This window comes from Vigna umbellata, chromosome 8 (assembly GCF_029865625.1).
Source record: "Vigna umbellata cultivar VRB3 chromosome 8, Vumbellata_1.0, whole genome shotgun sequence".
Classification (NCBI taxonomy): domain Eukaryota; kingdom Viridiplantae; phylum Streptophyta; class Magnoliopsida; order Fabales; family Fabaceae; genus Vigna; species Vigna umbellata.
In genome coordinates, this window is record NC_142172.1 from 28762693 (window position 1) to 28823418 (window position 60726).

Sequence of the window (60726 nt, forward strand, 5' to 3'; positions counted from 1 at the left end):
ACGTCCCGGCAACTCACAGGGACCGTTGACTGCCCCCACAGACCACCACCAGGCTTTCCAGTGTGCTTTGTCCTCACTCGCACACTTTCCGGGAAAACTTCCCAGAAGGTCACCCATCCCAGAATTGCTCCAGGCTAAGCACGCTTAACCATGGAGTTCTTATGAGTCAGGCTACCGAAAAGCAAATGCATTTTGGTGATATGAGTAGTCAAATCAATTCCTTTAAGCTATCCTTCAACTGTATAGTCCCATACCTATACAGTCTCCAAATCCCTCTCATTCCGGTGTATGTTCGATTCATCCATGTACCCCTTCCACCCGAAGCTGCCAGGAGCCGCTCCTTGTCTGTGCCCCCTGCACCATGCTTCTTGCACCGGCGTCACTCCCCGCCCTCGTCTCCGTGCCCGGGTGTCACATGCCCACCAAGAGGCTAGGCTCTGATACCATCTGTAACGTCCCGGCAACTCACAGGGACCGTTGACTGCCCCCACAGACCACCACCAGGCTTTCCAGTGTGCTTTGTCCTCACTCGCACACTTTCCGGGAAAACTTCCCAGAAGGTCACCCATCCCAGAATTGCTCCAGGCTAAGCACGCTTAACCATGGAGTTCTTATGAGTCAGGCTACCGAAAAGCAAATGCATTTTGGTGATATGAGTAGTCAAATCAATTCCTTTAAGCTATCCTTCAACTGTATAGTCCCATACCTATACAGTCTCCAAATCCCTCTCATTCCGGTGTATGTCACTCCCCGCCCTCGTCTCCGTGCCCGGGTGTCACATGCCCACCAGCTTCCGCTTGGTTCGTCCTCGAACCACACCGTACTGGGAGAGGCTAGGCTCTGATACCATCTGTAACGTCCCGGCAACTCACAGGGACCGTTGACTGCCCCCACAGACCACCACCAGGCTTTCCAGTGTGCTTTGTCCTCACTCGCACACTTTCTGGGAAAACTTCCCAGAAGGTCACCCATCCCAGAATTGCTCCAGGCTAAGCACGCTTAACCATGGAGTTCTTATGAGTCAGGCTACCGAAAAGTAAATGCATTTTGGTGATATGAGTAGTCAAATCAATTCCTTTAAGCTATCCTTCAACTGTATAGTCCCATACCTATACAGTCTCCAAATCCCTCTCATTCCGGTGTATGTTCGATTCATCCATGTACCCCTTCCACCCGAAGCTGCCAGGAGCCGCTCCTTGTCTGTGCCCCCTGCACCATGCTTCTTGCACCGGCGTCACTCCCCGCCCTCGTCTCCGTGCCCGGGTGTCACAACTTGAACCAGTCAGAGTAAACCATATAAAACTGCACTAAGTTTAAAATTGAGTTCAAATCTCATTTGAACATGTTTCCATTCATCAAACTAAGTTGCTGAAGTGGTTAGTTATGATAATTAGACTTGTTTGAGTAAACCACTACTAAACCTTAAAATGAGTACTAAAAATGTACTATAATGGTCAAAATGTGCAAACTGCACTAAACTAGCCTAAGAAACTTCAAAGAAATTGTCCTAACAAGTTTAGAATGGTAAAACCTAGCTAATTAGAAACTCACACTACAAAAACAACCTAGAACTCAAAATATGACATCCTTGAACCTAAAAGTAGTAACTAGAATAGGCTAAATGTGGTCATAATGCATATCGTATTAAAGTACTACCCAAAACAGTTATTAAACTATCTATACAAGGTTTAAAACATAAAAGAAAGATAAAAATGAGGGCTGAATTCGAAAATACAAAAAAATACAAGATTTGACTATTGAGAACCTAAAATTACACTGCTTAAAACATAATAAGTGTACTAAATAGGTGACAATTAGGTGTGTATATATATCTGGTTTATTTTTAGAAGCTTATAAGTTGAGCCCCTGTTCTTGGTAATAGGGTGTTTGATGATTAATCTTTTGTTGTTGTTGCGTTTTGCTAATTAAAATTGTCCATTATTGTACAAGGTTTTGGGGTTTCAATTAGGAGCACATAACGTTTGGAAGCTTCGAACGGAGTGGGTTAAAGTTAGTTGCAAAAGTGTCATTCTTTAAGGGCTACACTCAAGTGTCGAAGACTTCATCATTTCCAGGTTGGTAAATGATGTCTTATTCTGTTTGCCTTGCTTTATTTTGCTTCTGATTGATCTGTCTAAAAGCCTATAGCCATGCAACAATTTGATAAATAAAACATGCTGGCCCCTCCTTTTGGTAAATAAAATTTTGTCTGCCTTTTATCTCTCTTTCTCTTTCGCCTTTTGTCTTCTCTCTTGTGTTCTTTGTGTTGCATATTCTTGTTATATATAATCTCCACACCTTGTTCCCCACCCTTCAACCAAAATTCCCTCTTGGAAAAAGACCGTGACAACACCCTTAAAAATTTCTTTCAATACAGGGTAAGACTTAAAATGAGTAACTATAAGGATGAAGTAGAGTACAAGGACAAACCAACATGCATATATGTTGGTTATATATTACCTTGAATCCCCCAAGTTACCAAACTAGAAAGAGGAACCAAAGTTATAGTTGTTTTATAATTTATATATTAACTAAAAAACTGAAAATTCCTTACTAAGGCTAAAGTAGACCACCTCTTAGGTTAAACTTGATTAACTTTGCTCCAACTGGTAGTGGTTAAGGGCACTCTAGTGATTAATTTGGCCTTCAACATGTTAAAAGATATGTCTCTTAAAGTCTCCAACAACCTGGACATGAATTTAGACTTTAATTGTGAAAGTGAACTCTAAAGTCAAAGTTGAACATATGATTTTGGACTTCAATTATGAAGTCTCAAAATTGAAGTACTTAAAACATAAAAAGTGTTCTAAATAGGTGAAAATTTCAAAATACACCTAATATAACCAAAGAAAGTATATTGTTGTTATCCTAACATCTCCTAGCTAACATTTTCCAGCTAGAATCCAGTTGCTTAGGACCTTTCTTACATGTTTGTTGATCCATCCAGCATTGACTCTGTTATATTTTTAATTCCTGGTGTTGTTTGGCCATTTTTACTACATAGTTGCCAACTTACAAGGTGATTTTGAGAATTAGTGTCCTTCTGTACTATTTTAACGTTTGTGGAAGTATAATTGGCCATTTCAAACTTGTCTGCACTGTTCAATTGGTCAATTTGCAGCTTTGGTGCACCTTCACATTTGAAATACTCACATTTTGTTAAATTTTGGGAAGTGAACCACTGAATTTCTGATGTGGTTACTTTCTTTGTTGACTAAGTGATTGTACACATTCCAATTCATCTTGCATATGAAGCTTGGCTTGGGGGACCCGTGCAGTACAGGTGGATGTATCCCTTTGAAAGGTTTATGGGAGAATCCAAACGCTCAGTTAAAAATAAAGCTAGAGTGGAAGGCTCAATTTGTGCAGCTTACTTGCACAGAGAGACAACTTATTTTTGTTCACATTATTTCAAGAACTTCATGTTGTCCCCCACTCATGTCAGAAATGAAATGCAATGGCAAGTTGAACCACGTGAAGGTGCATTATCAGTTTTCCGACAAACAGGCCGTCACGCAGGGAAAGAATTCACTCACTGGTTAACTGATGTTGAATTCAACTCTGCTCATGTCCATGTCTTGATCAATTGCAGTGAAGTAAAGCCGTACCTTGAGTATGTCATCATCCATCTCTAATCTATCAAACGGTTTAATTGTTATACACTAATGAATTTCATTTGTACCAGCTCATTTGTTGTGGCTGAGCAAGTCGCAGAAGGAAATACTTCTGCTAGAATACACTCAGAGTTTCCGCATTGGTTTAGAAATCAGGTCCGTAGTTTTTCCTACGTTTAGAGCAAGGTTAATTTGACCATTGCTTTTATAATTTTGTTACTACCTTTGTAGGTTTTTAATCAGGCATTAACTCCCACGGTTCAAGAGTTAAGACATCTGTCCAATTGGCCAATGAGATGTGTCAAAGAATGGCACACTTACTTCATCAATGGTTACAAATTTCATACACATGAATGGTGTAAAGGAAAGAAAACATCAAATTGTGGTGTGTATGTCAAGGGCCTAACAGAGGGGTCTTATGATGATTTCTACGGCATCATTCATAAAATATATGAGTTAGAGTACAACAGCACTACTTCTCCAAACAGAGTGGTACTCTTCTATTGTGAATAGTTTGATCCTTCTAGAGCTGGTACTAGAGTTGATCCACGCTTTAATATTGTCGAACTAAACCAGAGACTAAGATATGGGCCTTTTGATCCTTTCATTCTACCATCTAATGTGAGACAGGTTTATTATGTGCCATATCCACCATTTCGCAATATTGACAAGCGTGGTTGAGCCGTAGCAATACAAACGAAGCCTAGAGGTCGCATAGACTCAAATCAAGTAGAGGAAGATGTAGCCTACCAACTTGACCAAATGTCACAACCACAAGAAATTATCGAAATTGAACGTATAACCGCATTGGTCGACCCTGATGGTGATGGAGATGAATTAGAAGCAACAGTACAACGTGATGAAGAACAAGACGAAGAAGAAGAACAAGAAGAAGAAGAAGAAGAAGATGAAGAAGAACAAGAAGAAGAAGGTGATGATGATGATGACGATGAAGAAGAAGAACAAGAAGAAGAAGACGATGATGAAGATGAAGATGAAGATGAAGATGATGATCAGGATGACGATGATTGAATGTTGAACATCTATTGTAGCAAATTGGACTATCATTTCATGACCATTATCTAAAATACCATCTTTAAGTTGTATGCAATTATTTGCCTACATTGACTTTGAAAACAATTCCCTTCTTTATTTATTTATATTTATTCGCTTTGTTTGTAACCATTTCAATGCAGTAATGACAGGACAAGGTTCAGAGCGTCCAGATAAAGGAAAAGGGGTAGCAAGACCTACGAAGAGGAAACGGCAGGCACCAAAGTATGTACTTAGGGTGCCTGCTACACTACCTACCCCTGCTCCCGGTAGTTCATCATCTGTGGGGCCTCCTCCTACCCCTAGTATACAGACTCCTACACCAGCAGTAGACCCTACTCCTCCTCGTGCAGTACACCCTTCTACTACCACTGCAGTAGACCCTTCTCCTCCTGCAGCACACCCTTCTACAACCCCTGCAGCAGACCCTCTTCCTCCTCCTCTTATTGCCACCCCCACTCCTCCCCCTATTGTTATTACCCCCACTCCTCTCCCTGACCCTACTTCTATACCTTCCTCATCTTCTGTACCTCCTTCTGACACTGGCACACCACTTGCTGATCCAGATTCAAGTGGTGATGCTGAATATCTTGACCCGCCCCTCGGTGATCGACCATGGATTGAGCCCTATGGTAAAGGGTAAGTTTATAATCTGTTGATATTGATTGATGTTTAAACCATATTGTAATTGAAATGACTTTGGTTATGCAGGTTTATTCCATCTAGGGTTGCTTCCCAGGCCATCACACGTTCAATTAAGCAGCAGTTTTTAACTCCATGGCCTACTTGGGGAGCAATACCTCACGACGACAGAAAGCCATTCTGGGAGCGTTTTCAGGTGACCAATCCACTAAACTAATTGTCCGTCTTATTTTAGTATGTTCTGTAATCAATGTTTGTTCTCTTTAATGTTACAGATGAAGGTGCAGTGGAAACCTGAACATGAAACTCAGATACACAGAAATTTCCACATGAAAGCATCTCATCGGCTCTCAGAGATGTTTAGGGATGCCCGGAATGCAGGACAGCGCCCTAACTGGCTGGGTGAGCACATTTGGAACTCTTTACTGGCCCATTGGAATACAGTAGAGTTCCGCAATAAGTGTGCCAAAGCCCAGCGGAACAGAGCGTCTGAAAGGGGTGGCACCCTGCATACTGGTGGGTCGATCACCATTCATGAGCATGCCATTCGTATGGTATAATCTCATTACATAACTTTTTCTTTCATAAATAAGTTATGTATATTGTATTTCATATGTACGCTTGTAATTCTTAATTATGTTACAGGCACAGGCTCTAGGACGGGCGGTGCATGTTGATGAGGTCTTTGCACAGACTCATGTTCGGAAGGGAACTAATCAATTTGTTGATGAAAGATCTCGGAAGACTCATGTAAGCAAATAACACTATTACTAATTGTTCATTTATGTTATACTATCGTTCCCTGACATTGCTTTTAATGTTTCAACAGGAAGACTTTTCTACGAGACTTTCACAGGTTAGATCTGAACATGAGTCAGCTCCTACACCGGATGATGCCAGTAATGCAGATGATGACATCCGTAGGACGCAGTGCTGGATCGACACCGTTGGTGGGAAGAAAAAGGGACGAGTGTATGGTGCGGGACAGCTTGCAGCAAACTATACAGCATCCAGAGGAGGTACTCTGAAGCACCAGCCTTCTTCTTCCACCAGTACTGCTGCTGAAGAGGTTGTTCAACTCAGGCAGGAACTCCAGCAACGTGACCAGGAGCTCACTGATCTCAGAGCAGAGTTTACAAATTTTAAGGCCCTGGTCATGACTGTCTTGCCTCAAACCTCACAGGACTTACAAAATATCCCTCCCACCCAATCACGACCGTCCTCATCACCTGCTGCCACTCAGCAGCCCACTTCAGTCCAACCCTCATCAGTCCAACCCTCATCAGTCCAACCCACACCAGTTCAGCCATCAATAGAGGAGCAGGATGATGAAAATCATTCTGATGATAGTTATGTACATTATTAGGTTTCATTTTCTTATTACTTGTTAGACAAACATTTGGATATTAGAACATTTTGAGTTGATATCATTTCAGTGTTACTTCGATCTATTTTCAGACTTTGGATGTTAGAACATCCTTTTGTTACATTGTTTAATATTTGAACTATAATTACATAATCTATACATTAATGGATGTTCTATCGATTAATTGATGTTCAATGGATATTGATAATTGATTGCATCTTTGAGATGCACATTATGCATGTTTGTATGTGCTTGAAAACTGATATGCAGGTCTGTTTGTAATTGGAATTTGATATACACGTGTGGGTTGCACAGGAATCAGATTTCTCTGAAACCTGCTCTGCATTTTACCGAAGGCTTTTGCCCTTCGGTAAATGCCCAAAGCAGGTCATTACCGAAGGCTTTTGCCCTTCGGTAAATACCCTCGAATGGCCATTACCGAGGGCTTCTGCCCTTCGGTAATTACCGAGGGCTTCTGCCCTTCGGTAATTACCGAAGGCTTTTGCCCTTCGGTAATTACCGAGGGCTTTTGGCCTTCGGTAATTACCGAAGGCTTTTGGCCCTCGGTAATTACCGAAGGGCAAAAGCCCTCGGTAATTGTTAGCGACAAGAGATTTACCGAAGGATTTTTGGCCGTCGATAAGCCTTCGATAAACACCCATTATCGACGGCCTTTGGCATTTTCCGAGGGCTTCTGGCCTTCGGTAATACCCTACTTTTTTGTAGTGCTAGTTGAGGAAGGAAGGGTAGTTTTTGAGTCTGATGAAATCTCTTCATGGGGTCGATCCAGATCGCCGCCATTTTTTCTTGCATGATGGATCTTTTATGCCGCGCAGGACTTCTCTATGAAGCTGAAGAGTTGCTTCTATAGGCACCAGGAAAAAGAGACTGCTTTATGTGGAGCTCTTTGCTTAGAAGTTGTAGGGTCCACAAGAATGAAGAGATTGGAACAAGAGCAGCACAAGTCTTACTCGAGCCTGAAGCACTGCAATTTTCAAATAATCCTTTACAAGGTGTTCTTTAATTTTTGCCTTGGGTTCTTCAATTCTTGCTTTCAAAAGCCATCACCCATGAAAGTATAATCTAGAAGATGAAGAAAACAGAAAAAAGGGTTTAATCACTTCTTGGATTCAAACACTACTCATGAAAAAATCACATCTACCCACTCAAACACCATACAGGATGCTAAAGAACAAAAAAAATTAGGAAAAAAGAAAAGAGAATACAACGTTCACAAAGTTAAACCTAATAATAAACCTAAGGATAATATGATACCCGACCCCGACCCGTTAAGAAGCTGGTATTAAATAATCCGCTGACTGCTACCCGCGGGTATCAATTACTCGCAGCAGATTTTACCCGCGGATACCCGCGGACACAGGTTTTTTTGCCAACCCTACACATGACACTCTAGGAGTGAAGAGTTTTTCTAAAATTTAGAGTGTCACATGTCAAGTTCTCTTTCACCAAGATAGGATTTTTAAGTTTTGGTGCAAGATAGCATTTTAGGGTTTTGGTCTACTTTGGAGACCTTCATCTGTAAATAGAGGTGTTTATCCCCTTGTAAACCGACTTTGAGAATTATAATGTTATGCTGCCAAAATATTTGTGCAACCATATCTTACATCAAGCCAATGCTAGAGCAATCTATGTGGTCTCCTCTAGCCACCCTTCAAACACGACAAAATAGGAAAAAAAGTAAGTTCAGAATCACGTTTCATGTTTCCATTAGTTCATTGAGTCAGAACTATCTAAAGAAAATTGTTTGCAACATTTAAGCATAGTTTGGGTTCTAATGGCTTCCAATTAGACCAAAAATCTTATGCAGATCTTCATCGTCAATCAACCAATGAAAGCAGGTAAAATTGACTTTTGAATAGAAAAAATTATGCAAATTTTTGTGCTAAATAATTTTAATACAAACAAATAGTTAAACAATTAAAAATACCCCAATTAGGTGAGTACATAACATGCAAATGCTATAATAGTTTGGAAGAGTTACATTACATCATGCCAATGCTATAATAATTTAGGTACAATTGTATAAGTGATATGCTGTCGTTGACGCGATAAAATTAATACTACTAAACTGTAACAACTTTAGTATTACTAAAATAGTAGCCAACAAAATAGAAAAGATAAATTCAACTCTAAATCGTCTTCCAACGAACACGGAATTGATTCTTAACAAATTAGTTCTTATAAAAATTATACAAAAGGGTTAGTAAAATAATAAAGACGATAAAGATAAAGAAAAGATTAAAAAGAACGAAGTAACAAAAGATGGAAAAAAAAGAAATTTATAAAGAGATTTAAAAAGATAAAAAAAACAATGATAAAGAAAATAGGTTGATTTCACTGCTTTTTCAAATAAGATTCATCTTTGGTTATCTACATATTATAGTTCAATCAATTATTATCTTAGATTTCCAAATTAATCAATGTAAATTCTCAATTAATTTGTTGGCATTCTTACTCTTAACCAAAGTACATTCTCAATTAAAAGCAAGAACTTTGTAGATTATTCATAGTAAATTTAACCAAAGTACACTCTCAATTAAATAATACTATGCCTAATCATGTATATTCTTTTACCTCTTATATCAAGTAAAAAACTAATTAACCAAAAGTACATTCTTGATTAATTCTTGTTAAAGTTTTTACCACTAATCAAAGTACATTATCAATTATTGGCAAAAACTCATTCAATGGGAACTAGGAGTGATTTAGAATACCCGGACTAGTCAAGATTCACTAGGGGACCAAAAGTGGTAATAATACTTGCAACCAGGAATGGGTTAAACTCAGTTGTAATCTTGGATAAGATTAATGGAACCTCTCAAGAGTTCTTGAAGGAGACTAGACGCAGTTGAAGTTGAATGAACCAATATAAAAACACTTATGTTATTTTCTCTTTCTTTGAATCATTTTCCTAAAAAGCTTCATTGAAAATACAATCGTCTAACAACTATAGCAAATAGTCTAACCCCTGCTATTCTCAATTAAATATTAGTATTCCTAATCAATTATATTCTTTTACCTCTTATATCATGTAAAAAGATAATTAACCAAAGTACATTATTGATTAATTCTTGTTAAAGTTTTCACCTTTAACCAAAGTACATTTTCAATAATTGGCAAAAACTCATTCAATCAGATAAAAGTTTCTAACTTTAATCAAAATAAATTCTCAATTAAAATTAAAAACCCTTGAACTCATATAATTGGTATGTTATGTAGATTTAACACCATGCTAACTTGCTACAATGTAAAAATAATTAATTTTACTTGATTAAGAAGCAAAAGACTGATAAAAATAAATCACAACAAGAATCAAAATAGCAAACAAATTTATTCATCTAACCTCAACATTCAGTTAAGAAATTACAACAGAATAAATCTCAAAGGCTTAACATTTCATGGAATGTTGAAATAACATAAAAATAGAAGATAGGATAGAGAACACGAGAGAAGAGAGAGACATCCCCCAAAGGGTTCCTCAGCTCTCCTAATATGTTTTCTTAAGTTTCTTTATATAAAAACCGAATTGGACTTTGTTTTGGGCTTTTATGTTATTATAATATTCTTTCTTATAGTGTAATATCCTCTAATTATCTTATAAATAATTCAATATCTTCAAGATAAATTTTATTGTTGTGGAGATCTAAAAGTATTTGAGAAGATATTTATTAGATTAAAATAGATTTGGCAAATAATATATTTTGATATTTACTTATATAGTTAAATAAGGTAATTATTTACCAATATCAAATAAAATATCTTTAAAATATATTTTTCTCAAATTATCTTTTATCATAAACATTTATCAATTATCAAAGCTCTTTGAGTAAAAAAAATAGAGAAAATTGCAAAATTCAATTTTTGTTGTTTGTTCCCTCTTCCTTTTTAGTCAAATTTTTTCACTTTTTGATCTTTTTATTGTCTTCTTCATACAATGTTTGACTTTACTTCTTGTTATTTTGATTATTTTTTATTCTTTGATTAATTTTAAGGTGTCATCAAAGTTTAACCAATTTATTTCCACATCTCTATTAGTTCAACTTAGTTGCAGCGCACTAGCACATATCAAAATATCAAAAAAAAACATTTATGGAAGTAAAAAACTATTTTTATCATGTTTTTTATCTCATACTCATTAAACCCAATCATAAAAAATACTAATTAAAATATTATTTTAAAGTACAAAAATGAGTTAAGAATGAAGGTTAAATGAGGGCATATTTATTACCCCTTCGGCAAAAAGCTCAGCGAGGATATGGATGCTTCCCCTCGTCTGAGTGGGGAAAGGTTGTGGATGATTTAACTTCGAACTACAAGCTGAACAGTAGGTGAAACTGACTGCTAGATCCTCAAAAAAAATTCTTAAAGTTAACGGTGATGACATCTTGGTCTGAAAGTAACATCTATATTTATGTACCTTCTTCTGTATTAATATATATATATATATATATATATATATATATATATATATATATATATATATATATATATATATATATATATATATTATTTTAATAATTCAAAACTAATATTTTACATCATTAACTAGTCGACATCATCGTATCATATTTTAAGAAAGTTTCTCATCAGAATGTAATAGTCGACAACTACTATTTTCACATAACAATTAGTGTAAAATATCTTCATTTTAAACGATACTTTAATTTTTAAAATAAAATAAAGTTACAAAAAAATATAAAATATAATGATTAAATTTAAATTTAATTAAAATATAACATAATAAAATATAAATTAAAATTAAATTTTAATTTTAATTAAATTTAATCTAATAAAATATAAATTAAATTTTAATTTTAATTTTTTATAAAATAATAAATACTCATAAATATGAATAATATAATACTTAGATCCGTTATAAACATATATTAAATTATTCATTATCTATTTTTTTCGTTTAAAATATCCACTTATTATTTATAACAATTTTATTCACATTCAAGAATACTCTGGATACTAATAGCCACTAGTATTTTTCCATTCCTACTTGTAGGTGTAACCTAATCCTAATCTTAATTTTACTCTTAAAATATGTTTTGGGTAGTCCTCCCTCGGACCGATTAAAAATCACCTTTTTTAGTTGAGACTCCAAACTCATCATAAACTTCATTTGACCTTTCAAGCATATGGTTTAAATTGGAGTACTCTTCAAACACCTAATTAGCTTGTATTACCTGCAATAAACTTAACAACCCGTTGCAGCTCTAAAATTTCTACATTGATAAGAACATTATTTGGTCATGTTGCAAATAAAACGGCGAAAAGAAAAAGTGGAGTTCAGACTCGAGAATGTGAGAAATCTATTGATTATATATCAATGTTCATTTTTGACTCTTTACATTGTAAAAAAAATGAGTGGAAAGTGAGCTTCAACTCCAAAAACAAAACTATAGCAGCTCAGCTTCACTTTCTAACAGTTTTCTGACCAGGATTTGTCAGGAGAACAAAAATGGACATACAAGGGAAGCTCTAATCCTAAAAATATCCCTGCCCCTCTTTAATATGACGACTTTACAATTGAATGCCAACAAAAGAATGAAAAAATAATTTTACATCATGGTCATGGCGATGCAGGGATATGACAAACAAGCTGTAGGATGGTAAACCAAAAACAAATAAAAAATATAGAAGGAAAAAGAATAAAAATAAAAATAAAAATGGATTTACAACCTTTGACAAGGACAACAACTGATTTTGTTGTTTGCCTTGAGGACTGATAAACACAAACTAAGCTTCCCTTGCCTACTCATTTAAAAATTGGAAGGCGGGATTCTCAAGCAGCTCATCAGCCGGTTTCATGTCTGAGAAATCCTTCTCTTGCAGTGATGTAGAGAGGTCATCTACTGAGAAGGGGATGCTGTAAAAAGAAGCAAGTATCCGTAAACATGTAGTCATTAATCAACTATGAGATACAAAATCATGAACGTGATTTTGTATCACATAAAATTGTACTGAAATTTGACCAAGAATTGATAGATCACATAAATTAAACGGCAACTACGCGGTGTTAAATAAAGAAACTATGTATTAACTTTCCTCTATTATGATGGCAGATAATATTTCCCCTCCCATGTTCCAAAACTCAAACGATATATTAGGCAATCAAAGCACCATTGAAAGCCTTCCTTATACAAGCAATCTCACCTGGAACTGTCATCCAACAAGAAAGAATCACTCTGAGCATTATTAGAGTCCTCAGCCATAAGCACTCTCATGCTTGAAAGGACCTGAAGGGAGAATGGAGCATGTTACAACGCATTTTCCCAGTTATCAGAGAAAATAGGGAAGGGAAAGGGAAAAACTTACATCTGGTGATACGCTTCGAGTATTGTAGTTAGCATCCCAATAAAGTGTACATATTCTGTACAGCTGCTGGACACTCATGATCTGATGCAAGAGTGAAGCGGGGACACAAGAGAAAAGGTATGAGACTAATAGATTCTGAAAAACGTGCTTAGGTAGACAGCAAGTGCAAACGTAAGAGATTAAGCAGTTGTGATCATTCATACACTAGGGCTTATTTTATCAAAAAAAATGTTTTTGATTTCATTTTTTACTATTTTCATTGTACACTTTCTAAGTTTATGTTTAGGTCATAAAATCAAGGCAATTTCCTCAACTTCTACTTGCAGAAACGTTTTCATGATGATCATTTCAAGAACTCGTCATAAAAAAATTGCTCTTATAACAAATTAATGGAATAAGTTGCGCACCCCATATACACAGAAAGATCTAGATAGATAGAGACTTACTGGGCATAAATCATTAATGATTTCATCATAGGAAATCCTATACTTCTGATGAATAACCTGTACATAAAATAAGACCATAATTAAACCAATAGATGTAATAATGTAATATGTAATTTAAGCCATTGGATTTTGGTCATATCATATAAAAAATTATTAGGAAAAATAGCTTAGTTTGTCACATTATTTTATTCAATTACGGCATTCGGCATTGTAATTAATTATTCTAAATACAATTCTTCAGTCTTAAAATCAAGTTGAAAGTTACAGACCACCCGAACTCTATAAAGAATACATTAGCCACATATAATTGATGAGGAATTAAATACACCACCTCGACACTGAAATCACGTAACGAACTCACATAACACCTACAGTTATGGGCATAGTGATTGGACCAACAGAAGAATTAGGTTAGGATTTATATCAACTTAGAATTTGGAGTTGGGTTAAGTCATAGATGCAATTGTTAGACGATGATTGCTCAAGTTAGCCATAGACTCAATTGATGAGAGACTAAACAATCCATAACAAGATTGCAATTAAGGTGGATTTCCAACATTCACAAAAAGGTAGAAGCTATAACTAACATAGTTCATAGAAATCTAATATTCATTACAAAAATTTTAAAAAACAAAAACAAAGGGAACATAAATAGGGCTGTATTATCAAATAAGACACTTACCAAGAACCCAACGGCTTGTCTAATGTGCTTAAGCTCATCCCAAGATGAACCTGCATACTGCAAACCCAAGCAATTAAGTTAGACTTTGGAGATCAATACACAAGTCCAGATAGCCAAAGATCAAACATAAGTCATCACTGTATTTTATTACAGCCTAAGCAATAAATGTACTGACTAAAAATCTAACACCACAATACCATCAACGTAACAAATTACCTCCTCTTTTGCTTGGCAGCACCACAACTCCAATTCTGCTAAACCAGCTTTCACATATTCCCCATTGGTAAATGTGCAACAATCACGACGCAGAAGAAGACTGGAAATAATTTATTGAAAGGAAAATGTTAGCTTTTAAGATTATAAGGAATCTTGCAATTATGAATTACTGTGTAGGGAAATATTGTAATTAAGCATTTTATGAGCTGCGTAATTATGTAACTGTTATCCTTTGTATTTTGGCTGACTATAAACAAGAGCCTCTGGTGTTTAGTCAAGACACTCGGATACATTCACATCACGTCACCTCTTATTTTTATTCCTCTTCAAAAAACAATGATGCAAAACAATTCTTTTTTGTTATTATAGCATGTACAAAAACCACTTACCTATTAAAGAGTTGAACATTAATATATGAGAATGTTTGAGTGAAGATCTTTTGGATAAGGACTGGGGGTACCTGAAATCCAAAACATTATATCATAAGATGTTACATTAGATCACTAGATTCTGTTGTTTATTTAGGGTTTATTGAGGAACCCTACATCATGCTTTACCAAATTTTAGAAAATAGCATGAATTTGGACAACAGGGAAGTAATTGCTTAACATTAACAAGTTAATATGACATTTTGTTTCTTACAAAGTTTTCTTTCAGAGTACAGAGGAGAGTATTCAGTGATTCTATAATGCTCTGCCAATGACCCATGGGCGAATCTTTACCAAAGGATCGGCCAGAACGTAAGACTCCCTTAGATGTTCTTGGTGCCTGTATTTCAGCAATAAGATTAGCATGAGGATCAGAACCAAAAACACATGTGACGAAAACGTTAATAGAACCTCAGAATTCCTTTAGAAATTTCTAGAGAATATCTCCAGAAGGGAGATAGTATATACTATCCAGATCAAGGACTAGCTATGCTAGCTCATACAGGATTTAAGACTGTATCCAACTTCATCCATTAAGTAATAATAAAACGATTCAACAATAGCCCACCGCATTTCAACAAACCTGGATACATAAAGAAAGCAATGATGCCAATTCTTTCTTCAAGTTGTCCCTAAGGATACCATATATTTTCTCCACATAGGCTGTGAGCTGTTGCTTGAAAAGCAAAGCAGGATATTTAGCTTCTACCTTGCGTACAACCTCTGGGGTAGGAAGGCTGGCAGAAGAAGGAGATGAGCGAAAACCCTGCAATCAAACAAAGTACAGTGACCTTTTCTGAAAGAGGGATCAGAATTAAAGAAATGTATGGTATATTCAATACCATTGTCATTCTCCCAAAGAGAGACGTTGGATTTGGCGGTTTTTTTACAGGAGTTGCGTCAGCAGAACCACCAGATTTCAGACTTTGCTGGAGCAAAAACAATAGTGCAGACATATTTGACAGCCAATAGGCCATAAGATCATTGTCATCTTGATTCTGGAAAGAGTATGGAAGAAGAAAGACAAAATGTTATAAATGCTCCCATACTTTTCTTTGCAATACCATAAAAAATCATAATTATAGAATATAACAAGCAAATTAGAATCACATCATTTTATACCACACAGAAGGTAAAAACATAGTTGATTGTTCAACAAATGCTTATGCAAAGCTCTTGAAGAAAAATGGTTTGAGGGATAACTATAACAATTAAACCATGAACTAGCCCAGGGAAAAAGAAAAGAAAACTGCTATTGCATTTTATTATTAACATATCTGAAATAGAAAACATATTCACACTCTTAAATTTGAGCTAGGCCTAGATTAACTCCAAAAGTTAGATCAAGAGGTGAGGAAAGCCCAAGCCTTTATAAGTTCTACTAGTGCTATAGCTATAGTTCATGTGGATCCCAAAACAACCCCCATGCCTAGGTTGAACATCTAGAGCATGGAGATTCTAGGAATTTATTATTATTATTATTATTATTATTATTATTATTATTATTATTATTATTATTATTGATGTTGTTGTTAAATGTAACTAATAGGCCTTGGGCCATCTCTTTGTATAATCTTTGTATTTGAGACAAATATATATATATATATATATATATATATATATGTGTGTGTGTGTGTGTGTGTGTATATGTATGTATGTATGTATATATGTATGTATGTATATATATGTATATATATGTATATATATATATATATATATATATATATATGTTCACACACACACATGCTCCTTCATGGAATAGACACACAGATTATTTTTGTCTCTTCACCATATATGTGAACATGGTATCATAACCTAAACTAGATTTGTGCCTTCCTGGAGGACCCATCATTCATTAATGTAATTTTTTATGGCAATCGTGCTTCATTACGATTGCCAGCCTCTTTCTTCAAGATTGTTATGTCACCTACACAAATCTTTATATGGTCTCAAGTAATATCCCAAGACATGATTTGGTAGATTCAGTGTTGTCCAACAATTTGGTATGATTAGATGCAAGGCTGATCATTCAGTATTTTATTGTCCATAATTGTTGAACATGTTTACTTTGTAGTGTGTGTTGATGACATTGTTCTTACCAGTAGTGATTATCATGACAGCCTTCAAATAAAACAACACCTATGTCTTGACAAACTCATATATTTCTTAGGAATTGAGGTAGCACAATCCAACAATGGAATTGTCATTTCTCAAGAGAAGTATGCATTGAATATTTTTTAGAGGGAATTGGACTAATGAATTCCAAGTCCATTGACTCACTCATGGATCCCAATTCCAAACTTCTACCTAGTCCAGGGGAGTTCACACAAGTGACTCTTATATGTGATAACCAAGTTGCCCTGCATATTTTCTAAAATTCAATATTTCATTAGAGGCCTAAACATATTGAGGTAGATTGTCATTTTTCCAAGAAAAGATTGCATCTGGAATTGTTAACTCTAATGATCAATTGACGGCAAGTATCTTCACTAAATTATTGTAAGTTCTAAAATTGATTATATTTGTAACAAGCTTGGTTTATATGATTTATATGGACCAACTTGAAGGCAGTGTTAAATGTAACTAGTGGGTCTTGGGCCATCTCTTTGTATCTTCTTTGTGTGTGTGTGTGTGCGCGCGCTCCTTTGGTGGAATAGACTCACACAGAGAGATTATTTTGTCTCTTCACCTTATATCTCAACAGTTATTATTGCATTAGAAAAGTTGGGAAGCCAAATAGATTTCATAGGAAAGCTGCTTAGTCATGTAGATTTTGGGACAGCTGAAGGTGGTCCAATATCAAATCTATGATAGGCTTTGGATCCGCCTTGAATTTGAGCTAAACTTAACTCAAGTCCAAAAGCTAGAATAACTAGTGTAATGAACATTGTAACTCACTGACAACTAGAATACACTGCAATTAACAGATAGGTAATATTGCAATACATAAGACTAACTATTCAATAATTTAGAATGTACAAAATTAGAATAACCAATGTAATTATGGCATGGAATATGGCAAGGATAGGTAAAGGCTCTAATAGTCTAAAATATAATATCAAAATTTTAAGCTCTTAGGTGAATGTTCAATCTAAAAATTTTGAAGAAAAAGCCACCTCAATTGCAGAGCCAATCATCTGGATAAGGCGATCAAATACACTTGTTCGTTCAGCCTCAAATGATTTCCAGTGGAGGAGACATTTATAAATGGTAAATGCAGCAACAGGCTTTCCATGATGGAAACCAATATTTCTCGTAACGCAGTTCACAAGTGCATCAACATTCTCCTACAGTGAAAAAAGTGTTAAAAATTTGAACATACTTACTCGAAGAAAAGATATATTACACGTCAAAATTTTAAGCACACACATGCTGACGCTCAATGAAGGATCTCCTCAATTTCCCATCAGATTCTGTACCAAACTTCTTCACAGGTGTGACACTCTGTGCTTCCTGCAAACAAGAATTTAAATTTCACTGAACACAACAGATGGCTAGTAGTGGAAAGGTAGCAATGTACTTACAGAAATTTTATGATCTTCACCCACATGGTGACCATTTTCCAATTTCTGCTGAAAAAGATAAAATTTCCCAAAACTTTAGACTCACATACAGAGCATGAAGACATACACACATTAGCAAGCACAATTTACCTCAGATATGTGGGTAGAAAGGTGTTCTGACATTGTTTTTGACGAAGAATTTAGCAGAGTTTGTTGCCGTAGAACCTGGTTTTCGGATTCCATGTCAGAGAATTTCTCTTCGAGCCTATGAATATCAATCGAAACAAAAGATCTTCATGCTAGTGCAGAATCTTATAATTGCAAGTATAGGCTATGGATGATGGCTGTTCAAAGACTGGAAATAGTAATAGTTCAAATAAAGATACCAAAGAAGCTTTTATCCCAAACAATACCTCTGCATAGCTGTCTTCAACTGGATTATTTTTGATTCAGCATCCAAAGTCTGCTTCAACCTCTCTTCACTAATTTTGTTTGCCTCTTCGTATCTTTTTTCAGTTTCACCAATTTTCTCTTCCAATGAACTCACCAGGGTCTGCAATGAACTCAAGGAAGCTCAAAATTAATAGAAAGAAATGGCCACCTATCTTTCCAAAAATGTGAGAAATTCATAGTAGACCAAAATAGAAAGAATTTATTTCAGTGAAGAGGAGATATTTATGCCTATAATCAGCTCACCTTGAGTTTCTCATTTTCACTAGTTAGCTTCTCCAACAGAGCATGGTCAACAACAGGAACCTCCTGTATGACAGGTGCTCTCTCAGCTTCTCTTTTTGCAGCCTCTCGTTCCTTTTGAAGTAATAACTTGGTTTCTTTAAACTGAAGTTGCATCTCTTGCAAAGCAGATTGTAGTTTTTCATTTTCTTGTGTTTTTGATTCTTCAATGTCAACCTACATTTGTTAATAGAGATTTAACAAGCATAGCAAGGAAAGATACTAAATAGTAGGTGCATGTGTGAACAAACATAGGCTTCCACCAATTATACAAATTAGGTTCATACCACCATTTAGAGTATCTAAAAGAAGAATTGTTATGAAGTTAACATATTGTACCGCAACATTTATTTTAAATTAATTGGAGTGCTTGTCATAATACAGGAAAATTGCCAGTTGACCACAGTAAAATTGTTTGCAAGTTAGAACTGACAAAATAATAATCATTTACCCTCAAGCGTTTTTCTAACTGCAACCTCAATGTGAGATCTTCAACTTGCTTTTCAAGCTTATTTTTGGCAGCTTGTAGAGCTCCAGTTTCTCTTGCAGCCTGAAATTAATAAAAAATATTTCAATTGCTGAATACAATCTATATATACAAGGCTAGAAAGCTATTTTAGGAAGTATAACAATAGCTCCTAGACAACCACATCCCTATGATTCAGGGATATCCCCATCATATACTGTAATTATAATCTGCTAAATAAGGAAACAATATAACGAAAATCCTGACAGAAATAATACAGCTACTAAAACAGATTCTAACAATCAGTAATATATAACTTACCACATTAAGATTAAAACATTTAATTGATTGATTTAAGTGTTCTTTTATAAGTGAGGAGGAGGGGAAATGTTACCATCTTGAGCTTCCTTAATTCTTGTCGAGCAACTTTTCCTCTCCATGCACATTGTGTTGCAATAGTTGCCTTCTTTAAGTTCGTAAAACGATGGAGTGCTAGGTATTTCCTGCAGTGGCTCTGCAATACACAAAATAATCACAGTTGCAAGCATAAATCACCATGAAACAAAAATATATTAAACAATGAAAAACAAAGCTCATCAACAATGATTTTGTAGAGGATATATCGACTTTGGAATTGGACAATAAGAGTTCTAAAACTATTTAAAACATGCTACACCAATAATATTTTCAAAATTTTTTACCTGAATGACAATAGCAGCCCTGGTTTGCTTCCTAAAGCGCAGCTCACTACGAGCAGCCATCCCTCGCATACCAGTCTGAAGGGAAACAGTCGAGCTATACAATTCTTTATACGCCTTCTTGGCAACATGCATGCGGAAAAATCTCTGAATCATCAGACTAGAAGCCTCCCGTCGCAATCCTTCATAAACTTGCCGAGCAAGTTGTCCTGTAGTCACCATCAAAAAACTCATGAAACTTTCCAAATGAGTTTTTCCCTGAATTCAACTAGTGAGCTAATGTTTCTAAGAAACAAGTAGATACCTCTGCATGCAGCTTGAATCTTTATAGCAGACAAGCGTATTGAGATAAAACTTCGGCTGGCCAAAAAGGTGCGAACTTTTCTCTGAATAATGCTAGCTGACTTTCCTAAGACCTCACTTCTACGAGTATCTAGATCTGCCATTTGACCAGCTCGAAGAAACACTTTGGTTTTACCAATCTGCAGCAAGAAATAGTACAATAAACCACAAAAACTGAATATAATCTTGTAAAGAAAATAAGAAAATTTGTGGTTTTACCTCATTTAACAATTAAAATTCATTGTAGTGAGTACAGATGAACATAAATAGCAATTTAATACACACTTGTCAAAATATAAAATAGTTATGATTCCTAAACCAAAACTACATTTCCAATAATACTGCCCGAAGAATGGCAGTGAGGGGTGAAAAAGGAAGAAATGAAAGGATATTGCTGGTCCCAGCAAAAACTCCAAAGCTGTAACAAAAACGATGAAAATAACTAATATATCATTAGTTTCCAATATGTGTAAGAAAATATTAGAGATTGTATTTTGCCAATACTCGGGTCAATGAAGATTACTTAAAACAAAGCATTTTTTTATCCAAGTGATTATAGGTAAACGGATTAAACTCCATTGATTACACTCAAATTGAAGATTAAGCCTCTAAATGAATTAAACGTATGAACACGTGTAAATAGTTACCTGATAGCCCTTAAGTCCAACCTTCTCCAGAATCCTCTTGCAAGCAGTGACCTCATCAGAACTAACAAGTAAAAAATGAACTAGATCAGGTTTTCAAAATATCAAAACTAATGGGACCAATAATGAAGTGTAACAACTTAGATACCTCCTGTCTATAGCTTCCGGAGCAAGAAGTCCGAATCGATCTGCAAACTCATCAAATGTTTTCCTAGTCGGATAACCAGCACAACTTATCCTAATTGCCTCCATAACTCCCTACAATAGGATTAATTAAGCAATCATTATATAATTACATAAGGACAGAGTATAACTTCAATTGCAACACCAACTACACGCTCCAAAAACAGGAAAAAGAAGCATGTCTTACCCCACATCGCAATTGCTGCAAAACATTTTTATTTTCAAATATTGCTGGCTTAAGAAGATTATTGGGTTTAACACAACGAATGTAGTGCGGCTCGGTGGCACTGAGAGTTTCAAGTAGGGCTTGCAATTGTTGCTGCATGAAATATGTCAGATTTCAAAACTACAGAAATTAAGACCATGCGTCTTTAAACAAGGGAACAAAATAACAAACCTTAAAACGGGAACCTATTGAAGAAAACTTCGATTGTTTGGACGATTCCTCAGGTGAAGGGGGGAATAACCCAGACACAAAGGGGCATTTTGACGCATAAAGAAGTGCCTGGTGTTCTGCAACAACGTAATCTTTGTTCTTGTCCAGGAACAATTCAGTTTGATAAGTGACCTAGAATTGAGACAGACCACATCAAGCATTCTGGTTATTATATATGCAGAACAAAAAGTACAAATATTCCAACTTACATCACCCGCATAATGGCAAATTGTGAAGTCACTACGTGACAATTTGGGCTTGCTGAACCTTTTGTGGTTTTTGAATGTCTGATACAGCTTTTGGGAAAAAGTTTCATGTGTTGATCTAGGAAACATACTGCAAAATTAATGCATATATAGCTTATCTGAGCATCCACAAAAATTTAAGAATATAGCAGAATAAAATTAATGAATTCAGCAAGCAGTATTGAGATATTAAGACCCACAATAGCAATTCAAAGGCACAGTACAAAGTATGCTTACCAAGCCTCATCAAGAAGAGCAATAATGCCTCCAGGCTTCTGAAATCATATAAAACAAATAATGACAAAATAATAAATCTACAAATGACAATATGACACAAACACAATTTTGTTATCAGCAAGTAAAGAATGTCAAAATCATTTATAACACATTGACAAAGTACTAACATGAATTTGCCTACACAAAACTTGAAAATATATTTTCAACTTTCAAGGTATTCATATTTTCCCATCCCCTTTTGTATCAAAATTGCTACCAAAACCTACTCGCTTAATAGATGTAAACTGACAACTTTAACATTTTTATTTTTAACCATCAAAGAGAAACTGATCCTTTTATGTTGACCATTTGACATCGGGAAAATTATATCAGCAGCTTGAGTTTGAATTGATCACATAAATCACATCAACAGCTATTTTCAAATTATTCCCTCCATTTTGAACAAATATGTGAAGAGAAATTCAAAAAGGTATGGAGGAAACATTGAATTACTTTAACTTTGTAGTCAACACAACCCTTGACCCTCACCCTTCCTAACACTTGATATTTAGAATACTTTCTGGAAAGCATCTTGTTGTAATTAGAGAAGATATCTTTAGAATCTTCCTAGTTAGAGAAAATAGATATGTAATCTTCTATTTTACTTTGTTTACCTAGTTTCCCTATTTCCCTTTTTAGCAGAATTAGATTGTTACAAATAGAGGATATGAGAATGTATTTTTTATGATTCAAAATATAATAAAATCAGTCATTTTTTCAACTTGGTATCAGAGCTCCCGATCTTGGGGCTCTATTCCGTTGCACAATCGCACCACCGCCGCTGTCCGACCACTGTCGTTGCCACCGTCGCCAGTTGGGGTCGTTGATAGGGCAGAAAGGTGCGCCCAACACTACGACCACAACGCCGGAAGTCGCTCTGTGAGAGAAGCCACCACCGTCGCCGGCGCGTGTAGCCCACGCGCCCACCTCCGGCAAGACCCACTTGTCGCTGTCACCACAGACAGAGTCGTCGGAGCCTCCTGGGCCTGTTCCTAGGGTCGGTGACGACTCGTTTGGCCTATATTTGAGTAGATCTGAGTTTTAAGTTCTGCTCCTTTTTCTCGGTGTGACCCACTCGTCGTCGCCGCCGCCTCAGACAGAGTCGCTAAAGCCTCCTGAGTTTGTTCCTAGGGTTGGTGACGACCCGTTTGGCTTATATTTGAGTAGATCTGAGCTTTTAAGTTTTGCTCCTTTTTTCTCAGTATGACCAACAAGTCGTCGTCGTCTCGGAAAAGGTCATCGGAGACTCCTGGTTGCGTTCTACGGGATGTCTAAAGTAAAATCTATTCCTTTGTGCCTTCATTAAAAAAGGATCTCGAGCACTTGAAAGCAATGGTTGAATCAATGAGTAAGCCCTCTGGATCATGTACTCTGTTCATAAAAGGTAAGATTTGTCTCAATACTATTGGTCATATGTCTCAAGGTATTTGGATCCTTGATTCGGGTGCAACTGATCATATGACACCTTTTAGTGTGTGCTTCGACTTATATGGTAAAAGAAATAAAGAACAACTTATTACAGTTGCGAATGGTCAAGGTATACCTATATGCAGTTCTAGGAATATAATTTTGGACTCATCTATTGTCTTGAAGGATGTTTTACATGCTCCTGAATTAGCTAATAGTCTTATCTCAGTGCAAAAACTCACAAAGGATTTAAATTGTTTAGTAACATTTTTTCCAACTTATTGTGTTTTTCAGGACCTTGCCACGGGAAAAGCGATTTTAACTGCTAAGGAGTAGAGTGGGTTGTATTTTTTAGAGTTTGATGACCAAAGCAACACGAAAATCATGAGTCAACAAGCAACATCTGAGACGTGGACAAAATCCCAAATATGGTTACATCATCAAAGGCTTGGGCATCCTTCATTTAGTTTTATCAAGTCCTTATTTCCCCACTTGTTTACCAAAGAGTCTGTTGAGTCTTTTAATTGTGATATTTGTCAATTTTCAAAACACCATCGTGCATCTTATCCTATTAGTCATAAAAAGAGTATTTCTCCATTTGATTTAATTCAATTTAATTCACTCTGATGTTTGGGGTCTTGTCATAGATTCTATTTTTGGAGCCAAATGGTTCGTTACCTTTATTGACGATTGTACCCGTGTCACGTGGACATACCTTATGAAAAATAAATCCGAAGTTTTTCAAATTTTTGTTAATTTTTTCCATCTTGTCCAAAGTCAATTTGGAAAAAATATCAAAAGAATTAGGTCTGATGATGGTATTGAATATGTGAATCATGAATTTGTCAATTTTTTGTCTCATAATGGTATTGTTCATGAACTAACCTATGTTAACACCCCTCAACAAAATGGGGTTGCAGAAAGAAAGAATTGTCATCTTCTTGAAGTAACTAGAGCTCTTCTTTTTCAAATGTCTGTTCCAAAAAATCACTAGGGAGAAGTTGTGTTAACTACCACATATCTCATCAATAGGTTACCCACTCGTATCTTAAATGGCATTAGTCCTATAGAGTCTCTATTGTCTTTTGTTCCTTCTTCTCTACTAACGAGTCTACCTAGTCAAGTCTTTGGATGTATTGTTTTTGTTCACTCTTATCATCTTAATCGTGGTAAATTAGATCCCAGAGCTCTTAAATGTGTTTTTATTGGGTATCCTTCTAATAGAAAAGGGTACAAATGTTATCATCCTCAAAGTCGTCGCGTCTTTATCACCATGGATGTCACCTTTCATGAAACACAATCTTTTTATGTCAGTCCACCACTTCAAGGGGAGAAAGCATTTGAAGTGGATGAACTCTCCTTCTTGTCATTACCATGTTTATCTTTGCAGGATGCCCAAGACCTGAGCAATGAAGCTACCATAGTCCACAGTGAGGAAGAAGAGGAAGAAGAAAAAAATTTTGGCAAAAAATATAAAAGAAGAAAACAACCCACTTCGACTCTTGAGCAAGAAGAAATGTCTAATTCGGAGGTGAGGATCCCTGAAGATATCTACTTTTTCTTTGATGAAGTGTCTATCTATTTCAACGTGTTTTGTCCGGTCATGTTGAACCGGATTATGTGCAATTTCTATTGCTGATTTATTATCACAGTACAGTTTCATGGGACCCTTCAAATCAACTTTCAAATCATCCAGAATAATTTTTATCCATAATAATTCACATATTCCTTGAGCAAGTGCTCTGAACTCTGATTCAGCTGATGATCTAGACACTACATTCTGTTTTTTACTTCTCCAAGTTACTAAATTTCCACCCAGGAAAGTACAATATCCAGTAGTCGATCTTCTATCAATTAGAGATCCTGCATAGTCTGCGTCGGTGTAGGCTTCAAGGTTCAATTTTTCATTCTTCTTGAATAGGATTCCCTTTCCAGGAGTGCCTTTTAAGTAATGTAGAATCCTATAGGCAGCTTGAAGGTGAGACTCCTTTGGTTCATGCATAAACTGACTTATTACACTTACCGAATGGGCAATATCTGGTCGGGTATGCGCCAAATATATTAATTTTCCAACCAGCCTCTGGTACATCCTTTTTTCTACTTCTGGTTCATCTCCAGATTTACTCAGTTTGTGATTGGGGTCCATTGGAGTTGTTGCGGGTCTGCATCCAATAGTCTTCGTCTCAGCCAACAAATCGGTTATGTATTTTTGTTGGGATATAAAAATTCCTTGGGTAGAGTATGCTACTTCAATTCCTAGAAAATATTTCAGTTTTCCAAGCTCTTTGAGATCAAATTCTTGGACTAGTCTTTGTTTCAATTTTTCCTTTTCTTTTTCATCATTCCCAGTTACTATAATATCATCCACATACACCAAAAGAACTGTTACCTTCCCCTTTTCTGAATGTTTTATGAACAACGTGTGGTCTCCTTGGCTTTGTTTGTAGCCAAATCCCTTCATAACTTTTGAGAACCTCCCAAACCATGCTCTAGGAGATTGTTTCAGTCCATATAGTGCCTTCTTAAGTCTGCACACCTTATTTTGTCTATCTCCTTCAACCCCCTGTGGGATGTTCATGTAGATTTCTTCCTCTAGGTCTCCATGAAGAAAGGCATTTTTAACATCATACTGTAGTAGTTTCCAATCAAAATGAGCAGCTAAGGATAGAAGAATCCTTAGAGTATTCATTTTAGCAACTGGTGCAAACGTTTCTTCATAGTCTATTCCATATGCTTGAGTGTATCCTTTGGCCACCAATCTTGCTTTGTATCGTTCAAGTGACCCATCAGCATTATATTTTACTGTGAATATCCACTTACAGTCAACAATATTCTTTTCTTTGGGTTTATCCACAATTTCCCAAGTGTTATTCTTCTCTAATGCTGTCATTTCCACTTGCATAGCATCTCTCCACTCTTTCTTTGCTAGTGCTTCAATAATATTATTTGGTATAACCACAGAATTCAAGTTTACAATAAAGCTTTTATGATTAGCTGATAATCTATCATAAGAAACATAATTTGAGAGAGGATAGAGAGGTTTTTTAGTGCAATTTCTAGTACCTTTTCGGATGGCTATTGGAAGGTCAATCTCATTTTCTGGTTCAGGTATTTCTTCATTTTCTGGTGCAGAACTTGGATTGGATTCATGGACTTGCATCATCTCTGGAATTTGCTTTCTCCTGGTGTAAACCTTGTTAAATCTCGGAGGATTGTCAGCTTCTATTCGAGTTGCTTCAATGGGGAAATCTGTATCCATAGCTTCTGATCCTCGTTCAGAATTATGTTGTATAGTTGGAGGCTCAGATCTGTTGGTTGTGATATATGGCAGAGTTAAGAACTCAGTATTTTCATGAGGGTCTTCTAGACATTGTTCTGTAGGATTGGTTTTGTTAAAAAAAGGTTTAGTTTCAAGAAAAGTAACATCAGCTGAGATATACCATTTTTTAATGATAGGATCATAACATTTATACCCTTTTTGTGTGGCTGAATATCCTAAAAAAATACATTTAACAGCCCTGGGATCCAGTTTATCTCTAGCTTGAACAGGGACATGTGCAAAGGCTGTACATCCAAATATTCTAGGAATCAATCCATTTGATTTCTTAAAGTGAGGAAAGAAATTATTTAGGACTTCTATTGGACTCTTATTACTTAGGCCATGAGAGGGAAGTCTATTAATAAGATATGATGCAGTAAGAACAGCTTCTCCCCAATAATTTTTTGGAACATTCCCTTGAAAAAGAAGAGCCCGAGTTATATTGAGTAAATGCCCATTTTTTCTTTCTGCCACTCCATTTTGTTGTGGGGTATAAACACATGAAGAGTCATGGATGATCCCATTAGATTGGAAATACGAGGATATGGTTTGGTTGAAATAATCTCTAGCATTATCGGTCCTAAACCTTTTAATATTAACTCCAAATTGAGTTGTGATCATTGAGTGAAATATGGGAATGATAGTGCTGACATCAGATTTTTGTTTAAGCAAATAGAGCCAAGTAACCCTAGTGCAATCATCAATAAATGTTACAAACCAGCGGGCCCCAGAAATATTTGGTACTGTAGACGGTCCCCATATATCACTATGAATCAATTGAAAAGGTTGAGAGCTTCTATTATTGCTGTTGGGAAAAAAAGCACGAGTATGCTTCGCTAACTCACAAGTTTCACAATGAAGCTTTGAGATATCTAAGTTTTCATACAAATGAGGAAACATAAATTGTAGCACCTTAAATGATGGATGTCCTAGACGATAGTGATACAACCATAGTTCATCCTTATTTGTTATACTGTGAAGGGATTTTGCTTGGTTGGTTTGGGATTCTTTAGATACTTCCAAGTAGTAAAGACCATCTTTTTCTTTAGCAAGTCCAATCCTCCTCCCCGAGTCCTGTTCCTGAAAAACACATAGAGATGGGGAAAACATTGCAGAACAATTGAGATCAGAGGTTAGTTTCTTTATGGAGAGAAGACTGGCTGAGAGTTTGGGAACATGGAGAACGTTTTTAAGCATAAGGTTCGGGTTTACTTGGATATTACCATATCCTGCAACAGTAGCTACTGACCCATTTGCAACAATAATTTTTCTATTACTTGGTGAGGGTGTATAAGAATGAAACAAGTGGAATAAATGTGTCATATGATCTGTAGCTCCCGAATCCACAATCCAAGAGTTCACATTATATGAGGTATTCATACAAGAAGTTTTACCTGAGAAAACAAGAGAACATGATCCAGAGGGTTCCTCCATATTCCCCAATAGCTTCTTCAATTTCTTTATTTCTTCCATATTGAAACTGTCTACTGCTGGAGATTCTTTAATCTCTGTTTGTGTTATGTGCACTTGGGACTTTTGTTGTCCTCCACGATTCACCCACTCCTTTCCTGGAGGTTTGCCATGCAATTTCCAACATTTCTCCCTTGTGTGTCTCGGTTTCTGACAATAGGTGCACCATAAATTATCTCTATTTCCTTTCCATAGAGAATTAGGAATTTGCTCATTTCCTTTCTGCACCAGTTCAGGTTTGGTAAGTAGAGCAGACCCATCCATTGGTTGAGACTCAAGCATTACACTCCTTCGACTTTCTTCTGCACGAACAATAGAGATGGTTTCTTCTAGTGAAGGAGTATCCTTTCTCCCTAGAATTTGCACTCTAACTTGATCAAATTCAGGATTTAGTCCTGCAAGAAAATCATACACACGATCCTTCTCTATGAAATTCTTCAAGAGGATTGCATCCTCAGCACACTTCATTTCAAAAACTCTGTAGTGATCAAGTTCCTGCCATAGATTCTGCAACAGTGCCGCATATTCTGTGATTCCTCTGCTTCCCTGTTTTGTGGCTGCAGTTTTTATTTTGATTTCATATACTTGGGCAGCATCATTGGCTTTAGAATATGTGCGGTTTATGGAGTCCCAAATATCTTTAGCTGTATTAAGAAACATACAAGTGTCGCTGATGGTAGCTTCCATGGAGTCCCACAACCAAGACATAATCATGGAATCTTTTTCATCCCATGCTGCAAATGCTGGATCCTCCATGCTTGGACCATTTTCAAGGAGATGAACCAGGCATCCTTTTCCCTTGAGATAGGTTCTAACAAACTGGGACCATTTGAGAAAATTTTTTCCATCCAACCTGTATGACGCTCGGAGACCTTGGAGTTCTCCATTTTTGTGTGAAGGACTAGAGACTTCTCTACTTGATGTAGCACCAGACATTGTAATCGGATGTTAGGTTAACACAGCGGAAAGAATAACAGCAGCAATTAAGGCTGCCCCTTTTTTTTTTTTTTTTTTTTTTTTGGACGAGAATGGCAATGAAGGCCAGCAATAGTTGAGGAACGGCAATGAAGGCCGTGAGACAAAAAACAAAGACCAGGGCTCCAGGAAAAACCTAGAGCTCTGATACCATGTTGTAAAACAGTAGTAGGATGCTGGAATTAATTATTCTCTCATTCATACTTTTGAAACAATACATAAGTGTTTAAAAAGAAACAAACTATTGTCTAATTAAGGTAAAAAATCTCCTGAAATAAAGTCTCTAAATCAATGAGGAGGAGATAAGTATTACTGAGGATTTACCCATTACATTGAGAAAGGAAAGAAGATCATGTGCTAAATATCTTATTTCTCAGTCTGTTTGCACTAACAATCTCTCTGATAAGCACAAAAGTTTTATTGTTGCCATTGATGCCACAAAAATTCCAACCTCAATCCAGGAGGCCATGAAACTTGAACATTGGAATCGAGCCATGAAAGAAGAGATGAATACACTAGAAAGAAATTCAACTTGGGAGATTGTTGATAAGCCAAGAGATAAGAAGGTAGTAGGGTGTACATGGATATTCACAGTGAAACATAAGGCAGATGGGACAATAGAAAGATATAAAGCTAGATTGGTGGCAAAAGGATATACCCAAACATATGGGATTGACTATGAGGAGACATTTGCCCCAGTGGCCAAGATGAATACAGTTTGAGTTATTCTCGCTTTGGCTGCTCATTTTGGATGGGACTTACACCAACTGGATGTGAAGAATGTCTTTCTTCATGGAAATCTAGAAGAGGAGGTATACATGGAGATTCCCCCAGGCTTTGAAGTGAAAAATGAAAGAAACAAGGTATGCCTCTTGAAGAAAGCATTGTATGGGCTTAAGCAATCCCTTAGAGCATGTTTGGGAGATTTACAAAAGCAATGGTTTCCTTGGGATTACAGACAAAGCCAAGGAAATCACACTCTATGCATAAAGCACTCTTCTACAGGTAAACTCACTCTATTGCTTGTCTATGTGGATGATATGATTATTGCAGGAGATGATGAAACAGAAAAATTGGCATTAAAACATAAATTGGCAGCTCAATTTGAAATGAAAGACCTAGGAAAACTCAAATATTTTCTTGGAATAGAGGTTGCCTACTCCAAGAATGGAATTTTCATCTCCCAAAGGAAATATGTACTTGATCTCCTCAAAGAAACAGGAAAGTTGGGATGTAGAACCTCAACAGTTCATATAGAACAGAATCACAGAATTGGAAGTGAAGAAATTACTCCTGTACAGAAGGCCCAATATCAGAGATTGGTAGGAAAATTGATTTATCTATCACACACAAGACCAGACATTGCTTATGCAGTTAGTGTTGTGAACCAATTTATGCATGATCCAAGAGAGAGACACATGCAAGCATTTGACAAAATTCTCCAATACTTGAAGTCAAGTCTAGGAAAGGGGCTATTATTCAAAAGGGAAGACACATTGACTATGAAGATATATATTGATGCTGACTATGCAGGTTCACTGACAGAAAATCTACTTCTAGGTATTGTGTGTTTCATGGTGATAGTCTGGTAACATGGAGAAGCAAAAAGCAAGATAGAGTATCTCGTTCTAGTGCAAAAGCTGAATTTCAAGCTCTTGCTCAAGGAATGTGTGAAGGACTCGGGATGAAAATCATTTTGGATGATCTTAAAGTCAAAGTGGAGAACCCGATGCAACTACACTGTGACAATAAGTCTGCCATGAGCACAACCCATAATCCAGTACAGCATGACAGAACCAAACACATTGAGATTGACAGACTTTGTGATTACAACTCATGTTCCTACAGAACTTCAAATAGCAGATATTTTTACAAAAGGGCTTCCTCCGGGTAGATTTCAATATCTTATAGGCAAGTTGGGAATGATTGATATTCATTTACCAACTTGAGGGGGGGTGTTGTAATTAGAGAAGATATCTTTAGAATCTTCCTAATTAGAGAAAATAGATACATAATCTTCTATTTTATTTTGTTTACCTAGTTTCCCTATTTCCCTTTCTAGGAGAATTAGATTGTTACAAATAGAAGATATGAGAATGTATTTTTCATTATTGAGAATAACAAAATAAACTTATAAGGTAAGGTAGCACCCACTTATATAGTATAATTGGGTCATATTTCTACTCAATATGAGATCTCTAACACACCCCTCACAATGAGAACTAAACATCTCAAGCATAAGACTAAATATTTTTGTGGTTGAATAGCATTCCTATAACGAGTGACATGATAAACCAAACAAACCTTGCTAGGAAAAACTTTGATCTCATCTTAAAAAGTGGATTTAAAGTATAATTCAACCTCTCAAAACTGACTTCTAAAGTGAGTTAGCATATACTTATATATCATAATTTGGTCATATCTTTGGTTGACGTGGGATCAACAACATTTTGAAAAGAAAGGAACAACTGAATAAAAGATTGGTACAGTACATAAAGCCAATCAACAAAATGATTGTGGAGTGAGAAGCAAAAACCTTTTCAATGAGATCTAGAATATCTTGATTATCAACAAACTCAATGTAACTCCAATCAATCTCCTCTTTTTTGTATTCTTCTTGCTCCATTTTGAAAACATGCTGCAGATCAAGCATTTTGATCATTGCAAGAGCATGTGTAAAATGAGTAAAATAACAAGTTCCTCATCAAATATGAAAGATAGAACTGGCAGAGCAACCATCAAGAACATAATCTTTATTTTCAAACAAACCTGATTAAAATGTTGCTGAAGTTTTTCATTGGTCAAATTGATGCAAAATTGCTCAAAACTGCAATGTACAAAGAACAACGAGATATTAATAAAACATACGTGAACCATCACTATCAAAATTTCATCAGAATTGTGTTTAATCAATAATATGCTTAGGATATTTTTAGGTGACAAAGTGGACTAACTCATAATTGAGTACTTCAAAATGGAGTGGAGCAATATGATAAAAGAATGCCCGGCCATTTTTTTAGAAGTCACATGGTAAATAATGGCATGGAGTGGATTAATATACCCTTTCTTTGATGTTCACACAACAAGATCAACCCAACTTAATTACAGAACAAAAGGGGCACCAGTAATCACCTGTTAGTCTTGAAACTCTCAAAACCATAAATATCCAGCACGCCAATTAAGGATGTCGAATCAGGGTCTTGTCCAATAGAATTATTAATTTTATCTACCAGCCTGCAAAAGATGACAGAAATTTACAGAAGTGGGAACTACGAAATTGACCAAATTTGTCAGTAAATCTATCTTAGGGCCCAAACATCATCTTCAAGCAATCCACAACAACTTACCAATCAAACAACCTCGTGTACACAATCTTAGCCAAAGCATCACGGCTGAGTGCAGCAGATTCTGGATCTAGCCATTTTGTTATAGTTTCATCACGAGTAACAATTACACGCTTGCAAAGAGAATCTTCAAGTGCCTTTGCATCACACCTGAAAAATATAACGACAAGAATGTCACATGGAAAGGGTACAAAATGAAAGCCTACTAAGAGATTATATTTTAACAAATGCAAGCTTGCAAAGTTGGCTCACATGAAAAGTTCGGCAGCAGTATGTAGATGGAACCAAGATTTTTCATCTTTGGGCACACTTGAGTCCATTTCTGTCCCTTTTGCAAATTCAATGTTGCCAAGATGCAAAATTGCAGCAACCACTCGAAATATTGCATCCTGCACAGTGATAGTGTGGAAAACAAAAAAATCAAGCATTGGAACACATATATTTTAAGAATATATTCACAAACTTACAGAAACTCCAATAAAATACCTGCTCCTCAGAACTTATTCCAACAACGTCCATTGCCCTCCTAGTATCACGATATTCTTTTGACTCATCAACCCCTTCCAACTCAAAGCAATTTGTTTGATTCAGATAATGAAATTCTCTAGGATTTCCTAATTTGAACTTCTGAATATCCTGCCAAAAGTAAATAGGGAAGATCAAGAAAACATAACCCAAAGAAGCAAAGCACAGACTTAATATTAACAGGTAACACCAACATCATTTTATAATTAAACCAAAAAGGACATATCGTACAAGTTGAAAAAATATACAAGAGATGACAAAAGGAAGGTTGCTCATTCATAATTAAGGTCTATGTATAATAAATTGATTTTCAAATCTTTCTGTCAATCTAATCTTGATTCTACACAGCAGGCATCTAATTACCTCTGGAGGTGCAGCACAGAGCATATAGAAACAGTGATAGTTCCTCTCTGGATCTGACACCTGGCAAACACGTGATCTTTCCAGCAGATAAGTTCTGATAGCAGCCCCAGATATTCTTCCACTCTTATCAAATTGAATCTCCACAAACTTACCAAAACGACTGAGGTGACAAAATAGCACAAATAAGACAGGAGCAAATTTTTGCAAAACTAATGGAAGGAAGAAAACAACTTACTATAACTTCTCACCTTGAATTATTGTTTCTAACAGTCTTTGCATTGCCAAAGGCTTCTAGAACAGGATTGGACTATCAATGGGGAAGGGGGTAAAAAGGCCAACTAATAAGATAAGCTTTTAAAAAATTTAAACACAGGCAAAGGTAAGAAACAACATAAAAAACATACAGTAGCCAACCAGCAAGCCAGAAAACAAATCTACAAAGGATTAATCCCTTACCTCCAGAACTTTCTGCTCAACTGTTCTACCTTCGGCAGCATTATTGGTCCTCCCTCCCATGTAAGCAAGATAGCGCATGAGTAACTTGGTGCTTTCTGTTTTCCCAGCCCCACTTTCACCACTAACCAATATTGACTGACTGATTCCCTCATTAATCATAAGTCTAAATCCATAACAATTTATACGGTCAGACTTGCAATTTAATAAATTACCTGTTTGCACAAAAAGATCGAAATTACCTATAAGCTGCATCTGCAACAGCAAAAGGATGTGGACTTAGCTCACCAAAACCTGCTCCCTTATATTGTGCCATCATATGGCTATCATATAAATGAGGAAGCCTTATGAAAGGATTCACAGCAATCAATATATTCCCGGTGTAAGTCTGGAAGCAAAATTTGGAATGAGCTAATGTCAAGTAGACATAAAAACATTAAGATACAAAGGAGACTGTTTGGAGGGTTGGCATCTGAAATACGAACATAAATTTCATTGATATCATATCTTGATCTCAGATTATCCAGGACACCAGGTTCATGTAGATAAGCAAGTTTTGTCATATCATCCACTCCACATGGTGGGGCTTCAGTATCTTTGTGGTAAACACTAGAAGGTTTAACAACAACCTGCAAATTTCAAGACAGATGCATGATTCATAATGTTAAAATATCATCCGACTCTTCCAAGTTTTGACTTCTGACTTCAAAAATGTATGCCTATTATACACCAAAGGACCTACAGGATACAGCAACCACTAAGTTATTTTCTTTTGTTCTGCTTCTCTTAAATATTACCACTAGTCATTTATGTTTAAAGCACTCAAAGCAATAGATAAATTTACATGACAAGAATAGGATTGAATTTAATAAATATTAAAGCATTCTCACCGTCTTCCCTGAAGTGCAAAGGACTTTGATTTCTCCTCCCTTAACCTCCAAGACCTCACCATCTATCCAGGCTTCTTGAGAATCTTCCACCCAAACATGGGAACCTACCACAGGATTGGCAGTGGCAGCCTACAAAGTAGAGAGTGTCAACTTAAATATACAGGCTTGGCAGGTGGCAACCCACAGAACCCATTCCCTCTCTAACAAAAAGTATGAATAATCAATCAACAAAAGAGAAAATCAAACAAAGGAAAAAGGTAAAATAAACTTCTAAGTCTCACAAATGAAATTAAAATGTCTCTAAATATAGTTGGTTGAACGGAAAAATGTATTTTAGTGCTAAGAGTAAGTCTACCTACACACATAAGCACACTATAAAGCAATAAATTATGATTGCTTATTTTTGGCAGGTAAAAGTAACATTACTTTAAATAACCTAACCGGATTGATTCAGGTAGCAAAGCAGTAACTCCCACAATTTACACCTAATTGAAAGTATCATCAGACACCCCATAATCAGGAAATGATTCATTGCAATGGAAATTTAAAAAAACGGCTGAAGTTCTAGTTTTTCTATCTTAACTTCCACAGCTCAAGTACTCCTAAAATCAACATCTACTGGGTGCATACTCATACCGAGTATGCATGGCTATCGAAATGGTTCATTGCTATCAAAATTTGAAAAGACAACTGGAATTATAGTTCTTCTGCCTTATCTTCCGAACCTCAAATACTCCTCAAATCAGAAGTATTGAGTACATACCAATACCAGGTATGCATTGGGCACTCATGGGAACCTAAAGTCAAGTGCCCAGAGTTTGGACAACTTGATTCCTTGAAAGATGGATAGATGGAACTACATAACAAAGGAATGGTGGGTTATGTGTGGTGCCGCAATTCCCAATCTTCTATACATTGCATTGAAACTCCATTCACATTCTTCCTCATCTTCTTGTCAAAGAATTTAATCTCCTTGTATGTTATATGATATGCTTATTTGCGTTCCTTTAGCATTGTTTATATAAACTTCTATTTTTCTTTTTTTTTAGACTTTTTATTTACATTAATGTATCTGTATCCTAGATTTTTATAAAATTATATTTGTCTTTATATGAATATATTTCATTCATATTTATGTATCAGTAGATTTTTATATTCCTTGTATCCCATAGCCCTGTGTTTTTACCCGATGACATATCCATGTCAGTGCAACAAAGGTCTAAACTCATCTGGATGTTATACATTTCCTATTGAAAAATGGTATTTGTAGAAAACTATAATTATAAATCTTTTTCATGTAAAGTAATCAATTCAATGAAAGATAAACTCAATGTCAATTTAATGTCTTAGCTTTCAGCTATGGAATGAAAAGCTGGTTACAAAAAAAATTAGAAGACAGTATATTAGAGCATCTAGTACCTAAGTCCACTTTGGTAACCATAATGTCAGAGAAGAAATGAGTAAAAACAGAATCCACATCAGTTAGTAATTCATGGACTAGTTCAGCTTCACAGAAAATAATGGAGGCAACATCGAATATGAAAAAATTTATAGAAAAATTGTCTATTAGATGACTACCGAAAACATCAAATTGGTATTGAATGCCATTAGTTATTTCTTTTAAAGACAATTTCATGCCACTTTAAGGATCAATTGATGTATTTATGAATGAGGGGAATTTCACTCTACATTATATTAAATTGAACAAGACAACACCATAGAAAAACACTCAACATATAACCAATGAAAATAGGCAAAGACTACTGTCACCAATAAAAATTATTATTCTGAAAAAGATAGATCACTTAGATAACACTGACCATGAAGATATAACTAAGCAATTAAGTGCCACATATAGTGACAAGCATAGGAAAGAAGGATTACGTCTGTCCTCCTAAACCATACAAAAATCACATATACCCCCAATTAAGTTAATTGGAGTTAATCACTAGCATTTCCCAAGAACGAGACCCAAATTGCTTGACCATTTTGATTGAACTTTTTTTGTGGTTGAGGGGGCGAGCTCACATATTGCTCCATTATAATTCAAAATCAAATTCAAATGCCAAAAAAAATGCTCTTTGCGTTGAAAATTCCTCTAAAAAATCAGTGGTGCAACAACACCACCGCAAAAAATTTATGAAATTGAAATTAGCGGTCCTAGCTAAATCACATGCATCCTTAAAGATTATATCCAAAAAATAAATAAATAAATAAAAAAACATCAAAAGCAAATTGACAGCAATAAGCTTCTGAAACGATGTGGCGCAAATTTGAACTCCCTGTTGCTTCTAACAACTTAGTCAAATAGCAAAAAACACCATCCACTATAATAGGACCCCTACAATGTCGCTCGGAAATCAAAAAAGAAAAGATGTGCATTGTAGAAACAGAGATATAAAAAAATCCCAATTCTGCTTCCATGTTATAACAGATCAGCTCACAAAACAATAAATAAAATATATCTAAAAAAAACGTAAATTTTCTTCACAAACAGAAATTTCAATAACGGAACACAACATGACTTCGAATTGACTCGAAGGTGACCAAAAAAAATCAGAAGAGCGAGAAATTGATACCATTTGCTGTTGATTGATCGGATCGAAAATCTCGCGGCAGTTCTGGATCTAGCTCGCTGCGCTACAGCTCCAGTGAAAAACTCGAAAGATCTTCGAATTCGAGAATGATGAAAACTAAGGTACGAATTGATATGCTGTATCTACCGAGTGAAAACACTATGATGATGTATTATTACTATAAGTATATATAATATATACTGATGAAATTGAATTGAATGGAATGGAATTGAATTTGAAAGCTTAAACCCCTCTACAACACCAAAACTTTTGAAGAAGAGGTTAAGTCCTTCGTGTTCTTCGTCTCTTCTTTTCTTCTTCTTTTCTTCTTTCTCTTTCTTCCACCATCCTTTTCTTCTGCTATAAGTTTATTTCCTGTTGTTATTATTATTATTATTATTATTATTATTATTATGAATTAAGGTAAATTATCCCATTATTAACTTATTTAACTTACGTAAAAATAAATGTCAAATATATTGTACAAGGGGTCTATTTTTATTACACAGTGGAATCCCTGTTGTACCCCCCTTGGATTGCAGAAAATTCTTGGTATGCCATGGGTGTTTGGTTTTTGTGACACTGGATTTAAGACACGATTATGAATGAGATTCGTTTTTTAGAAGTCTTTGTCGGCTAAATTAAATAGACAGCCTTCGTTATCATTACCTATTATTTATTTTTATTTTTTTTACATTTTTTGTTATTTTTTATTTGATTTTTTTGTTATATATATACTTGTTAAGTTGTAATAAAAGAATATAATTTTCTTAACGAGATTATAAATATTTTTGTATTCTTTCACTTTTGTTTATGAAGAAAAATAAAATATTTAAAAATGTGGTTTAGAAGTTAATTATGTTTATTAAAAAAATTATATGTTAAATAGAAGTAAAGTGTAATTCAATTAGTAGTTATGCGTTGGATTCTTGTTTAATGTATAACATATGTTTTTTTTTTATTATTTGTTTTAAGTGTAAGTGTGATGTGTATTAATATTTATAATAATTGTTGTGTAGGTGTTTTCTAAAAGTTAATTAAAGTTGAGAGAGTGAAATTAATCTGTTAATTAGAATAATTTAGAAAAAAAATTATTCAAATAGAATAGTATTATTTTGTTTGAAAGAAAAGTAGAACACAATAGCAATTAATTATATATCTTATATATTTTAAGAAAGGTGCATCTAGATTATATTTTATATATATATATATAGAAGAAGAAAAAATGGTAACTTTTGATAATAGTTATATATATATATATATATATATATATATATATATATATATATATATATATATGTGTGTGTGTGTGTGTGTGTTTGTATTTATATAAATAATATTTGATGGGGTAATTTTATTTTGTTGATTTATGATATATTTAAATATATTTTTGTTTTATTTAAAAACGTGGAATTACGCATTTAAAATAGATTAGATTAGTATTATTATATTATATGTAATATAATTTCTCACTTATATATGTAGTTAATATATAAATGAATAATTGTATTAAGTGTTGTAGTGTTTAAATATTATTGTATGCAAATAAACATTTATAAATTTTGATATTAAATATAGTTTATGTGTATACTTAATTTTTATATACGAAAAGAAAAATATATGATTAGGATAATTATAAGATTATCTAATATAAATATAAATATATATATATATATATATATATATATATATATATATATGTGTGTGTGTGTGTGTGGCGTATATTATTATTCTTATTATTATTATAATAATAATTATTATATATATATATATATATATATAAGTAATTATAGTTTTTATATTATTTTATTATATATTGTTATAATTGTTATAAAAGTTAACATAGATAATTTAATTAGAAGATTTTAGATAATTTAATTTGAAAATTGAGTTAGTTAGGATTTTATAGAGGCTTATTATAATCAATTAAGATAAAAATAAGTTTATTTTCTAAAGATAATGGGTAAGTTTATTTTCTAAAGATAATGGGTTTTTATAAAAATTCAGAAAATAAACTGAATAAAAATATGTATGTCTCTTATTTATATTAGCATAGAAAACTCTAACCATCAAAAAAAAGACACAAAAAAGTTCTATAATAGTTGTGAGAGAGGTTTAAGAGGATAACATTATTTTGTGTCAAGGGAGAAGCCTAAGAGTCAAGTTATTAAGAGGTCTTAGAAGATCTAGAACTTTTTGTCAAATTAGAGGCACGAGAGCTTACATTATTGGTTTTGTCATTCTTGATTTTTATTCTTGATGTGTGTCATTCTTGATTTTTATTCTAATTGGTTGCATATTATATATGATCTTATGGTATTTTAAAATTGATGTTGTTGTAGTTTTTATTAACTATTGTTATTCTAAAATTGGTTGGTAAATTAGTTATCATATTTAACCATATCAAGAAATATCATAAGATAATATATTGTCAAATCTTTTTTAATCTAGCAAATATCTTCTCAAATATTTTTATATCTTTACAACAATCAAATATATCTTGAAAATATTGGATTATTTAAAAGATGATTAGATGAGATTACATTATCATAAAGTGTAGGAATTGGTATCGCGCAGTTTAAAGGAGCGTGAAATCGAACACAAACCAAGAGGGAAGGGGTGAATTGATTCTATTAAAATTTTTCGGTTTCTTTTAGAAATTTCTTCAAATAGTTTAAAGTTAAAATTTGTAGAGATAAAGAAAAGTACACAAAGAATTTTTTTTACTGGTTCGAATCAAAAGATTCTACATCTAGTTATTAATCACTATAAAAAGTAATTAACCTTTCACTAAAAATCACTTTAAAGTTACAAGATGAACGATGAAATAATTAGAACAAAAAACACCTTCTTCCGACACACGAGGGAATGATCACCAGCTTGATCAACTTGGTAGAGAACCACTTACACCTTTAGACATACTAAAACCAAATTTCTCCTTCTTCAAGACTTTGATCAAGCTAACACTTAAACTCAAGAACTTCCTCATAACTAATTATGTGCTCTCAATAGTTTAGGTAACCTGTAAAAGGTTTAGGAGGCTTCTATTTATAGGTCAGGAGTCAGAAAATGAAAAAACAACTTCTAACTACCAGAGATAATCGATTACCAAAAGTGATAATCAATTATTTTAGTCCATTATAGGTTTTGAAAAACATGATATTTGATTATTCTTAGTGATAATCGATTATTGTCGAATCCTGAATAATTATAACTTTCGGTGATAATCGATTATCCTTAGTAATAATCGATTATTGTCAAGACGAAACATTTTTTCTAATTTTACTTATGATAATCGATTATCCCTCGTAATAATCGATTATTATTGAGAGAAAACTATACTTAGGAGAAATTACAAGACATCTAAAAGCTTACAACCCAAAGTTAAAGCCTAATACAATTGTTTCTACAAATAATGCTTTTAAACAATGAATGTATTTGTTTCTTCAAGTCATCATGCATCATCATCAAAATCTCTTCAAGGCATCAATGCTTCTCATTGTAATAATCTCTCCATTTTTTATGATGATAAAAAATCCTCTTTGTTAAAAGTAATTTATTCCTCTTTGTTAAAAGTAATTTTGTCTATCATGCATTGTTTTATACTTAAACAAGACACAAAGATTCTTTAAACAATAAAAACCCATTATGTTGTTTCTTCCCCTTTTTATTATAAACAAAAAGGCTCTTTAGAAGGAGAAACTCCTCCAAAATTGAAGTTCTCCCTCAACAAAACAATTGATCAAGAAATGGCAAGATAATTTGGAAGAAACATGAAAAAGACAATTTCGTTCAGATTTAACATAACAAGAATACAGTAGATTAAAAAGTTCAATGTTAAAACAAAGGAAATACATCAATATCTAAAAAGTAGGACAAGGAGCATTATCATTATGATCGAAATCATAGTAAGTCTCAATGTTACTAAGCCTAGTATCAAACGTATCTAAGTGTTCACACAGATGCACATGGTGAGAGTGTTGCGGCTCCATTAGTTCTTCGTGTCTAGACTATTGGAGAGTGCTTATATACTCCATTCGACGGGTTAGATTGGCAAGATGTTCTTCAATGAAGAAGGAGGATGATGAAGAAATGTGAGAATGATCAACTTCAGATGGGTCAACTACATTTACATGCTCAATCATGTGAACATCTTCATCATCATCATCTTGTTGAGTATCATCTTTATGCACAAAAGTGTTTCCAAGAGAGACAAAACTCATTTGTCTCAATGTGCTTTCTCCAATTTTAGAACCAGTTGCTTGAATGACAAGTTTCTTCTCTCCAACAACATTCACTTCCTTGAATTCAAAGATTCTTGACACATGAAACACATATGGTAGATGATATATTGGATATCTCTGCACCTTCATAATGTCAACAATGAAAGATGGTCAGTTAATGTGAATGTGATTTAGAAGCTCATGGATGATAAGGAGATCTTGTTTAAATAAGCATGATTTGTGGTGCGCGGACATAAGACCCAAACAATTAAATAAGGAAATCTTTATTTATTTTATTTTTCGTACGAGGTTCTCTTGGTAATGCTAACTTGGCAAATTTGTAATTCGTGTGAACTGTGAAGGCATTAAAGAAGATCACACGTAATTAACTTAAACAATTGATCAATGTACCGGTTATCATATTACTGTTAAAGAAAACAAAACGGGGAAAGAACGCTAATCAAGCCCAACGAAATGAAAATAAAAGAGACAACCCAATCATAATATGACACGTGTAAAGAGTATATTCCGAAAAAATTGTGCTAAACCGCTTTGTGTTTGAATGGGACCCACACTTCTTTTCTGGGACCCACAGAAAAATATAAAAAACAAAATCGAAAAAAGTTCATCATGGGACAGCTCCTTAGACACGGTTTCACTAGCTGCATCCAAACCAAACATTCCATAAATTTTCCTTTTTCTTTTTTCTTTCTTAAATTGTTTAGTTTCTATTTTGGTTAATACACACTTGAAAGAAGTATCTTTTGCTGAGATTCTTGTATTCCTTACTAATATCATGTCAGAGAATCAATTGAAATAAATAAAAAGTAAATAATATTATAATCAAAATTATTATGGTATACATATAAGTTTATTAATTTTTACAATAGTATTTTAAACCCATATCAATAATACTTTTATCTTGATTGCTGGTAAAAGAATTATATTTATTATATCAAATGCAATTTATTTTGTTTTCCAAAGTATCATGTTTTGAAATTAATTTTATCTTAGAAATTTAAAGGTTTAATAATTCTAGAGTTCTCCTTTGATTATTATTTCTTGTCAATTGGTTCTTTAATTTAAAAAAATTAAAATAATGCTTGCCGTTAAATTACTTAAAAAAACAATGACTAAATACATTAATGTGAATTTTTTAATTGATGTGACATGGTAAAAATGTTAATAGCATGAAAATTATTTTTTTAAATAGAAAACTGAAAAAATAATAATAGAAAAATTAAGGATATTCTATATCATTAACATCTTTTATGTTATTCAAAAAATCACATTGTTTTCTTTAATGATGTTCAGCTAATTTATCCATAAATGTCGTATGTTTAAAATTTTCAAAATTAAGGACCATAAAATAAAAAGAAAATAATTAAGAGATTGATATGAGATTTTCATAAAAAAACGGAAATTTTTGTATTGGAAGTTCTACATGTAGAGATCAGACTAATTTATAATATATAAATGCATGAAAATCTCATCTTACAAGCCATTTTTATGGGGTTCAATTTGGTCGAACAAGGTTCGAGTCTATCTTAACGAAATTTGTGTTGTTGAACATATTGCTTCACCCGCTATCAGACTATCCATTAATGTCTAGTTCCATGTTCGATATGTATATATCTTGGTGTGAAGGGGTTTTAAAAGTCTCGTATCGACTAGAAATAAGATCAATTTATAATATATAAGTGAGTGCAAACCTCATTTTATAAGGTGGAGTTTTATGGGATTGAGTTAAATTTAAAAATTCATTTCTTAACACCTTGAAATGATTAAACTAAATTTAAATATAAATTTGATCTCATAATAGACTAACACTTTGTTCACTTGAATGTATTTGAGAGAGAGTGATTGAGAGGATTTGAAGATAAATTTTGTTGTTGTTTATTTGAGTGAATTTGGAGGTAAGTGAGAGTAAATTTGGAGGTAAGTGAGAGTAAATTTAGAAGCAAACCTTTGTGAGAATTAGTGTAGAATTTGATTGATGTGACAAATTAAAAAAATTTACTTCCAAATCCACTCTCACCTACCTCCAAATCCACTCAAATAAACAACAAAAAACTTTATTTTCAAATCCTCTCAAATTCATTCAATCACTCTTCCTCGAATAGATTCAAGTGAACAAAAAAAATTTATATTAGAGATATAATTTACTCTCTCTTTTATTTGTCATCAAAGTGTCCATCTGATCTAATTATATCCAAATTTTATGTAAAAATTAAACTCATAAATGACGTATATTAAAAAAATGAAACTTTCATAGTAGGGCACGGAAAAAAAATAATGGAAATGCACTTTTGTCGTACAAATTGAGTGATTATCGGAATGAAGTGTGGCTTTTTGGGAGAGAGATTGCAAACGACGTCGTAAGGTGACACTGCCTTGATAGACGGAACCCTGATTAGGTCCCTTTCTAATTTCTAATTTGGGGCTCATCCACACACTCCTACCCTACAAAACGTAAAAGCTGAAAGGGCACTTCCCATACCCATGTCGGTGCATAACGGAAAGAGACACAACACATGTTGCATTTTGAGTATGCAAGAGTTTGCATCACCATGGCACCAGAATTTGTAATTTGCCACAAATATTCTTATATGTTATGTGTTTCACAGAACTGAATGATGGGCAATTTATTTTTTAAAAAAATCATTTTTTTATTCAATTACTAAATATCTAAAAGAATTATAAAACATTACCTCTTAATATTATGATTAGTGTTAAAGTAATTTTCAGTTTAATGTCTAATTAATTATTTAGTGTTTAGAGTTACATTTAGATAATAAAAATGGTCACATGAAACTTGATGGTAAGACAAAACCGTTAAGCGTTTTGCGTATTTAGTAACTAAAAGTAACTTTTATATATTTAAAAATCAAATTCATTATTTATCCGTTTCATAAATTTAGTAGAAAAAATGTAGTTAATACGTATGAGGGTATATGTTTTCAATATTTAAACTTTGATATAAAATTAAAATTCATTTGCATAAAAAAATATTTTAGTTTTCAAACTTTAAATAATCTTTTAGTCCAACATGTTCTTATTCCAATGCTAATTAACAAACGCATTTGAAACCATTTTTTTAACGTAAGTTAAAAAAAGAATATTAATTTATTTTTTAAATTTGAAAATCAAAATATATTAAAATTGAAATTTATTCATATAATTTTTTTTATATTTTAGTGTCCAAACTTTAAATAATCTTTTAGTTCAATTACATCATTTTTATTTTACATATGAAACATGTTTTATTTGACTTCAATACTAATTAACAAAAACATTTGACGCAATTTTTGTTTATCGTAATATATTCATTTATTTTTTATGTTTGAGAATTAAAATATATTAAAGTTTTTTATATCAAAAAATTTAAATTTTATATCAAATTTCATGTTAAAATTAAGGGGCTAAAAAGACACTTAACCTTAAAAAAAACATATTTTTTTTCTAACTACTTGAATTGTTCCTAAATACGATTAGCTAATTTCTTCGTTAATTTAGTTAACAACTCATTAATGTTTTAAAAAGACAAGTTCAAATAATTTGCTATTAATGGGCTAAGGTGTAGGTATGTTTGAGAGGTATTGAAAAGATGAGCACTATGGGATATTCATTTTGAATATGTGGAGAAAAAAAAACCTTCTTAGTTTAGAATGTTATTTACGCCTAACATCTTTTAAGTAGAAATGTTAAGGTGATTGAATGACGTACATAGTTTAGTAAAGGTTAGTTAATTAATTTGATTTTTTTAGCTAGAAATATATAACTAAATTTATACGATGGCTGGTTAGTAAATTGATTCACGACCTTATCCACTTACTTTTCAAAAAATAAAATAAAATAAATTTGTAGTGAAATAGAAAAACATAGTTTAAAAATATATTTATTCATAAAATACAAAGTAAATAAAAAAAGTATATTATCACATCAGAAATACCTAACTCCTTTAAAGTGTTTCATAAATACCTAAATCCTAAAGTATGTTGAATCCTTTGCATGAAAAAAATATTTATTAGTGTACTTTATACATCTAAGGTCTCTTTGGCCACAACAATATAGGATATGCTTCTAACTAAACTAAATAAATATTGACAGGTTAAGTTGACATGTAATTGACCTATATCTATTTGACTAGGATGACAATACGCCAATAACTTATTATTTATAATAATTCACAATTCACTAAATAATTTAAGATTAACATGTTATTAATGAACCGTGTCGCTTAGATCTATCTAGGTAAGGATCCATGAATCATAGTATAAATTGGTCATATTTTATGAGGTATGTGAATTACATTCATTAATTACTGCATTTATTGGTAGTTGACATACTTGACTAACTTGAGCGTCAGAGTATCTTCTACAGAAACAACCTCTATTGGGCTAGAAGAGAATGTGTTCTCTTGGAGATGACGAATACCCTTGGGGTTGGAGACTTAAAGTGTTTGAAGTGCTTTTGGAGTCTACAGGATATACGTTTGATTTTGTAAGAATAGTTGGTGCCCAACGTGGGTTGACTTATATTTTGTGAAGAAGAATGTTTACTGTGTCTACGAGAAGCATGATGGCTAGAGAAAAAGAAGAAAGACCCTGGTTGACATAGCCTTTATCTTAGAAGCCCAGGAGAAAATGCATTAGGAGTTTGCTGAGTTCAGAAAAATAAGAGTTGAAGAAATGGACACCTTAAGGTAGGAGAAACGCTAGGCTGAAGAGGGAGGTGGAGGTTGTAACACCCCAAGTTTGGGATGCCACCATTACGATTGAAAATTTAATTTTTTTAAAATCACAATACCATTGCAGAAATCCAAATTCAATTAGTCTGTACAATTCAAGAAAAATGAACCAAAATTCCAATTTTATTATAAAATAAAACTCCATAAAAATAGTTTATTCAAACAACCATAAATTGCCTAACACTCTCAATCCACTCGCCGCTCTATACAACATCCAAACTAAATGCATGATCATCTGCTCCCGTATAAAAGCGATTATCGCAGGTGGAAACCACAACCACAACATGCAAGGGTGAGTTAGCAGAAACAAGTCATATAAACAAACATACCAATTATATCAACCATAATCAAACACACAACAAGATACATACATCAACTCAAAACAAACCATTAACAACCACAATATCAACAATCCTTTTCAACATATAATAATAGAATCATAAACATATTTTCATCATGACATTAACATCACAACAAAATCATTCATAAATCAATGACGTTTCCTCATATTGTGTCGTCATAACCTCTTCTCACTAACAGGGCGATTCAAATAGTCTTCCATCGCAACTTCAAACCTAACTCCCCAACTTCTCAAGGACTAATGAGTAAAAACACAGATATTACGCGCACCTGTGCACTATGCTCAGCACGAGCTAAAGCCATTGGGCAAGATATCCAACCCTCTTGAGTCCTTGTTCAGAAGGAAGGGTGACACTCGAATCCCTTTCTCTTCTCGAGACATAACATCCTTAACGTAGAGCAGTATGAAAAGCTCACACATGACCGACAACCGTATAAGAAAATAACATAGTTTCATATTCGCATTACTAGTTACTACACATTCTCAATAACATGCATTGCTCACCAATCACAAGTTTTATAACACAATAATTATTACATTTCACGCATTCACCATAATATACATTAAATCATCAATCTCAAGGTTCTACTACACCATGATAATTATTTAATTTAATAAAACAAGGCCATGAAAAGAAAACAAGAAAACAAGAAACAAAAAATCAAGAATGTAAACTCCTCAACATCATCATAAATTAATTAATACATTCAAAAAAATACCAAAACGAATACCAATTTTACTCAATTAATGTACACATACAAATAAGGCAAAAAAAGAAAACAAATCAAGAATCAAGAATCAAGAATAAAGAAATCAAGAATCAAGAATAAAGAAATCAAGAATGTAAGCTCCTCTTACCTTGGCCAATCTTAAGGCTTTCTCTATACCAAAAGATCTTCTCCAATGTAGTTGCACTCTTCCGTTCACTCTCTCCTTTCCTCTCACTTTCAAAGTTTATGTCTTATTGTCCTAATGGCCAAAGTTTCTATAGGAGGTGTCTAATATAGTTACAACTATGTGTAGAATATGCCTAGGGCACTCTATTTATAATAATAGCCCATAAGGAGTAATAACAACCAACTAAAATAAAAGATATAAATAAGATAAAATAAATTTATCTTTAACTTAATTAATTCTGATAAGTCCCTAATATCTTTTATCTTAATATTTTTATTCTAATTTATTATAATAAGTCTATCAATAACATATATTATTATTATCTAGCCATAATATCTAATTATATATAATAATATCTCAATATATCTTTTAATTAACTTTTTTAGAATATCTAATAATATCCTTTTCTAATAATAATATTTTTTTAATCTCTAAACCCAATAAGAGAATTTAGAAGCCTATTTATTTTAAACTTCTAAGAGGTGCTTGTTGATTACATTGGAAGGTTTTGTTTGTAGCATATGGACAACAACTTTTGGACCACTTTTAGGCACACATTTTGGACCGAGGGAAATCAACAAAATGAAGTGAGGAAAGCATGATATAGGTTCAACAAAAATAAAAATCGAAATGCACGAAACAACATTATAATATGATGTTGAAAACAACAACTATGAACAAGACAAAAAAAAATTCTACCTAGCATTCTTACAATGATCAAACCTAAGGCTATAGATACCACATGATATGGAATAACATGCCTAGATAGAAATAAAGCTAAGAACTAAACAAGAACAATTATAAATGGAATTAAAAAGACTAAAAATGAAAGAGAGAAAGGAGAAGAAACTTATGAATTTGAAGACATGTCACTAAGAAGGATACAAGGTAAATGACAAGGAGGACCGTCACTTGTTCTTCACAAGATACGACCCAAAATTAGACTAAGAGACAAAATTTTATCTCAAAGAAGTAATGGAATTGAATGCAAAACACTCTTTATATTCAAATTTTAAGGTGTATGTTATAAGGAGGCCTTAGGTTGCTTATATAATAGCTTCTAAAACAGGTTTTAGGTCCCACATATCTTAATTCTACATATCCTAAAAGTATATAAGCTATCTAGTTAGTTTAAAGAGCAAAACTAAAATTATACATGAGATAACTTTTATTACAAGCAACTAAAAGAAGAGACTTATTTATTCTCTTTATTTTAAGTCCAAACTATGTGAAAACAAAGAGAAAGAAACTAGAAAGACAAAATACAAGCCTACAAAAAACCTATGCTACTAAAGGTATAAAGCTGTAAAACCTATTCTACTATTTTTATTTCTTCATATTTTCTTCAGGTCTTGACCCATTTATGATCACATCACTAGGTAACTCAAGAAAGTTCTGGAATGATCTTAACAAAGTCTTCTTACTATCTTCATGAATGAGTTACAAGTTGGTGGAGACCTCGATTTATAAGAGTGGAGGTCTACAAATTCAAGATGGAAAACGAGGGAGAATTCAAATGAATTCCCCATGTGCGCCTAAAGAGGTGTTGCACATTGTGAATCAAGTGTCAAGTGACACTCGCACTTTTCATGCTTTGCAACATGTGAAAAATATGTTCAATGTGAGCTCTCTTAGCTTAGGTGACCAACTTAGGGTTTTGATTGAGCCAATTGGACCTCAATTGAAATATTGGGTAATATCTCATGATCCAAACCCAAAGACAAGCCCAAAACCTACAAAGTTTGGTCCAAATGAAATCCTACTTTACTAGGCCTAAAATACAAGACTCAAGAAAATCTAATCTACTTGGCCCAAATACAAGGCTCAAAAATATCTAATCTATACATTTTATTAAGGGTGTTACTCCCTCCACCGCCCCAAGTGCTTCTGCACCTCTTCACTATTTTCTTTTATTCCAAAACTATTTTACATTTCTTCACTATTTTCTTTTATTTCAAAAATACCGTACACCTCCACACTATCCTCAACCATCTTTCTCTTTCTCTCTCTACATTAATGGAGCATTCATATGGCTTATATTTAAACTTGTGATATATTGCAAAATATAAAATTTAGAGGAAACTTCAATATTAGTAGTTCTACTACTTCCATTTTATAAACTTAAAATTAGATGCAAATACAAAATAATAAACATATACTAACTTTATAATGACGAATGAACTAAATAAATTCCAAATCTTTAACAAATAACTTTTCTTTTATATTTTAAGTATTTAATAATATTTATATTATTTATCTAATAAATTAAATACTTCATTCAAGTTATTTGAGTCAAACATATCGATAAGTTAAAACATAATATAATGTTAAAAATTATAGATATTAAATGTAAAAAAAAACACACATATGTGTAAACATTTTTCTATAAATTTAGAACAAAATTTTACCATTTATTAAGTAATTTGAAGAAAAAAAATATATATTGAACAGTGAAAATAAGATTGAATCAAACTTATTTAAGGGAAAGTGTAAATAAAATTTTGCAATATATCACAAGTTTAAATCTAAGCCATGTGAATGCTCCATTAATGTGGAGAGAGAAAGAGAAAGATCGTTGAATATTGTGGAGAAGTGTGGGGTATTTTTGGAATAAAAGAAAATAGTAGGGAGGTGTAGAGTATTTTTGGAATAAAAAAAATAGTGGGAAGGTGCAGGAACACTTGGGGTGGTGGAGGCAGCAACACCCTTTTACTAGTTACTAGAGTTAGACCTTTTCAAAAATGATTTTGAGTCCAATAAAAGTGTTGAAGGCTCAATAGAGCTCAAACCTATTTTAAGCTCTTGATCCAAGCTGATCTTATATCTTTTATTTAATAGATAATATGATTTGGCGTAAGTCATATATATATATATATATATATATATATATATATATAACAATTTTTTTTCATTTCTTTTTAGTTTATATATTTTTTAAAATTATGTTATTTCATGTCAATTTTAAAACAATAATAATGTGCATTATCATATTGGATAAATATTTTGGACAATTCTCATAATAAATAATAAAATATAAAAATAAAATGGGTGGTGTTAATTTAAAAGTAATTATTTTATTAACACATTATATGAAACTTACTTAGATAAATATAAAAAAAAACGTATAAAAAATTGGGAAATAAACTTTAAAAATTACATGTAGCATACAAAAATATCAGCTAGAAATATAATATCATAAAGAGGTAAAAGAGAGTGAGCAAATGTCATTTGTGTCCTTTTGTTTAATAAAATATTATTTCACATCAATCTCATAAATATAATTATCTATATAAAAAAGTTCCTTCAAGAAGTTTATATTCATACAGTTGATATAAAAAAAAATTTCACCAATAAGAAATTTTTAGTAAAGATAGTGTTATATATTATTACTTGGGGAAATTCCATGATAAGGATATTAAATGAAAGGAGTTTAAATTTAAAGTTGGTGAAAAGAGGAGAGTGAAACTCATGGTGTTTCACTTTCCACCCATTGTTTTCCTATGCTGATTAACATAATATCAACTAATGGTTTTGATAAATCTTACACACAAATTGAAAATTAAGTGCAAGCAGTTCCTAACAAAGTGTGAACTTGAATAAAATATTATTATTTTTAACACCTAACAAGAACCCAAATGTGAATAAATCAACCAAAAGAAATTGGTTTTGAAGTGCACAACAAAGAAGAACAAAAAAATTTCAAACCAATAAATCAATTAGAAACACATTTGACTCGGTCTTTAGACTCGTAGGTCACTGGGGTTGTACTTAGTTATAAAATACAGTTAATTTCACTTTGTTATTATTATCCATTTAGATTTGCGTCACATCACATTAACGTGCCCGCAACAAACAAATGCAAGATTATCAGACGTTAACGTTAGGCTTTACAGATATAACTGTAGGACTTTGTCATAATTTTCACATTCATTTTTTAATTAAAAACATATTTTCTTTACTTTCTGTATTTCCACTGAAATGAGTTTTACAAAACACTCCACTAAAAATGCAATAGAACTTTTCAGAATACATAAAATAGGTTTTGTAAAAGACTTTTTGCAACTGACTTTTTTTCTTTCTGTATTCTCTCTCGTCTTTCTCTACGCCCTCTCGTTTTTCTTCCTCAGAGCAGCAATTGTGAAAGCACTGCCCAACTAATTCCGAATGAAATGGGTTGAATCACGTTGACCCAGTACAAGATGTCAGCTTTAACACTCGAATTTCATGTTGCTTTTTCTAAAAGGTAAATATAACCAGTTTATCTCTTAAAATAATCTAATAAATTGGTTTTTTAAATCAGTAAAGTAGAAAATTATTTCTGTTCTTAACGATTGGTACAGGAGCTCAGATGTGATTTGAATGTTTTATTGTAAGGAGAAAAAAAATTCATTTGCAAAATATTTTTCGACATTCAAATAAGTAAAAGACTTTGATATCTATATGGATGTACATAAGTATGAGAATGTGATTATATTCTTTAGAGAAATACCATTATATTTATAGGAGTTTTGAAGCTTGTGAAATCTATGTAACATGGAATATCAATAATTAAAACTTACAGTATATAAGGTAAATTAGCAAGATGATGATGATGATAATAATAATAATAATAATAATAATAATAATAATAATAATAATAATAATAATAATAATATATTATTATTTTATTTTATTAATCATATAAAAAAGACTTTTAAGTAGTTGGTTAGACTTAAACTTTAGGAAAATGTTTTTTTAACAACTTTTTTTGACAATTTTTTTACAACCACTTATGTGATAGCTGGTGATTGATCCATTTTAAATACACAGACCAATAAAATAATAACACATAATTTATTGTCAAAAATTGTTAACATATCAAGATAATAAACTTTATGCTACCACCTTTCTCGTGTGTCATGCTTGCAGTCTTTACTTTATGTTACATGATGACAAAAAGAAAAAACGGGTTTCAAAAAAAGGGTTTTGGAGTCTTCAGTGTAATTTATTATGAAAAAATTATGCAAAATCATAAAATAAGACATGGTCTACAAAAACTAAATTTTAGATTTAAGAATCGATTATGCGTAGAAAAGTATTAGCACCTTATCGCGCTTGTTCAAAAGTAGTACCTTTAATTAATTGTACAAAGTTAACGTGGTTTTCAAAATATTTAATTTTCACCAAAAATAACATTATAAGAAACAATTTTTGTTTTTGTTTTAAGGACTCGACAAAGATTGACCTTGCTCTATGTATTCTCTTTCAAAATGAAAAATGAGGGTTATTCTTTAAGTTTGTTGGTTGAAAATGTTGATATTTTTAGTTATGAAGATTTTGTACTTTTTTGGTATTTTAAGAATGGTGGAAAAAGGAAAAACAACAAGTATTAGGCTCGACGAGAACGATCACGCGAGTACTTAAGTCTTTAAAACATTATTTAATTATTAAAAAAAATATATTGAAAACTAAGTCTTTAAAACATTATTTAATTATTATTGAAAACTAAAATGATATGTAACATCACGAGTACTCATATCTTTAAAAAAAATATTCTTTTGTATTTTTAGTTTTTTGATTTTTTGTTAGTTTAAAATTATATAAGTATGGTAAATTTAAAATAAGTGTTTAAAATAAAAATCCAAAAAACGAAATTAACAATGGTACATAATAGTAAAATGCGTGGCGAGGAATTAGTAAGAGGTGTTTTGCAGCAAAAATTGAGGTGTAACGGATAAAATAAAAGCAAGCCCAAGAAATAAAAAAAAAAGACACAGGGGTGTGAGGTTATCAACTATGGGGTATATGAACCAAAACTAAAACAGGCCCAAGAAAAATATAACAGTGAAGGTGTTTGAGTGGAAAAAACCAGGGGTGCACGAAGAAGTGATGTGTTTAGACCTAGACAAAATCCAGAACATGAAATATGGGGTATATATGGTAAAAACCAAGGGTGCATGCAGAAAAGGTGGGTGCTTGTGAACTGAAATTGGATATATTGTTCGTGGAAAAAGAAACTGGGGTTATGAAAATTTGGCTTAGTAATTTTATGGAGATTAATGGAATGTATACAATGCTTTATGGAGATGAATGTACGAGGAAGATGTGAAATTATATGACTAAACATGGGATAAGACTTTAGGGGTGCGATAGTTACCTTTTGGAGTTCTTGGTGTTACGTTTTGTATTTTACCCCTCCTAGTATTTCCCTCTAACCTTTCTTTGGTCTCTCTACATTTTTTCGGTGCTGTCTCTATGTATATTTGTGTATTTTTGTCCTTTTTTTTTTTTTACAGGATGTGTATATATTATACATTGTAATATATTTGTAATCTTGTTTTAACTGTGAATTAATTGCAATGAATAATATAAGAAATATATAGCAATATATTTAAAAAATCAATCAAATCAAATAATATCGAAATTTATATTTCAAAAATCAATCCAATCAAATTATTAACTTTCATTCTTAAAGGTTATTTTCTACAAAGTTGTACGGTGTGTGATCATATTTGTGGCACGGCTAGTTGCAATCATTATTAATTATAAAGAAGCACAAATGAATAACAAAACAAATAAAGGAGATAAAAGATCTTAAGTAAACAAAGTTTTTCTCTTCTTTTGGAATAAGTGTTTGCTTATTTCTTGAACATTTGTCTTGGTGTTGTCTTAAGCATTCTATTAGTGGACGTTTGTCTCGTGCTTATTACCTCTTGATGTTTGTCTTGAGGTGACCTTGATGATTAACTTTCCATTAAGATATTTTAGCTTGTAGGCTTTGTTCTGGAGGAAGTTTGTAATACGATATGGTTTGTTGTAGTTGGGCGCAAGCTTTTCTTTTGCTTAAAGATTCGAGTGTCGCCAAAATTTCTCCATACTAGGTTTACCTTTTATAACGTTCTTTCTTGAATTTGGATATTGTAACACTTGGTTGTTATCTGGTTAGCCATTGCTTTTCTTACATGACTATCTCACCAAGTTTGATATCCCAACTTTCTCTTTGAGTTCATTAGGTTGTCCTTTGTTTGGCTACCATTTTTTTTACATGAATTGGCAACGCAGGGATGTTCTGCCGAGCTTTATTATTATAATGGCATCAAAATGTTGATTTTTTCCTATAGTCAGTTGTTTGAAACATATTGAGTTGCTCCTGTACTCTGATATTGGAATGTCAGGATGCTCTTGTTGTTGTACCCAAGTATTGTCACACCTAGTTACTCATATACTCGGGTACTAGAACGTCGAGTTACTCCTTTAGACATGTATTGTTATACCGAGTTGCTCCTTCCGTAGTCTACTTTGTTGATCCTAACGTTTTGGAGATCAAGATTATTCCTTAATCTTTGTGGTTATTGAAGTGATGAGGTAGTTCCCAACATTTGAGCTATCAAGCTTCTTCTAGAGTGGTTTATGCGAGATTCTAGTACTCGAACAGAGTTCGACGATTGGTTTTTGGATTCTTCCTGGTTGGAAAGATCTTTCTTTCTATCAAGTTTTTGGTTCTTTTACTTAAGTGTTGTATTGTTATGCAACTCTTTGTTTCATCGTTGCTTCTCTTACGTGGGCTTCTTTCTGAACTTCGTGAATGAGATCTAGATTAACTAAAAGATTTTCTTCATTGTGCTCTTCATCAAAGTGTTGTCTTGTCGAGCTCTAATAGTGGGTGACTCCCTTTTCCTATAAGGAAGGGTGAGGATGATTTTGGTAGAGTTTTGGGCTTTTAGTGAAGGATGGTGTAAGTTGATACTAGTACAACCCAAATTGCCAACTATAAGATGCATAAAAGTTTTTTGAGGGAAATATCATTAAAACTTTACTAAGTAGACTCTGAAGAAAGAGAGGTGAACCACTTGGACAAACTTAAAAGCCTTGTATTTCCTAGTCAGAGTTTTCCTTGGATTCTTTTTACTAATTTTATTATAGAAATTCATGTTTTTTATTTGACGAAACATCCTTAGCCATGACACTATAATCTCTACCAGAGAATATCACTCATACACCAAGTTTTTTCTTGTATCTTGTGCATATCGATCTATCAGCTTTTTTATGCATAGAAGATTTTGTAGTCATGATTATAACCAATTTATAAGTTATCATTATTCTGAACTTCATTAAAACTTCATTTATGAGTTGAAGTATTATTCTCTCAAGAGTTGAATTATTATGTCATTGTCAAAAAAGACTTCATATTCTAACAAAAGAAAGAGAAAAAATCTATTACCTTATGCATAACTCCTGGCCCTTTTGAAATCTTAAATGACTTTTTAACCAAACTTACACATAGCTGTTTTTTGAAATAGTTTTCAAATATATTTTCATTTGAGTTTATTATCATCAACTCTTGTTGAAATTTGACGGGAATCAATTCAAACACCGACTTCTATGTTTTTGACTAAGTTTCTTGACTTTTGCTAGTTCACATCCCTAAAACATGTGTCTTCATGTGCTTTATTAATATTGTCCATAGTTGGTGTAGTTAAATCCATGACCTTCAAACTTGTAGGTTTTGCTACGCTTGGACTTGGAGTTGTATAGCACCAATGTGCATAGAATCTTTCATTGTCAAAGGTAGCATCTAGGAGGGTGTCGGAGTGGCTACCCGATTCCAACCTCACAAATAACCTGTATTTAAATGTGATATGCATGCCACCATGTTATATATTAACATCTTATTCTAGTTTTTCTTCCATTTACTGTCACAAAAAAGAAGCATGTTATTGCAGCTTACAAAAACTCTTCTTTGATGCCTTCAACCAAGAAAACGGGAGGCGCGTTCTAGTGTCATGAGGGCGACCCTTTTATAACATGACTAAGTAATATACATGCATATTTGTTTAAGAGTATTTCAGGATGTTACAATTATAATAAAAAATACCAAATGAACTATAAAATAAATTTTATTAAAAAAATAAATATAGATATAAATAATATTTATAATTTTATTATAAGTAATTTTTTTATGTGAATAGTTTATTTGTTAAGAATAATTATTTAAATTAAAAAATAGTTATTAAAAAGGTAATAATGAAAACAAATTGTGTATACCTAAAAAATCTTCGTGTTAAATTTTTATTATGATAGTAAAATTTTATTAAACTATAAGTAACTTTCAATTTTAAAAATAAAAATGTTGATGAGTTATAAAATATTTTTATAAAAAATAAGTATTTTTTATTGTGTAAATGGTTTTTTTTATTATAAGCAAATTATTTAAATTTAAAAGAATAGTTATAAAAAGTATAAAATTGAAAATTAATTTATTTTAGTATGAATAATTATTTAAATTAAAAAAAGTAAAAGAATAAATTAGAAAAAAATATTTATTTAAATTTTAAAAAATAGTTATTGAAAGTATAAAATTAAAAAAAAATGTAGATTATACAAGAAATAAATCAACAAATGTGCTGGACCACAAAACCTTATTTATTGGAATCTAAATTTTAAACAGTATTGATAAAAACGTATTTATAAATCGTTAGTATATTTAAAAATGTAGATTCGGAATTTTTTTTCTTTAATGTAAACATTGTTTCTTCCTTCCAAACCATAGTCGCAGTCTCCTCTCGCTCTCGGCTCCCCCAACGGTCATCTCCTTGCCGCCGCGCTCCGCCTGAAAGCACCACGCTCAGGTACGGTTTTCTTCTTTTAACCTGTTTGTAGTTTCCGTTCCAATCATAACCAAATTATCGTTGTCAATCGTTAATATTGTTAGGGTTTCATTGTTTTTTCTCTCTCTTTTAAAACTTCAAATGAGAAGGAAATTACATTCTTTTGAGCTTCTACTCATCTTTTTACTTGAAATAAACGTCTACCTTCTGCTAATCTCTGGTTGACAACTATTTTCCAAGAGAGTTTGTGTTATAATCTGGATGTAGTTGAAAATTTATTTGCGTAAAATATTGAAAAAACAGTTTAGTGGTGCACTGGATGTGAAAAATCGCATTAAATATTTTAATCTGGACAGAGAAGATTGTGGTTCTTCTCTGTCATTATTTTATTTATATGCATTATGTAGTGTTTTTCATACCACCTTTTGGTACTTAAATATCCCATTTATGGTCCAAACGGGTGCTTGATATGCAGATGATTGATGAAGAAGAAGAAATCAGATGCAATGAAGATAAAGATTATAGTCAATACAAAACGGAGGGGAAGGAGAGGAAGGAGAGGAAGAAGAAAAAGCTGAGTGATGAAGGCAAAAGTATGGATTATATTGAATTTGAAAGAAATGAAGGTGAAGATGATGCCCAAAGTAAGAAGAGGAAGAAGAAAAAGTTGAGTACAGAAAGAAAAAGTAAGGAGTATGAAGTCTTTGAAAAGAATGAAGGTGAAGGTGATGCCGAAGGTGATAAGGATAGGAAGAAGAAAAAACTGTGTGGAGAAGACAAACGTAAGGAGTATAATGAATTTGAAAACAATGAAGGTGAAGATGATGCCCTGTGTAGGAAGAGAAAGAAGAAAAAATTGAGTAAAGAAAGCAAAAGTAAGGAGTACAACGTCTTTGAAAGGAATGAAGGTGAAGATGATGTAAAAAATAAGAAGAAGAAGAAGAAAAACAAACTGAGTGAAGAAGCCAAAAGTAAGGAGTATAATGAATTTGAAAGCAATGAAGTTGAAGACAATGCCCAAGGTAAGAAGAAAAAATTGAGTAAAGAAAGCAAAAGCGAGGAGTATAATGTCTTTAAAAGGAATGGAGGTGAAAGCTATTCCGAAGGTAAGAAGAGGAAGAAGAAAAAACTGAGTGAAGAAGGCAAAAGTAAGGAGTATAATGAATTTCAAAACAATGACGGCGAAGATGATGCACAAGGTAGGAAGGGGGAGAAGAAAAAATATAGTAAACAAAGCAAAAGCGAGGAGGATAATGTCTTTGAAAGGAATGAAGGTGAAGTTGATGCCAAAGGTAAGAAGAAGAAGAAAAGAAAACATGGTGAAGATGGCAAAAGTAAGGAGTATAATGAGTTTGAAAACAACGAAGATGAAGATGATGCCCAAGGTAAGAAGAGGAAGAAGAAAAAAATGAGTAAAGAAAACAAAAGTAAGGAGTATAATGTATTTCAAAGGAATGAAGGTGAAGATGATTTTGAAGGTAGGAAGAGTAAGAAGGAAAAAATGATTGAAGACAACAAAAGCAAGAATGAAAATATGATGACAAAGAAGGAAACCAAGGCAGATAATGACGAGTCTCCTAATCCTGCACGCAGTGGATTATCCAAACCCAAACGGGTAACTTTTTCTGATCAAGTGGAGGTTTGTTGTGATGGCTTAGTCCGTGGGAAACGGTTCACACTAGAAGAAGATGAGCAGATTAAATCGGCTGTTTATAATTTTATAGAGTCTCGTGGTTTGGGAGATGAAGGTCTAGATATGGTTCTCCATTGCAGTTCTCATCCGGAAGTTAGATCTTGTTGGAATGAAATTGCAGCAGCCTTACCCCACAGGCCAAAGAATAGTGTGTATACTCGTGCCCATATTTTGTTTGAAAGGAGTGAGATGCGAAAGTGGACACCTGAAGAGTATGAATTTTTACGGAAGGTCAAGGAACAACATGGATCTAATTGGAGACAAGTAGCTGACGCATTGGGAAAAAATCGAATTCATGTAAAGGATGCATGGCGTAGAGTGAAATTAAGAAATACAAATAAAGGACGATGGACCCAAGAGGAGTATCAAAAGTTATTTGATTTAGTGAACCTGGACCTACGTGTGAGGGCTTCACAGGGTTATAGAAAATCAAAACATGGTATGTTGCGAGATAATATTGGTTGGGAGGCCATTGGTGATAAGTTGGTCACTAGAACCTCCGTGAGCTGTTGCCACAAGTGGTATGATAAATTAAGATCACCCATGGTTGCTACTGGTGCATGGAGTGATACTGATGACTATCGCTTGGTCGATGCTTTATATAACTTGGATGCGTGCTGCACGGAGGAGGTGGATTGGGACGATCTGCTTGAGCACAGGACTGGTGAGGCATGTAGAAAACGATGGAACCAAATTGTCCGATATATTGGAGACCATGGAGGGAAGTCATTTTCTGAGCAGGTTGAGATTCTTGCAAAAAGATATTGCCCCAACTTATTGGAAGTAAGAGAGGCCTTTGATGCAAAACCTTTGGTTTGTTGAGATTATTATTTTTATAAATGTATTGGTTTATGGTTATGATGTTCTTGTGGGATCATCCAACACATCAGAAACTGGATTCTAGGTTTTAATAGTGTTTTCTTATATTGAACTTTACCTTGCAAGTTATTTTAGAATGCTTTTAATTAAATTATTGTAAATGCTACTTATCACTGCTTGTTGGAATATTTTTATCTATTATTAGTCTTGCTAATTCCAATGTGAACTTTATTTGGAAAAAAACAAAGTCTTTTAGGTGCATTTACGGGCACTCAAATAAAGGTTATCCTTATACATGATACAGGATGAAATGTTCCTGGGTAATTGTGCACAATGTATATATTACTGCATTCTTGGCTGAACAAGCAGTGATTTTCTTATTCAGACGGGCATTTCATGCTCAATTAATCATCTTAGAAAAATGTACTATGTTGTGATTTTGTTCTGAACCATTTCAAAAGAAGAATGTGTCGCCTTTGCGTTGCAATGGGAAATTTTATGCGAATGATCGAATTCTCCAACTCTATTTGATTTTTATGTGACCAGATAACATTTTTTATTCCTGATGGAAGCTCAATTTCGGTTATTGCAGAAATAGTTGAGCTATTTGATTCATTTTATTTTACAGGCTTACTTCTATCATTGTTTCTTATAAATAAATACTTTAGATTAGACTGTTGGTTTTTTAATTGTTTCTTATAAATAATTACTTTAGGAGTAGAAATTATGGGTTGGAAGGAATATAAAGGATAATTAT

The 60726-nt window shown here is 33.3% G+C and overlaps 3 protein-coding genes across 5 annotated transcripts; 2 read left to right on the forward strand and 1 right to left on the reverse strand.

The window, feature by feature from the left end:
* Window positions 1-5596: 5596 nt before the first annotated feature.
* LOC148194400 (uncharacterized) lies at window positions 5597-6675 on the forward strand. Its single transcript, XM_088097217.1, has 2 exons — window positions 5597-6059; window positions 6139-6675. Exons 1-2 carry the CDS (start codon window positions 5946-5948, stop codon window positions 6673-6675), a joined length of 651 nt encoding a protein of 216 aa, XP_087953343.1. The 5' UTR covers window positions 5597-5945.
* Window positions 6676-12006: 5331 nt separating this feature from the next.
* LOC124821743 (myosin-6-like) lies at window positions 12007-38016 on the reverse strand. 3 transcript variants are annotated; one of them, XM_047293677.2, is made up of 39 exons: window positions 37643-38014; window positions 35064-35192; window positions 34659-34802; window positions 34416-34561; window positions 34177-34339; window positions 33969-34027; window positions 33721-33880; window positions 33319-33468; window positions 33085-33221; window positions 32836-32982; window positions 32621-32722; window positions 32258-32315; window positions 32025-32126; window positions 22279-22316; window positions 22006-22132; window positions 21758-21928; window positions 21548-21679; window positions 21326-21435; window positions 21181-21241; window positions 20496-20673; window positions 20195-20400; window positions 19888-20007; window positions 19479-19577; window positions 18992-19204; window positions 18709-18848; window positions 18446-18560; window positions 18317-18361; window positions 18162-18245; window positions 17909-18079; window positions 15635-15790; window positions 15376-15558; window positions 15007-15132; window positions 14754-14824; window positions 14365-14464; window positions 14149-14205; window positions 13467-13523; window positions 13021-13101; window positions 12859-12941; window positions 12007-12571 (listed from the first exon to the last, which is right to left on the reverse strand). In XM_047293677.2, the coding sequence occupies exons 1-39, from the start codon at window positions 37643-37645 to the stop codon at window positions 12457-12459; spliced, it is 4539 nt and encodes a 1512-aa protein (XP_047149633.1). In that variant the 5' UTR covers window positions 37646-38014; the 3' UTR covers window positions 12007-12456. The 3 variants fall into 3 exon arrangements, with proteins under 3 accessions (XP_047149633.1, XP_047149632.1, XP_087951822.1); XM_047293676.2 differs by having other exon boundaries at window positions 18317-18364; window positions 37643-38013; XM_088095696.1 differs by lacking the exons at window positions 12007-12571; window positions 12859-12941; window positions 13021-13101; ... (6 more) ...; window positions 15635-15790; window positions 17909-18079 and having other exon boundaries at window positions 18150-18245; window positions 37643-38016.
* Window positions 38017-57337: 19321 nt separating this feature from the next.
* LOC124842104 (uncharacterized) lies at window positions 57338-60189 on the forward strand. The gene is made up of 2 exons (XM_088097012.1): window positions 57338-57478; window positions 57933-60189. The coding sequence occupies exon 2, from the start codon at window positions 57933-57935 to the stop codon at window positions 59970-59972; it is 2040 nt and encodes a 679-aa protein (XP_087953138.1). The 5' UTR covers window positions 57338-57478; the 3' UTR covers window positions 59973-60189.
* The last annotated feature ends 537 nt before the right edge of the window (window positions 60190-60726 follow it).

Coding starts and splice junctions, on each gene's coding strand:
- LOC148194400 (XM_088097217.1), top strand. CDS start 5,946: ATGTTACAGGCACAGGCTCTAGGACGGGCGGTGCATGTTGATGAGGTC. Junction 6,060..6,138: donor AAAGATCTCGGAAGACTCAT/GTAAGCAAATAA, acceptor ATGTTTCAACAG/GAAGACTTTTCTACGAGACT.
- LOC124821743 (XM_047293676.2), bottom strand. Junction 18,849..18,991: donor GTGAAAATGAGAAACTCAAG/GTGAGCTGATTA, acceptor AGTTCATTGCAG/ACCCTGGTGAGTTCATTGGA. Junction 14,825..15,006: donor GTACTCTGAAAGAAAACTTT/GTAAGAAACAAA, acceptor TTTGGATTTCAG/GTACCCCCAGTCCTTATCCA.
- LOC124842104 (XM_088097012.1), top strand. CDS start 57,933: ATGATTGATGAAGAAGAAGAAATCAGATGCAATGAAGATAAAGATTAT.